This window comes from Diospyros lotus, chromosome 1, assembly GCF_014633365.1.
Source record: "Diospyros lotus cultivar Yz01 chromosome 1, ASM1463336v1, whole genome shotgun sequence".
NCBI classification, from domain to species: domain Eukaryota; kingdom Viridiplantae; phylum Streptophyta; class Magnoliopsida; order Ericales; family Ebenaceae; genus Diospyros; species Diospyros lotus.
In genome coordinates this window covers 15,030,537-15,081,233 of record NC_068338.1, presented here as the reverse complement: position 1 = coordinate 15,081,233, position 50,697 = coordinate 15,030,537, and the positions used below count along the sequence as shown (strand labels likewise).

At 35.9% G+C, this 50,697-nt stretch overlaps 1 protein-coding gene across 1 annotated transcript; it reads left to right on the top strand.

Annotated features, from left to right (window-relative positions):
- Positions 1 to 8,560: 8,560 nt before the first annotated feature.
- On the top strand, positions 8,561 to 32,515 carry LOC127791731 (uncharacterized). Its single transcript, XM_052321707.1, has 4 exons — positions 8,561 to 9,224; positions 24,018 to 24,301; positions 30,722 to 30,949; positions 31,759 to 32,515. The coding sequence occupies exons 1-4, from the start codon at positions 8,783 to 8,785 to the stop codon at positions 32,263 to 32,265; spliced, it is 1,461 nt and encodes a 486-aa protein (XP_052177667.1). The 5' UTR covers positions 8,561 to 8,782; the 3' UTR covers positions 32,266 to 32,515.
- Positions 32,516 to 50,697: the final 18,182 nt, after the last annotated feature.

The window sequence follows — 50,697 nt, the reverse complement described above, 5'->3', positions numbered from 1 at the left end:
TTTTTTTTCCAAGTTCATCACGTGGTGCTTCAAAAACAATCTTCACATGCTTTAACATGCCCGACACGTACGATGATTTAAGAACAATCTTTGCATGCTCACACAGGCCGGCACCCGCTGTGATTCCAAGAACAATTTTCACATGCTCACAAGACCCCGAGACCCAGTCTTGCCTATTTAACTAACAAGATTAATAAACTAATGAAACATAACATTACACAGCGGAAAGTAATAACATAATAATATCGTGGATTATCGCAACCGTTCATACATAGTATTTTCCATAACAAAATACGTATTACAACTCTAAAATGATAATAATGGCTATCTCGCTAAACATCGTCATCCCTCAACTGGCCACGTCCTCACCTTCGCAGTAGTCCCTGGCTAGAGCGTTGAATGTTCCAGGGGCATAACTCGATTAGATGATAAAACATCTAAGTAATGGCATGATACAGTTTACTGAAATACATAAATGATTATGAGCATGGCATATACAGATAACACGCAACACGTCTAACGTGAGAAATTTCTCTAGCATACTCAATCTCTCGTGGAAATAGTTCCACATCACTCCATTGGGATTGACCTTGTCGCGACATACTTAATCCCTGGGTGTCCATCCATGTCACACGATGACAAGGATTAACCTTGCCCCATTCTCAAGAAGACTCCATCCCGTCCCCACAGACATAACAATGACATGAATTCAACATAACAATGATATGAAAATCACATGCCATGCACTATTCTTTTATAAGTGAAACCAGTTGATGCAATACACCATATGTTCAATATGCATACAATGTCAATACCTTTTAAGTAAAAACGCTTACAAAAAAACATCCTAAGTTCAAGAGGGTATAACTACTTGCTAGAACTGGTCTAAACACGTGCAACCTAAGCTCGGGAGGGTAGAACCGCTCACCTGAACCCACTACACTCACATTAAACCATTTATAAGACAAAGGGTAAGACTTGGATCGAACCACTCATCTTGTTTGAAAATGTCTATTTGTGCCTCGTAATACATGTTTGGCCTCGAAAGTCGTGCAATCCTTTCTTTTAACAGTCAAATCGTCTCCTGTTTGCTATTGTGTCTATAGAAATCAATATTCCTATTTTTTCCATAATTTTCCAATTTTTCTTATTTTTCTCTATTTTTCGTAGCCTTTCTTTCCTTAGAAAATTCATAATAAATACCTAACACCTAATTTCACCAAATATTTTTACATAGATATTACTAAAATAATTTTAGAAAAATATTAAAATTAATTTCAGACCCAGCACGTACCTCACGCGCCCTCATGCGCTAAGCGCGTGGTTGAGGGTGGAGTCCAGGTATGCAACATGCGTGGCTGTCTTATCCGGTCGTCTTCTCCAATGACAGTTGTCTGCGACGATCTCTGATGGCCAAACTAATTATGGCCGTTTACAGGGTTTGATTCTGGCGAGCCCGATTCTCCAGCCATCTTGTTGAAAACCCTCTAAACCTATACCAAACTCCTCCAAACTCTCCAAAAATTCTTCCCACAACTCAAAGAACAAAAGCCATCTATCCTTAATGCTTGATTCAAGCCAAAATGCAAGCAATTTCACTCGATTTATTTTTGAAACCTTTGGCTCTCAACCCCTTTTTTTATACCTATTTTCGTAGTCGAAAACCACCAAATCTCGTCATTCTTATCCCTTAAGCACCAGATCTAGCCTCTAACATCCTCGAATAGCCTTAAATCATGAGAAAAATCCCTTGAAATTTTTACCCAATCTTCGATCCCATCTGTCCATTAAATCTGGTCACATCGTTGCCGTGCTTAGCCAATGGCCACCGCCTATCGATCCATCATAACCTAAAGGCTATTCTAGAGCTCCAAGAAAGCTTCCCGATGGCCAGAGGCGGCTGGCCGGCGGCCACAGTGCGGCCGGTCGGTTTCCCACTGCATTTTGCAATTTTACACTTTCACCCCCCAATTAATTTCCAATTACAATTTGCTCATATCCTTGATACCCCTAAACTTTCCATCTATTCCACTAAGGCCTACAAGTTCCAAACTCTTCATTTCCCCCCAGAGTTCCCAAAAAAATTATTGTTTCGACCTCCCTGGAGCAATTTACGCATTTTACACTTTGGCTCAGATGCCCCTAATAACATGTTTTTGCTCCCAAATCTCCGTGAATCTCTTGGTTTTGACAAACGTTAATTCCTTGGGCATTTTTATCTTCCTTGCTTTACTCTGACATGGTCACTTACCTCTTTTGTTCATGTTTAAAAATTACATATTGGCCTGAAACTATGATAAACCTCATTTTGATTCCTCAATTTCTAAAATTACTTTGATATAAAATACTGGGTATTACACCTTGGATCTTATTGGGTTGAGAGAAAATCCTACCCCTCTATTACAATCACAATCCATGTGTTTGGGAGGTTTTAATCCCATCCATTGGATCTAATAAGATTTAATCTCCACCCTAGGAAGAAGCACAATCCTTGTCTTCATGGGAGATTTCATCTTGGCCCTTGATTCTTACTCAAGAATGATCTCTACCATCCATTCTAATCATTTAAAATTAATTTCCAATTATGTTGGTAATCCATGCCAACTTTCAAGACTCATTTATGGCCCTTGAATCAATTCTCATTCCAAGACCAAATCTCATCCATTGGATCCATCTTGAATTTCTAATTTCTCTCATTTATTTTAATGAGACAAGTTTCATGACATCATCTTGAATGACTAATTTCTATTTAAATCTCATTTATTTAATTCTTCCCATTTTTAACAATAAATGCATGACCATTTTTTATTTTCTTTTGTATTTACTTTATTCAACATAATGATGGCATTCATTAAATGCTTGAGAGATGCTTTTCTTTTCTTTTTTTAATTAATTTTAATTTCTCATTCTTCCTTCACAAGATCTTGCCAAGTGTCTCAACCACCCTAATTAATCAATTTCTTTTTTCTTTATTTATCTTTATCTCCTTGCATGCGACTTTGTCAAGTGTCACAATCCACTCTTACTTGGCCCCAAACGTTAAATCTTGGCCATCCTTTAAATTCTCCATAATTCAAAGTAAAATAAATTTTCCACAAAATCCAAACATACATTTATATATGTACATTTTCCACAAAATAATTTTCCTTGATAGGGATATTATCCAAATTACCAAATTTCCCTTCTTAAGGCATCTTAAATTTATACTATAATAGCTCGAGAGGCCAAGGTCAAGTCCAAGAAGGGACTCTAGAGAAGTTATTATATATATCGAGGATAGTAAGGAAGGAAACAATACTAACTAGATACCTTTTGGGTTGAATGTGGATAAAGAACTCCCAGATTAAGTGTGTTTGAGTTATGGTAGTTTAAGCATGGGTAACCACTGGGAAGTTCGCGTAAGCCCATCAAGGTATAAGTTGATCTAGTCCTTTATATCGCTTGATGCGGGATATTACAGGTGGTATCAGAGCTGACCCTTGGTGAAGGCGGTCCGATGAGGGCAGGGAGTGACGCTGGGGAGTGAGGACCTGAACAATGAGCAACTCTTAGCAGGCTTCGAAGATAGTAGCCCCCAAATGGGAGAAGATTTGGGACTAGTTGTAAGGTCATATAATGAGGACATTATGTGCTCAAGGGAGGGAGAATGTAATATCCCAAGAACCCAAGGTCGGGTCCAATAAAGGATTCTAGAGAAGCTAGTATATATATCGAGGATAGTAAGAAAGGAAACAACACTAGCTAGATACCTTTTAGGCTGAATATGGATAAAGAACTCTCGGGTTAAGCATGTTTGAGCTAGAGTAGCTCAAGGATGGGTGACTACTAGGAAGTTCAAGTAGGCCTATTAGGGTAAGTTGATTCGGTCCTTTCTATCGCTCGATGTGGGATGTTACACTTTAATTATTGTATTTGTTCCTCATTATAACTAAGAGAGTTATCTCTTAGATTTTCATTGATTATAAAATTTATTATTGTATAACCTAGCTTGTGAGCTAGAGGACCTACTGGTTATTGGTAGAAAGATTTGTATTTGTCTAGCTGGTTACTAAGGGGCCTACTTGAGTTGAAGTAAGAGGTGTTAGTGTATTTGGAAATCCTTAATAAGAAATTAAGATAGTGGATTAAGCCGATTGAATTGAATCACTATAAATCTCTTGTGTCATGCCTTTTTCTTTTTTGCTTTAAAATTGTTCAAGTTTTGCAAATATTGTTACTTATTCATTGTTTCATAACACTTCATACTCATTTTAAGCAAAAATTTTCAAATCTTCAAGTATTTTTTATAACACCCAATTCATCTCCCATTTTGGGTGTGTGGTGATATAATTGTGCTAACCTAACAAAAGCTCCTAATATTTTTAGCTTGTCTAGTGAATAAAGCATTGAACCTAAAAACCTATTGGGAACATCATTTTTCTTGTCCATAGTAATGGTTAGAACTAGACTTTGAAGTTTAATCATAGATAATTTCAATGAAAGAATGTTTAGACAATATTTAATGAAGTTCTAATTGTTTTAAAATAAAGAATAATTGCATTAAATGCAGTCACAACAACTATATTTTTCAAATTTCAAAGATTATTAGTCAAGTAAGGTTAATGGTTACTTGATTTTTTTTAGTATTTACTCAATTAAATAATTCATTATTGGATTATTGAATAATCTTACTCAATTAAGATTATCAAAGAGATATGTCATTACTCGACTATCTATTTTGTTACTCAACTAAAGAAAATAATACTCGATTAAAAATAGTTTTTAGTCAATTAACTTTTTAAATGTCATTATGTCCAAAAATAATACTTAACTAAATTGATTATATTGCTTGACTAATTTGGTTAATACTTGATTAAAAATAACTCTTAATCGATGAACTTTTTAAGTATCATTTTGTCCAAGAATAATACTCAACTAAATTGATTTTTACTCGACTAACTTAAGTATCAGAGAGTTTGCACAGGAATAATCTCTCGCACCTTTCACCATTTGTTCGTTTTGGCAAGCCTCTTGGTTCTCCAAGACCTCTCGGTTATTTGAGCTTTCCCATTCATCAACAAGCAGTTGCATGCTCATCAGCATCAACAAGTCATCATCTCTCAAGGCCATCTGATTATTTGCCACGAAGCCTCCTGATTATTTTTGGCCTCCTGATCATTTGTCTCAAGATCCTCTGATCATCCGTGGACAAGACTATCAAAAATCATATTTTCCATGTTGCAAATTTATTGTTATATTTTGAGAACAACAAGTATCATTTTGTCTAAGAATAATACTAGAAATTGATTATGTTTCTTGATTAAAAAAATCAATACTCAATTAAAAAATAACTTTTAGTCAATGAACTTCGTAAGTATCATTTTTTTTCAAGAATAATACTCGACTAAATTGATTATGTTATTCAACTAAGGGGCGTTTGTTAAAATTGGCAAAATAAAAGGTATCGAGATAAGGTTGGAATGCATTCGGATCAAAATATGGAATGATCAAGATAAGACTTAAAAGCATTCCAAGATTTTTATCAGAGTGTTTGTTAATTTTTTTGGAATTCATTGATAATTATATTTTTTCTTTTTATGTGTTTGTTAATGCATATGATAAGCACAAAGATAAGAGTTTTTTTACCAAAATATCCTTATTACCAAATTTATGATTAAAATAGTATTTTATGATTAATATGAATTGTCAAAAAAATTAAAATTAAAAATAAAAATAATATTTTATTTTCTAAATTTATGTTCAAAAATAAATTAAAAAAGAGTTGGAAAGTAAAAATAATTATTATTAGAATTACAATAATTCTACCTAAATAATTAAAAATGGCCAAAACATATTTTTATAATAGATAATAAAATATAAAATTAAATAAAATAATTTAAAAATTGGTGAAAGGAATTATATTAGTTAATAAAATATATATAGAGAGAGAAATTTAAATTTTAAAAATCAATGAAATGAATAATGTTATTTAAATTTTAAAAATTGTCAAAACATATATAATAATTTAAAAATATATTAAAATATTAATTATAAGACTTACATAAATAAGTTTTTTTAATAAATTTAAATCTTTAAAATGCATTAAATGGCATTAACTATCCTATAAGGGGTATATCAGTAATTGAGTCTTATCTTGAAAGAGTCAGATAAATTTATCCGACGAGGGAGATTGGATAAATTTATCTTGAAATGGAGAAATAAGAGGTCACGTGAGACTTTTTCTAGAAATTGTCAGATAGGTTTAACAAACATGTTAAAAAGACTAAGCATTCGGAATGTTTCCCACATCTAATATTTTCTCCCTCTTATCTTAATTAACAAACACTCCCTAAAAAAATTAATAGTCAATGAAAAGATGATTACTCGATTAAGTCAAGTGATTAATTGATTAACATTTTGAATATTGAATTCCCAGTATATTTTACTTGATTAAATTAAGTCTTATTACTCTAATAATATTTAAATATTAGTTTAAATTAAACTTTTCTAAGATAAATACTCGACTATATAAAATTTTACTCGAATAAAAAATATACTAATCGATTAATACCCTATTTTAAATTTTATTTCACCCATTTTGTATTTTTATTAGTTTTGAACGTATATTTTGAAATAAATATCAAAATCAAGATTTGAACAAATATATTATTTTAATCCCATGTTTATATTTAAAAAATAAAAAGGTTGATAAAATTAGCACATGCGATGCAGAAAGCTTTATTAATCATAAATTATTACGTTGAGTGGGTGAGATCATATTCATCAACGCGTTGGGTGTCACAACGATGGTCGCGGTACGCAGGTAAGTCAACAGCTCTACTGTTCATAAGACAGAAATGTGTCCTGCCCTCGCTGTCCACGTTGGTGGATTGATGTGATTCCATCCCCACTTCCAATTCAAATTCATCGAATGAAAAAAGACATGCGGGCCGCGCGTAGTCAACTATGCACTTAATTTCTCTCAATTGGATAAACCTTATCACATATTAATTCCACATTTTTTTATCTTAAAATCAAGACTCTTTTAAGTTTTTTATTTTTACTCCGATTTATCATTAAAATTTTCCAACGGTTTAACTAAACTTGAATTAAAAAACAGATTAAAAAATAAATTCGACCCTTAAATTTTAAAATTTTCACCAAATTCATCCTTAAACTCTTTATGTGCCCTAATTCAAAGGTGAATTTGAAAGACAATATACACTTAAAACAAGCATTTTAAGAAGGGAGAGGTGACCCATTTTAAAAATTCCAACGTTATTACAGATTAAAAAAAGAGTTTTAGAGTTAAACTAATTAGAATTGAAAATTTTATGAAGCTAAATTTAGTATTCTCTTAAATCTAACATTTTAGAGGAAAGTGATTAATTTCGAAAAGTCAAAAAGAGAATTTGAGATAAAAGAAAATTTAGAGACTAAAATGATCAAAATAAAAAAATTAAGCGTCAATTTGTTCTTTTTTCTATCTTAATTTTTATATCTTCTCTCAATACTAAATTTTAATAATGAAGTCATATTATGTTGTTCGCGTCGAGCAACTTTTATGTTGCCAGACGTAAAATGCAAAAGAAGGGATGGATGTGTGGGTCCCATTCCCCCCTCTTCCCATTTATATTGTACGAAAATATCTTATAGGTGTCGTTTTCTCGTTTTTAAAATGTTTTCTATTTTTGTTTTAAATCTTATTTATGTCTATTTTTTAAAAAAAATATTCGTTTCCACATTTCTATTTCCTATAAAAAACGTTTCCCATATCCATTGTACAACATAGCTTCCCATGAAACTCATGTCCCAGGTCTCTCATTTTGTACATAACAACATGGAATGATTGAACAATGATGCATTATAAATGATTTTTTTTTTTTAGTTTTAATCTTTGGATCAATCAGTAATAAATTCGAAAGTAATATGTTGCGTCTTATAAAGTTAATTATATCAATAATCACTCAACTCTACATTCTGTTACTAGTTAGTCACTTGAATTTTGAAATGTTACCTGTTAGTCACTAATATTTTAAAACTGTTACTGTTTAGTTATTAAATTTTAAAATATTACCTATTAATCATTAATATTTTAAAACTGTTTCTCATCTCTTACTCGTGAATTTAAAGTTTAGTGACTAACGAGTAACGGGCAAGAAATTATTTTGAAATATTAATAACTAACGATTAACATTTTAAAGTTCAATGATTAAGTAGTAACAATTTTAAAATATTAATGATTAATAGTTACCATTTCAAAATTTAGTGATCAAACAATAATATAATGCAAAGTTGAGTGATTATTGGTATAATTAATTTTATTTTATATGTTAAAATTTTTATTTTTTTATCTCCTAAATATATAAATATAATTGTAAATGAAAGATATTATATAAGAAGGTGAACAATCATAATGTATGTACAAAGTGACATTAAAAATTCAAACATGAAAATAAAGTCACATTGGATAATAGTTATCCATAGAGATGATAAAAGAAAAAGAAAGAATTAATTAGTTCCAGTTATCACTTTGTCCATACATTATAAAAATCATGTCAATGTGACAAGAATAAGAACTGTGAACAGCAGTGGCGGCCCAGCCCCACTTGTCTTTCTCTTTGAAATAATGCAAAGGTTGTTGAAAACTGAAGCCTCCGAGGAGCAGCAGAAGCTAGAAGCTTCCGACCGTTGCTTCGCCCTCTAGAACTTGACTTCTCCATCGGCCGCTCAGGAAGACTTCTTCGATGCCTTGAGCTTGAATTTCAGAAATCGGAATCGATTTGAGCAGGCAAAGAAAGAGATGACAATGGAAAGATCGAACACGACGGGAAGCAGCGGCGGAAGCACAACCAGTAGTGGCAATAACAGCGGCGCAGTAGTGGTGTCGATCGAGTGCCTGGGAGGCAGCTCCAAGGCGGACGAGTGGTCCGCTGACATGCTGCAGACTGGAGACATCGTGGAGGAGCTCCGGATAGGGAACGGCTACTTGTCGGTGACATCGCCGTTCAAGAATGGCAGGGCCGGAGTCCAGAAAGTTCTTCACAGCTCTTTCAAGGCCAAACAGACGTCCATTCTCGTCCGGGTCCGCCGCGGCCACCACGACTTCGCCGAGTTGCAGGCCTGCATCGTCCCGAACGACGCCGCCGGCAAGAAACAATCGTATATGCTCCGGTCCATCCACGATCCTAACTACGCCGTCGGATTCTTAGATCGGACGGAAGGCGAGTGCCTCGCCTTGCAAGGTGACGTTTTCAACCGTTCGATCACGTTGACTTCTTGACTTCTTTAAATTCTGTTTCGCTCCCTGTTGCTCACGCGAACGCGATTCACGCTCCCCTCCGCACATGCCGGCTTCCCGTTGAATTAGTCAACGGCCTAAATGCTTATTTACGCAGAAGCCCCTTCACTATTGCTTAGTGTCACCTAATACCCCTAAGCGACACAACACTACAAATTAATCCCTTAAATTAGTTTAAGTATTTCATGATTTAGGTCACTTGCCCTTTATATTAATTGTAATAATAATAGTGAAAATAGAGGTGATTGGATACGAATTTGTTTAATCAAATGCCTGAGCTTTCATTCTAGTCAACTGAAGATTAATGAAGCCTACTCATAGATACCCATTTTCCTTCACCCTAGTCAAATTAAGGCTCCATCAGTTAAATAGAAGATTCAAAGATTCAATTACAGAGCGTAGAGCGAGACAGTATTTACTGAAATTAAATATTTCAGTAAGATAAACTAATAAGATGATTTTACTGAAATTAACAATAAGTCATTTTCTTTGATTCATTGGTTGAATATCCTTAATAATACTCTCCAGACCATGTGCTTATTGTACTATTAACACATATTCCTATGACTTTTAGATATGAAATTAATATTCTTTTTTTGTTCACGAATTACTAACAACAATCATAAATGCAAGGGTTGAAAATGGAAACTTTTCAAGAATACTACTACATATAGAGTGATTTCCTTGTTACAATTGAGAATGGTGGAAAATAATACATTTTACCATTTGTACTGTTCCAATGAAATGGGGTTCATCTGTCTATCCCTAGTCCAGATTGTCCTGTTTTGCTTGGACGGCACTCCTAGGCAAGAATCCTTCAGTAGAAGTAGTTGCCATTCTTGTGAAAAAATTTGGAAGTCTCTTGAATTAATGAATCTGGAATGGTCATAATGACTGATGAGTTTGGATAGTTAGCTAGGTCAAAAGAGAAAAAGAAAGAAAGACACCTCAAGATCTAAGTTTGAAAATCCCCCTTTATTGATTGATTAGGTAGCTGAAGTGACAGGAATTTATTTACTTTGTTTTGAAATTTACTTATGTTGTTTTGTTTTGACTTACATGCATGTTTAGATGATAGAATCATATTTGATCTGGGAATTAGATAGAGTTATATTCAATTTAGAGATTAGCTTTTTTTATAAGGTTGTTATCTTTTAGGTAGGTTTATCTTCTCATTGCCTATAAATAAGGCAGATAATGATTGAATAATATTGACCCTCTCTTGATTTTCCTCCAGGCTTTGCTGCTGCTTCTCCTTTCTTCTAGCTTTGCTTCTTATCTTTCTTCTAAAGCTTCTACTTTTTCTTCTTTGCTTCTTCTTCCCCTATTTTCTTCTATTACTTACTCCAAATCTTTGATCATTTCACAATAGATTTGGTATTGGAGGAATCCTTTGATTGTTCCACGTCATGAAGTCTATACAATGAAATAAATGGAAAGTAGAAAGGATTAGAGATAGTCTGTATTAGTAGATCGCTAGCTAACGCGCTCTCTTAAAGAGTATATTTGCCTCCTTCTGCTTTGGATTGGTAGCACTCTTCTCCCAAAATACAACTATCTCTCTGGGTGGTTCTCAATAGAATCTGTTATGAACATCTGTTCTTACCTTATGCTCCAAAAATATATGATATCAAAATAATTGTATGTTAAGTTTGTAGCAAACCAAAAATGAGGAACATCAAAAAACCTTTCCTTCTCACTCCTATTCTTTTCTAAAAAGATGCACTTGTATAAATAGCTAAAGAGAGAGATTTATTCTTTTTATCTGTCCTTCAGTTTTCAAGCTAGAAAAAAGAAAACCACCAAATCATGTTAATGTTGGGTTAGATATAGATAGTTAGGAGTTTTTAGTAGGATGTGTGGAGTTTGTCACAATAAGTGCAAAGACTAAGTCAGGTAAGGATAAAATGTTAAATAATAAATAATAATAATGTAAAAAATGATAGTCACATCCAACAAAGACTTGTGCCAATCTTTATTATGGTCTTCCACTTTTGTTTTGCTTAATATTTTCAACAATCTTTTGTTTGTTGCCTCGGCTTGTCTATTTCCTTGGGGATAATAAGGTGAAGACTTATAATGAGAGCTATCTTAAGCTACCAATTGCCGGCCTACCAAAAAATTTACAAATCGTGTTCCATTGTCTGACAAGAATTTACAAATGGTGTTACAAATGCCTCACCATGTTTCCAAATAATGGATCAGAATATTAATGGTAAATTACAGGTTTCAGAACAGAGGTGATTTCTTTCAAAACAGACTGACCAGAATGCAAGAAAGATGTTTCGGTTCAAAATTTAGGACTTCTATTTTGAAAGAAAGTGTCCAGAATATAAAAAGGCTGATCTGTTTTCGAACAGAAGATATTTGTTTTGGAGCAAATGTCCAGGATGCTAAACAGGTGGAAAGTTCTGAAACTCCCGAAAATCTTCCAACTTTGTGCATTAATGTGAGTGATCAAATGAAGTTGAATTGACTTGAAATTTGGATATGTTATAGCTCTTTCAAGAGGATGCCAATGAGGTATAATTTCTCATATTTGGATAAAATTTGCTTGGTTAAACAATCGAATTAGGATGAAGTGTTCGAATGAGATTGCATTATGAAAATTAACAAGAGGCTCATGGAATGAAATTTAGTTATGCCCCAAGGAAAGGTGTTCACACATTAATGAGGATGTTTCTAAACATCGAAAAGTTATTAAAGTTCAATAATAATGCTTCTTAGATCAAATATACCCATTGGAAGTAAAGCAAGATTGCTACAGGACAAGCAACATAGTTAAATATTTTTTTAACTTTATCCCGATTCTGATGATTGGATCAACGTCGAAATCAAAACAATCACATACGTAATAAAATAAATCTAATATTTAGATTTTCGAGTCATTTGCGGATCCAAGCCGTCCAAGCGTTCGACCTCTAATTCGTGATATGCAACATGCGTCCTTTGGTGAGGAGAGCAAAATAAGAGTGCTAACTCCTTCTCTTTTTCGTGGCTTGTGTATGGACTGAAAGAACCTTCTTGTTTTGAATTGATGCCAAAGGAAACAGAAGAGAGTGAATGACAATTTTTTAACTCTTAAAAACCACAAAACATTCATTAATTTGAACAACCCTTAAAGGGGTATTTATAGAGAAGCAAAGCCTCATAGGATTTTTTAAACCCTAATGGATATGGGCTGACCCTTTTTATCCTAGTCGAACTAGGAACTTAATTAAAATGGTTTTATCCTAATCCAAGTAGGAACTTAATTAAATGGTCTAAATCCAATTATAAGTTTAAATAAAATATTTGATCCAAATCCAATTTAACTCAAATATAATATTTAATTTAATATTTGACCCAAATACCCTATTTAGACCAAATATTAATTTAAGTCCAAATAATATATATATATATATATATTTTTTTTCTATTTGCCACTCCAACAAATATAACAAATTATTAAATTAGAAACTCCTTCCTAATTTAATCAATTGCCATTTTAGAAATTTTTTTCCTTTATGACGACCCCTCATCAAATCGACGTCATTACATCTATTTGTTCTTTTTTGTGAGAATCTACGATAACACAACTTCTTGTCGAAGTGTTCCATTTAAGCATACGTCCGCTCTTCTGGTTTAAGCTAGGGACCGTACATTTTGCGTATGACTCATTAGATTTCCGAATATATTGGCAATGTGTCTGTACTAACACATAAGACAAGATTGGCCTCTAGCAAGGCATCATGCTTATCTAATTATTTAGAAAGATTCATAGTTCGTAAACAACTTTTCACGAGCATGGTTACCGTATAATTCGATCATCTCATTAATGTATCTTCTGTGATTTCAAGTCTGACGATATGTTGCTTGATTACGATTACATGAGTTTTATTTGTTCCTCCAGATATCCTTACTCAATAGAAAGTGAATCAATAACTCATTATCGATCTCTTTCACCATGGCCATGGATTTGAAGTGAATATCTATCGAAGGTGCCTTAGATACATCATCATCTTTCAAGGGATAGACGAGTCCCATCTTGGTTATGCACCCATCTCCATAAGCCACACGATATGTCCAACAATCACCTATGTGCAGCCTTTATCTGGACCCATCATAACGATGCCAAAGCATATCGATCTGCTTATGAGATGACTGTAATAACTTTAGGTCCAAGGATTAGTTACACTCATCTCGTATAAGAATTTCATCAATATATAATCAAAATGGATTCTCATGCATAGTCATGTCCAGTGACACGTTCTCCAACATTGGTTACCTATGTACTTGTCTAGGCATCCCATGCCTATGAGTGTGAGACCCCCAACGCTATCAGATAGTAAAAATATAACACATACAAGTTTTACCACAATTGTCATTGTTCATTCTTGACATTGCTACAACTTGGGACATTTAATGATGCTTACAAACTATGATGCATCATTTTACATCTTTATAGATTAATCACAGTATACATCATATGGACTTCTATTTAGTTTCATCTGGTTATTACAATAATAATAAGAAACTAATAAAACGACTTCTTGTAAAATTGAATAACTCTTTATTCAATAATAAATATGATTGCGATTGTCAGTGTACAACATGGCCAATTTGATTGGGTCTAGAGCACCTACGCTAACAATCTCCTACTTGCCCTAGAGCTAATCACTTATGTATCTCATATCTGATGATTGAACATGACTTTCATGTTTCTCTTGGGATAGAGCTTTAGTGAAGGGATCGACAATGTCATCCATCGACACTTTCTGTATATATGTCACCTCAGCTGATAATCTCCATTATTAGGTGGTGATGCCGCAATACAAGTTTGATCCTTTGATGATACTGTGGTTCCTACGTTTGCGTGATGGCTTTATTGTTGTCACAATAGTTGTTATTGGATCAATAAGGTTGAACACCCCTCCAAGTTCATCAATGAACTTACGGATCCATACAACCTCCTAAGCTACGTAGGAGGTTGCTATGTATTCGGCTTCAGTTGTTGAATCTGATACTATCTCTTGTTTGGAACTCTTTCAACAAACGGCTCTGTCGCTTAGGCAGAATATGAATCCCGATTGTGACTTAAAATCATCATGGTCGGATTGAAAATTGGCTCCCATAAACCCCTTCACGGTATGCTCTTTTTTTCCATATACCAAAAACATCTCTTTAGTCCTTCTAAATACTTAAGGATGTTCTTCACTGCAATTCAATGTTTCTCACCTGGATAAGCCTGATATCTATTACATATGCGACATCAAGCCTTGTACATAACATAACATACATGATCGAACCAATGGCCGAGGCATACGATGCCCAACCCATTCTATCTCTCTCATCTTGTGTCTTTGGGCACATGGCCTTGGAGAGATGTATTCCATATGATATAGGAAGATTTCTCCTCTTAGAATCTTCAATGCTAAACATTTTTAGCACCTTGTCCATGTGCGTGCTTTGGGAGAGTCCTAGCAACCTCCTAGATCTATTTTTATAGATCCTTATTCCCATAATATAGGTTACTTCTCCCAAATCCTTCATGAAGAAATTTTCTAAAAGCCATCTTTTAACTGATTGCAGCATGGGAACGCCATTCCCTATGAGCAATATATTGTCCACATATAAGACTAAAAAGACCACCGCACTCCCACTAATCTTCTTGTAAACACAAGGATCATCTTCATTTTGTTGTCAAAACGTTAATTCCAACTTCGAGATGCTTGCTTTAGACCATAAATGGTCATTTGTAACTTATAAATTTTATTTGCATGTTCGTGGATAACAAAACTGTCAGATTGTGTTATATACACATCCTCAACCAGGTTTTAATTAAGGAAAGTTGTTTTAATATCCATTTGTGAAATCTCATAGTCATGATAGGCAGCTATTGCAAGCAGAATCCGAATGGATTTTATTATTGCCACAGGCGAGAAGGTTTCGTCATAGTCAATTCCTTGTCTTTGACTGAAACCTTTGGCCACGAACCTAATTTTGTACGTTTGTACATTACCTTCCATGTCAGTCTTCTTTTTGGAGACTCACTTACACCCAATGGGTCTAATACCCTCGGGTGGATCCACCAAAGTCCATACTTAGTTAGCGTACATGGAATCTATTTCAAATTTCATGATATCAAGCCATTTCCTAAAGTTAATGTCTAACATTACTTCTTCATAGGTGTTTGGTTCGTCATTCTTAATCAGAAACACATCTCCATGTGTCAAGATAGAAATCCATATCTCTCAGGCTCATGACAAACTCTCGTTGACCTACGAAGTCCTTGTGTGGAAGATTGGAGAATTGACACAACATCTTGTGTCTGATCTTCCTCGAGTTTCTTAAAAGGAGTACTTGTTTGTGGTTCGCCTCGAATCTCCTCGAACTCAACACTTCTTCCACTAGCCATAACATCTAAGAATTCTTTCTCAAGGAATACAACATGCTTGGCAACAAACACCACACATTTTGTTCTTGTGGGTGGTAAAAGTAATATCCATTTGTTTTTTTTTGAATATTCCACAAACAGACATATCGTAGATTTGGGTTCTAGCTTATTACTGTCAACATGCTTGACATAAGTTTCATAACCCCAAATCTTAAGGAAAGACAGATTTGGCTTATTTCCTTTCCATATCTTATATAGAGTCTGAGTAACTGACTTACTTGGAACCTTGTTCAAAACAAAGATCACGGTGAGGAGTGCGAATCCCCAAACTGAAATGGAGCGTTTAGTGCGACTCATTATGGACCGAACCATATCCAACAAGGTCTTATTCCTCCTCTCAAACACATCATTCATCTCTAGTGTTCCAAGTGGAGTCCATTGCGAGAGAATCCCATTATGTTTCAAGTAATCTAGAAACTCACTGTTCAAGTATTCACCACCTCGATTCGATCGAAGTACTTTGATGTTTTTCCCAGTTTGTTTCTCTACTTCAAATTCGAATTCCTTGAACTTTTCAAAAACCTCATATTTGTGTCTCATGAGATGCACATAACCAAAACGTGATCTATCATCAGTAAAGGTTATGAAGTAGACATACCCACCTCTAGCCTAGGTGGACATGGGCCCACACATATCAATGTACACAAGCCCTAACACTTCTGTAGCCCTTTTTCCCTTTCCTTTAAAAGGAGACTTAGTCATCTTGCTAAGCAAACAAGATTTGCAAGCACTATATGATTCATAATTAAATGTACGAGTCTCTTTTATATGGCCAAAACGATAATGCCATAAATAAGTGCTATTTAAATCACTTGATTTAAGTCGCTTAATATTTATGTTATTGACAGGAGTATCAACATCAAGGACATACAAACCGTTACGCATTGTTGCTTTACCATAAAACAACTCATTTTTATAAAACAAACAACTATGGTCATTAAATAAAAATGAATATCCATCCTTATCTAAATAAGAAATGGACACGATATTCCTAGTCAGATTAGGATTGTAGTGATAGTTATTCAAATTCAACACAAGCCCAGAGGGCAATGTCAATGGAAAGGTTCCTACAACTAATGGAACAACCTTTGATCCATTTCCCACGTGTAGGTACACTTCTCCCATTATTAATCTCCTCTTATTCCTAAGCCCCTACATAGAAGTGCAAATATGAGCACTAGATCTGGTATCTAATACCCATGTAGACTGATCAGAAGTAGATAGATTAACTCCAATAATATAAATACCTGAAGTGCCTTGAGTAGAACTCTTCTTACTCTACACTTCTACAAGGTATTCCTTGCAATTCCATTTCCAATGGCCCAGCTTATTATAGTGGAAACAAACCGCATCCTCCTTGCCCTTTCGGGCTTTGGTCTTCTAGACTCTTCCAGATGACGCTTTGAAAGAACTCTTCTTCCTTTTGACTTTCTTACTCTTGCGCTTGCCCCTATGCGCCTTGGGCCCTTCAACTAAGAGAACACTTCCCTTGGCCTTTTCATCAATTTTAGGCTTAGCCTCTCTTAGCATGTACAACAACTCTCCAAGAGTCTCTTCCATAACTGTCAGGGAGGGACTGTAGCACCAAATCTAGGGTAAGTTTTTGCATCCATACCCAAGTTCAGCTCTGGAAACCTGTCGATAAAACCTATCATCTTCATGACATGCTTCTCAACAGAGGATCCCTCGCTTATGCGACACCTGAAAAGCTTCATGGCGACGTCAACATGTTCATGCCTTGTTCGCTCCTCATAGAGGTCCTTGAGCCTAGCCATGATCTCATAGGCGTTATAACCCTTACACTGTCGCCTATGTTCCGGGATCATGGCAGCCAAGATGATACACCAAGCGATGGTCATATCACCCTTGTGTATCCTCCAGGCCTCATGTGCTACTATTTCCTCAACTAGTGGCTTTGCAAGAAGAGATCTCTCTATCGCATAGAGAATCTTGTCATACGTGAGGACTATCCTCAAGATGATCTCCCAGTCACAAAAATTAGTCTCGTTGAAGGTATTATTGCCCCTAATTGTCGATCTTATCAACACGTTTCCAGACATTCTGGATCAACAATCGAATATAGAGATATTATTATAATCATATTGAATTACGAAATCATAAATTGTAAGAAGTAACATTTTTATAATTGCTCCCACTATTTTTTACGAGTTTGCCACTCTCAAGATGTGACTCAAGAAATCCTGTTGGAAGATTTCCTAGTAGGCTAGAATCTCATCTCGCCTCGCACAATCTTGAGTGACTCAACAAATTGTGCTAGGATCGATTAGGTAGGTACTTGTTACGAATTGCATCTCCATGCAACTCTTAGACGCCTTGGGTTGACAACTGCTTGTCATGCACATCTCATGTGACCTTTGCCTCTATACTCAATGAGCCTTGATTAACTCAACAAACCCACTTTTTTAGTTAAGTCAGACTCATCATTTAGGGACATCTCATGGCCCATGAAACATAGGTATCATAGGTGACACTTGACCTTGAGTGACTGAACAAATCAAGTGCTAGCTAGAGCCCTAATGCCTCATAATGATGGAAGGCAAGTTGGCTTAATATTAACGAGAGATTTATTGTTTATTCATTTAGGTCTCATCATATGCAACAAACAAATTAATAATGCATGATAAACGAGTCAAACCGGTGTATGGTATGAATAACTATGGTTAGCCCCCTCGAGCCATAGAAGAGAAGCTAGCAGGTCAAATCTAGGTGAAGAATCATAACCTACTTCTCAAGCACATTCTTTAAGCCTTCGTTGGTCTCCAAATCTTGTCTTCAACTTGGCTCCATCTCTTGCTTTTCATACAAACTACAACTATCACTACTTTATTCTATTCTACATACATTACATAGAATAAAAATCCCAAGCTACATTTAGGGGGAGTGAGATGAGAAAAAAATGTATATAAGAGAGGTAGGACACGTAGGCCCTATTTCAAAAAATCAAATTTACAAGAGTTCATTTCCAACATAAAATAAATAGTCGACTCAATCCATACCATACACCCATGCAATTAATCTCATTGAAACGCTTTCAACAAATTGAAAATTTGTATAATTTTGAAAACAAAATTGTTTCAATTGTACTTGGGCTTGGGCTCTATCTATTAGTCCAACTAACAAGGCTCAACAGGCATTGGATCAATTAATACATGTCAAACATACACTAGCAGCCCAATAATCAATAAACTGCCAAATTGACGGCTCCGACTCATTTCAATCACGGCCCATAGGTGTCATACACTCACGGATCGGATCGAAAAAGCCAAAAAAGGCCAAACAATTTGGTCGGGCCTCACCCGAGGGCATGAATCGCACTGGGTAACTGACGGGTCAGCCTGGATGCTTGCCGTGGGCCCTCAGGGGGGAGGCAAACCACCGCTCGAGGTAGCGAAGAGAGGGCTGCCTGACTGCTGGCTAAGTAAGCTACGCCTGTCACATAGGACGTGGGTCTCGTGGGGCGCAACTAGGCGCGTACAGGCCACGTGGGCCACGCCCTGTTGGGCCGTGCTACACCCTGCCCTTGTGGGCCGCCCCTAGCCGTGGTTTCCACTTGCGTGGGCTACATTTTTCGACCTTCTGGTGCATCCGTATGCACCCCGAGTCCTCGTTTCGCCCTTTTCGTGTCACACGATCTTTTGCCCTTTAACAAGAAATGTCTTGCAATCCAAAAAAAATACAAACGCAAGAATATTTATTAATTTCGCAAATATTAACATAATTAAATTCGCAAGCAAGGAATTGAAATATTTCGACGATGGCTCTGACACCATTGAAAGTAAAGCAAAATCACTTTAGAGCAAGCAACGTAGTTCAAAATTTTTGAACTTTACCTCAATCCCGATAATTGGATCAATATCGAAATATAAACAATCACATATGTAATAAAAATAAATCTAGCCTTTGAATTTTTGAGTCGTTTACCGATCCGAGCAGTCAAAGCGTCTGGTCTCTAACTCGTAATACGCGACATATGTCCTTTGACGAGGAGAGCGGAATGAAAGTGTTAGCTCCTTCTCCTTTTCGTGGCTTATGTATGAACGAAAAGAACCTTCTCGTTTCGAATCGATGCCGAAGGAAACGGGAGAGAGTGAATGGCAATTTTTCATCTCTTGAAAAACCACAAAACATTCATTAATATGGGCAATCCTTAAAGGGGTATTTATATAGGAGCAAGGCCTTCTAGGATTTCCTAAACTCTAATGGATATGGGTCGGTCCTTTTTATCCTAGTCTAACTAGGAACTTAATTAAAATAATTTTATCCTAGTCCAACTAGGAACTTAGTTAAATGACCCAAATCTAATTATAAGTTTAAATAAAATATTTAGTCTAAATCCAATTTAGTCAAAATATAATATTTAACAGTGTTCTAAAAGCAGCTAGGCGTTAGTCGGGTGCCAGGCAGGAGCCTAGCGCCTAGGCAGGGCCTAGGAAAATAACTTTTTTTGTTTTTTAAACTTTGTGATGTAATTTGATGTTATTTTCAATTAAATCAAAGTTGAAAAGCATTAATAATGCAACATAAACCAATAATACAACAATAATGGAATGACAAGTGAAATATAGAATTAAATATGAGAAAACAAATTGTTGTAGATCAGTTCTAGGTTCAATAAGACAAAAGCAACAATAATGCAACATAAACCATATTTGAAGAATCTAAGTATCTAGCAATCTAATTGGACTTCTTCCTCTCCATATTCTTCTAATACATGATCTTCATCAGACTCAAAATCAAATTCATTGAGTTCTTGTTCATCTTTTTCTTCTTCTGATTGGAAATCATCTTCATGAAACTCTCTCATCTTATAATTTTCTGTTTTCAATCTTACACATATATTATATAATAATATATCCAAACGGACCAAACCACATAGCCACATATCAATAGTGGATAAATAACATTTTAATTTAGTCATACAATCAATACTATAAGCAAGTAGCTAAGTGGATTTCTTGGAAATATTATAGAATATATATAATTAATAATAAAAACTAAATATAAATCTAATAATTATATATAAATAGAAAAGAAAAATGAAATAAATAAAAAAAACCAGAAACCGAAACGCATCAAACGCAATAACCAGAGAGAGAGAGAGAGAGAGAGAGAGGTTACGACGGAGATGGAGCTTGCCGCGGCGGAGATGGAGCTCGATGGCGAGGACGAGGGCGGCGGCGACGACACTGAGGCAACGAGGACGAGAAGGACGCGATGGATAAGAGGCGGTGACGATGAAGCTTGGCGACAAGGATGGAGCTGGACGTAGCGACGGCGATGAGCTACTGGCGAGCCGGTGAAGCTTGGCGGCGTTGAGGCGACGACAACGTTGAGGTGAGAAGAGAGTGAGGGGGAGACGCTGAGAGGTTGGGATTTAATGATTTAGCAAAAAAAACCCTAAAAATGGCTGATATTTAAAGCCAATGAATTGGGCGCCTAGGTAGGTGCCCAAGTCGGCCGATTACTCGGGCCGGCGCCTAGGAGGCCCGACTAGGGCAATTTTTGGGCGGCTAGTGGCCGCCTAGTGCCTAGGCGGCCGCTTAGCCCGATTTTTAGAACACTAATATTTAATTTAATATTTGGCCCAAATATCCTATTTAGCCCAAATATTAATTTAAGTCCAAATAATATATATTTTATTTTTTTTCCTATTTGTCACTCCAACAAATACAGGAAATTATTAAATTAGAAACTTATTTCTAATTTAATCAATTGGCATTTTAGGATTTTTTTTCCTTTATGACGACTTCTCGTCAAATCGACGTCATTACGTTTATTTATTTTTTTTCGTGAGAATCTACGATAGCACAATTTCTTGTTAAAGTGTCCCACTTAACCATACATCTGCTCTCCTGGTTTAAGCCAGGGACCATACCTTTTGCGTATGACTCATTAGGTTTCTGAATATGTTGACAATGTGTCGATATTAACGCATAAGATAAGATTGGCCTCTAGTAAGGTATTATGCCTACTCAATTATTCAGAAAGATTTATAATCCGTAAACAACCTTTCACGAGCATTATTACCATGTAATTCGATCTTCTTATCAATGTATATTTTGTGATCTCAAGTCTAGCGATGCGTTGTTTGATTACGATCACATGAGTTTTCTTTGGTTTTCCAAATATCCTCACTCAATAGAAAGTGAATTTATAACTCCTTATTGATCTCTTTTACCATGACCATGGATTTAAAGTGAATATCCATCGAAGGCGCCTTAGATACATCATCCTCTTTTAAGGGATAGACAAGTCCCATTTTGGTTATGCACCCATCTCCATAAGCCTCACGATATGTCCAACGATCACTCATGTGCAGCCTTTGTCTAGGCCCATCGTAACAATGTTAAAGCATACCAATTTTCTTATGAAATGACCGTGATAGCTTCAGGTCTAAGGATTAGTTACACTTATCTCGTATGAGAATTCCATCAACATATAACTAAAATGAATTCTCATAGCGAGTTATGTCTGGTGACACGTTCTCCAACATTGGTCACTTATGTACTTTTCTAGGCATTCCCATGCCTATAGTGTGAGACCCCCAATGCTATTAGATAGCAAAAACATAGCACATATAAGTCTTACTGCAATTGTCAATATCCATTTTTGACATTGCTGCGACTTGTGACATTTAATGATGTCTACAAACTGTGATGCATCACCTCACATCTTTATAGATTAATCATAGTATTTATCATATGGACTTCTATCTAGTTTCATCCGATCATTACAATAATAACAAAAAACTAATAGAACGACTTCTTGTGAAATTAAATAACTCTTTATTCAATAATAAATATGACATGCCCAATCTGATTGAATCTAGAGCATCTACACTAATACCCACTCTTAAACCAAATAAGAAGCAATGTCGGTTAATTAAGGGTGCAACCCGCTGGAGGTTAAGGGTTAATGGAACTTAACCACAACCCATGGAGGGTTGAAAGTGCTACATGGATGGTTAAGTTTTCACTAGTCAGGTTAGCAGGAAATTAAATTAAATTAAAAATTATTAGGTTTTGGAACAGTAATGTGCTTGGGAGGATAGGGCGTTACTCATGGGGATTGTATGGTGCCTTCTATAGTATAGTGTATAATTGTTGAAGCTAGAGCATTTCATGCTTTGAACTTTTATACCATGGCTATGCTGTGGTAGCCATGTTAGCTGCTGAAATTTGCAGAGATTGACTTTTTCTTTGTGATCCTAGAGCAACGCTTCAAATCTGACCCACTTCTACCAAAAATTACCTAAGTCTAGGTTATATAACATTTAATCTTGGCAAAAACATAATCCAATCCCTAAATAATGAAAACTTAATTACACAGGGATTAGACAAATTAAAAGAAAGTATTTTATCTAAAGAATTTACTGACGTAAGGTTAGATCTAATGTCTACATTACTAAAGGGATAGTATAAGATTAGTTTTTGGTTTAAGAAATTAATTGTTAATATGGGATAATATTCCCTTTTTGGTTATGTGTCTATTTCGGAGAATATAAGGTCAAAATGGTATGTAATGCAGAAGGTGTGATTTGGTTCTGGTTCTAATTAATCTCCAGGAGCATTGAATATGCTAATTATAGCAATTTATCAGATGTTCTTCACTTGCTATTTGATGGGTATCTATGCCTGTTTTGTTCCTGGGCATAATTTCAGTTCATTGGGGCAGCCATTGCTAAGGACTAACCAGCATGCCTGTTGAATATATAGCATAACTGATCAGAGTCTTTAACATTTTCTAGGGCATGGGTATAAGTGATCAATAGGAAGATGCTGTCTGAACTCAAAATTAAATTGTTTTGCAAGTCAAAGTTTATTCTTGGAAACTCTCCTTTGTTATTTCTCCTAATCATTTCTGAAGGTACTTCTCATTTCTCAAGGTGGTATTGATGAGCACTTAAAAATTTTATATGGTACAGTGTTAAGCATGAGGGTGAACCTTGGTAGTTAGTAGTAATGGTAAGGCTGCTCCTTTGTGACAGTGTTAAACATGAGGGTGAGCCTTGGTAGTTAGTAGTAATGGTAATACTGCTCCTTTGTGACTAGAAGGCCACGGGTTCAAGTTATAGACACAGGCGTTTGCACAAGGATGGGACTGTACAAAAACAACCCTACCTGGACCCTTGCAAAGCAGGGTGCCTCTTGTGTTGCTTAATGCACCGTGGAGAGCTTCTTTTTGCATGAGAAACAGACAGTATTTACAAATTTTCAATATTCTTTCTTCTATCTTTTTTCTCCCTTCTTTCTTTAATGTCAGAATACTAAATTCATGTAGATTCAAGGGCATCCAGAATAGTCAATGCATTAGCCAGGGCTGAACTTCAAGATGGTTATGTTGGGTATCCTTGGGAGAGGAGAATGCAAGAATTGCTACCAGTTCCCAATTCAAGTTGTTTTCTTTCTATGCTTCTCCTTCCAAAGGCTTCAGACATAAGTGCTTCTCGCTACCATGATTTGGAAGACACCCTCGCTAGAGCAAATGCATGGCTTAGTGCCTCTCAGGCATCAGGGGTCCCGATTGTTTTTATGAACATTCAAACAGAACCCCTGCTTACAAAGGTAATATTAAAACAAAAGCATTATGATAGAAATGCCTTAGAAACCGATTTAACTTCTTAGAGGTGATTGAACTACTATCTGCTGATGCTTATGGAATTGGGCCACATAGGCCTCACATTGATGTGCATGCAATGGATGTATGTGTTAATACAGCCAACCTTGTAATACTTACTGGCAAATGCAAGAATTATCAGATGCAAATCTTATCCTTGATTTTCAGTGAAGAAGAAACTTTCCTGAAGTTGTATAAGCTTCAAAAAAAGAAAAGAAAATATATATATATATATATGAATGTGTACCTTTTAAGATTATTAGTGCAATGAATTTTCAGTGGAACACTTTTACCATTCTAATTTAAGTTGATAAGAAAGTGTTGATCTCCTCATTTATTATTAAAGGAATATTGCTAATTATTTATATCCCTTGTCTGTGCATGTATGCTGCATTTCTGATTCTAATGATTGATCACATAATATGGTTTTCTCATAAGTTTATTAGTTATTTAATATTATTATTTACTATATGCCATAACATATAGGGTTTCCTCATAAAATTTAATTGATAAGTTACAGAATATTTATGATTAGATGATCAACTGTAGAATTTTAGAGTAGCTAGCTGCCATAATCAAAACAAAGTAGCTTACTATGGAATAGCACAAAGTGCAAAAAAGTTTTGAGATTTCAGCCAAGTCTAAGTCTATAGTGTATAAATGGACAATGAAGTGCAATGAAGGACAGAGTATCACATAATCTATGGTCTTTCTGTTTTGAAGCAAGCTTGACTAGTTGTGGCGTTTAGCTTGTTTATCGAATAGTGTTGGGAAAATCGGGAAAATGAGTCCTTGATGGCCGAAAATTAAGAGGTGGGGTTGTTAGGGTATTTCAAAGTTAAAAGAGATAAGAGTTGAGAAGATAAAGCTTGGTTTGAGATCAGGTTGTTGGGGATAAAGTTTCAAATTAAAAGAGATAAGAGATGAGAAGATAAAGCTTGGTTTGAGATCAGGTTGTTGGGGATAAAGTTTCAAGTTAAAAGAGATAAGAGATGAGAAGATAAAGCACCAAGAAAGAAGGATATTACATAGATAATCCTATAAAAAAAAAATCAAGTTCAAAGTTGTTTGATTTCATTTATCATGTATGCTTGTATTTTAGGAAGAGATTACTATGTATTCATGTATAAATACCCTACTTAAGATCAAGGAATGGTAGGAAAATAGTCCTCATTTTATTCAAGTTTCCTCCTTACTCTTTCTAAGCTCTCAGGTATAACATTTACAGGTACTCGAGCACTTCTTTTTCAACCTCAAGTTGTTTTTGTTCATGATATCAGAGCAAGCGATGGCTACGACCAATCTTGCTGTGACCAACTCCTCTTCATCCACATCTCACAAGGAAAACCCTTCATCCATTCCAAACTCTATCTAGCCCTCCTCTCTTGATAATGACTCCCTCCAAATCACTCAACATAAGTTGAATGGAACCAATTTCAGAGAATGGTTCCAATCCGTTTTCCTTGTCCTCAAAGGGAAAGGCAAGGCTGAGTATGTCACCAATGCCATTCTAAAACTTGCCTCAAGAGCTTTGACCTATGAGACTTGGGATGCAGAAAATTCCATTGTGATGACGTGGTTGATCAACTCCATGGAACCTAAGATTGGGAGAACCTACTTATTTTACAAAACAGCCAAAGACATATGGGAGGCTATCCAAGAGATCTACTCTGACTTGAGAAACACTTCACAATGTTTTGAAGTGCGATCCGAAATTTGAGATACTCGACAAGGCCACAAATTAGTCACTGAATACTATAATTCATTGATTGAATTATGGCAGGAGATGAATTTGTTTTACAATATGGATTGGAACTGTCCTGAAGATGGTGTCAAGTTCACACAATTGCTTGAAAAAGAGTGGATTTTTGAATTCCTTCTCAAATTAAACATGGACTTGGACGAGGTACGCGACAGGTTATTAAGTACTAAGTTGTGAAGTCTTTGCAAAGGTAAAAAGATAGGAGAGTCGAAGAAGAGTGATGCTTACCAGCTCCTCTACTGAATTGGACTCCTCTTTATCTACCTTGACAACCCATTAGAATAGGCCACCAATATCACATCAACACAATCAGAAGGTTGGAAAGGAACAACAATGGTGCAGTCATTGTAATAAGCCCAACCATACCAAGGAGACATGTTGGAAACTACACGGCAAACTAGCTGAGTGGAAACCACGTAACCAACGGGAGACAAATCGTGAGCCCAATTTTCCCTTACCATTGAATCAACCAATGACAGAGACAAATTTGGTAATCTAAATTTATCTGTTGAACATAAATTTTTTTTATAGAAACTATTGAACAATCAACAACTACTTAAAGAAGCAGATGCGGCATCCTCTATGACAACTGTTGCTCATAAAGGTAACACCAAAATTCCGTGTCTTACAAATGGCTATATTGATGAAGGGTGTATTATTGATAGTGGTGCACCAAATCATATGACTGGAAACCAAACTAATTTTTTAACCTATGAAAAATTTGATGCTGATATTGAAATCACAATGGCAGATGACACAATTTCAAAAGTAGTGGGTCAATTGATGTGTCTAGCTTAAGATTAAATTTTGTCCTTTATGTTCCAAAATTGAATTGCAACCTTGTATCCATTAGTAAGCTCTCAAGAGACCAAAATTGTGCAATAATCTTCTTTCCTTTTCTTTGTGTGTTTCAGGACCTGTCTTTGGACAGACAATTGGCTGTGTTAGGGAGAAAAATGGTCTCTACATTCTCAACAGTGCTAGTTCTACCTCTATTCCATTACCTAAAAATACTTCCTTGTCAGTTTCTTCTCATTTAGAAAATAATGCTTTGGCATAAACGCTTGGGCCATCCTCGTTTTTTTTTTTTACCTTAAATCATTGTATCCAAAGTTGTTTAGCAATAAAGATCCTTCTCTACATAGTATCTATGCTAAACAAACCAAAAACACTTATCCTCCTCATCCATATTACATGTCAAAGCCATTTCATCTCATACATAGTGACATTTGGGGTCCTTCTCGTTCTTCTTCCTTAACAGGATCTAAAAGGTTTATTAACTTTATTGATGACCACACTTGTATATGTTGGGTGTACCTTATGAAAGAAAAATCTGAGACAAGCAATTTCATAAACATGTTATCAATGTCTTTCAAACCAACATCCAAATCTTGCGCACTGATAGTGGGAGAGAATATTTTACAAATGACTTGAACCAATATCTTATTGATCAAGGTATATTTCATCAAAGCTCTTGCCCTTACACACCCTACTAAAAGAAAGAATAAACATCTACTAGAAGTAGCTTGATCCCTTATGTTTGCTAGCCATGTACCTAATTCATTTTAGGGGGGAGCAATTTTAACTGTGGCCTATCTTATCAACTAATTACCCTAAAAAGCCCTTAACCTCCATACTCCTTTTAGCTGCCTGCTTGATACCTTCCCACACATCCAGTTGCATAACTCATTATCTCCACGTATTTTTGGTTGTATTGTCTATGTTCATGACCAGCAGCCTTAGAAGGTCAAATTTGATTCTAGAGCTATTAAATGTGTGTTTGTGGGATATTTAGCAACTACCAAAGGGTACAAATGCTACAACCCTTCCTCAATCAAATTCTATGTTACATATGATGTTACCTTTTGTGAAAACCAAATCTTTTTTCCCTATACTCTTCAGGGGGAGAAGGTAAGTGAAGATAACTATTGGGATCCTTCTATATCTCTACCCATTTCGCTTCCAACTAAGGTTTATTTGAGGAGACCAAAAGATTCCCAAGTTGTACAGTTGTTTGAACCAAGGCATAGTTCGGAACCCACAAACAAGGTTATGATGGTTGAAGACTTAAACCTTCCAATTGCTCTTAGGAAAGGAGTAAGGTCATGCACTCAATATCCTATATCAAATAATTTAACTTGCACTAAATTGTCTAATCAATACAGGGCATTTGTTGCAAGTACGGATATTGTGGAGATTCCAAAGGACATTCAAGAAGCCTTACAAGATCCCAAGTGGAAAGTTGCTATGGATGAAGAGATGAGAGCACTTTCGAAAAATAAAACATGGGAAGTGGTTGATTTTCCCCAAGGAAAGAAAATTGTGGGTTGTAAATGGATATTCTCTGTAAAGTTCAAGCCTGATGGGGAGATTGAGAGATACAAAGTAAGATTGGTAGCTCAAGGATACACCCAAACATATGGGATTGATTATGAAGAAATGTTTGCACCAGTAGCCAAGATGAATTCAATTAAGGTACTTTTATCTCTTGTAGTTAATCTGGACTGGGAACTTTATCAAATGAACATCAAGAATGCATTTCTAAATGGAAACCTAGAGGAAGAAGTGTTTATGAGAATGCCGTTTGGATTTGAAGAAGGTGATAACATGGTATGCAAATTTAAGAAATCACTTTATGGATTAAAACAATCTTTTAGAGCATGTTTACTAGATTTAGCACTGCTTTAAAGGGCTTCGGATATATTCAGGGACAAGCTGATCACACATTGTTCACAAAACAATCAACAAATGGGAAAAGAACTATCCTAATTGTGTACACGGATGACATTGTAATTACAAGTGATGATTATCAAGAAATTGTAGCATTAAAGACTCACTTGAAAGATCAATTTCAGGTTAAAGATCTTAGTACTCTTAAATATTTTCTCAGTATGGAAATAGCTCGAAACAAACATGGAATATTTGTTACTCAAAGGAAATATGTCCTAGATCTGCTAAAAGAAATAGGAAAACTTGGATGTAAACTAACCGGCACTCCTTTGGAGAGAAATTGGAGGCAGAAGGCCATCAAGAATGATCCATTAGTAGACCGTGAACAATACCAACAGCTGGTAGGTAAGCTAATATATCTATCTCTCACAAGGCTTGATATTGCTTTTAGTGTTAGTGTTATTAGCCAATTTATGCATGCACCTGCAAAGCAACATCTTGAAGCAGCTAACCATGTTTTAAAGTATCTCAAAGGGACTCTAGGAAAATGAATTTTGTTTAAGAAGAGTGACAATAGAGATATAGAAGGGTATGTAGATGCAAATTGGGCTGGGTCTATGGAAGATAACAAATCTACAATTGGGTACTGCACTAGGTTATGGGGGAATCTTGTGACATGGAGGAGTAAGAAGCAATTTGTCGTGACAAGAAACAGTGCTGAAGCAGAATATCGAGAGATTGAGAAATTTCTATGGGATCTAAATATACTTAGAACAAATCCTATGAAGCTGTACAGTGACAACAAATCAGCAATAAACATAGTTCACAACCTAATATAACATGACCGGATGAAGTATGTGTGTATTGACAGATATTTCATCAAACATGAGATGGACTCAGAGGTGTTTAACCTATCCTATGTCTCTATGAAAGATCAGGAAGCTAACATTCTTACCAAAGCCCTATCCAAACCAGCGTTGGAGTTCTTAGTTGGCAAGCTGAGAATGATTGATTTCTATTCACCACCTTAAGGAGAAGTGTTGGAAAAATCGGGAAAATGAGTCATTGATGGCTGAAAATTAAGAGTTAGGGTTGTTAGGGTATTTCTAAGTTAAAAGAGATGAAAGATGAGAAGATAAAGCTTGGTTTGAGATCAGGTTGTTGGGGATAAAATTTCAAATTAAAAGAGATAAGAGATTAGAAAATAAAGCTTGGTTTGAGATCAGGTTGTTGAGGATAAAGTTTCAAGTTAAAAAGAGATAAGGGATGAGACGATAAAGCACTAAGAAGGAGATTACATAGATAATCCTATCAGAAAAAATCAAGTTTAAAATTGTTTGATTTCATTTATCATGTATTCCTGTATTTTAAGAAGAGATTGAAATGTACTTATGCATAAATACCCCACTTGAGATCAAGGAATGGCAGGAAAATAGTCCTCATTTTATTCAAGTTTCCTCCTTACTCTTTCTAAGCTCTCAGGTATAACATTTACAGGTACCCGAGCACTTCTTTTTCAACCTGAGGTTGTTTTTGTTCAAATAGTATTAAACATTTTAAATGGAGGTTCCTTTTCCAATATATCATCAGCAGTATTAGCGTCCATTTGTCCGTATCCTATCAAAATCATTGCTTCATTTCTTAATTCAATCATTCTACTGGCAGTATGAAGTGTGATTCTTTTCTGGCATGCTTCAAAGTGCAACCATAGTTTTTCATCAGATATGTTACTTGGCAGAACTAGAAGTATATGTAATATTTTATGTGTAACTTTTTATGCATACTTTTAAGAGATCATTAAACAAGTGAAGAATTTATTGCAGATGAATGCACATTAACCTAGATGTGGTTATATTTGTTAGTTTCCTCTGTACGAGGAACTAACTGCTCATAAAATTTGAGACTTTGCTCTGTGTCATTTTTCATGTTACTGCAGATATCAGGGGAGACAGCTTCTTCTACTGTAAATGCTGGGTCATTGTCTGATCTGTCAAATCTTGCAAATACAAGCCTATATGGTTTCGAGGATTACCATGGGGTTGACATTGGAGTAGTCAGAGCAGTTCGCCTTTGGTATTCTCCTCTTGGAGGAGAGGTTTCTGTAGAGATTAAACTAAAAGAAACTGACACAAAGCTTGGTTTTGCCATTAGTCGCACAGAAGAGGTTAGTATCTTAAATTTTGACAGCTCTTGCTCTTTTGTAGATGTCAATCTGAGTGCAAGTCAAGGCTCCATATAATCTAGAAATAGAGCCATTTCCCAATCTGGTAGTTATCTGGCCTTTTCCTTTTCTATATTTTCAGCTTTATTATGCCTTTTTTTCTTCTTTGGGAAGAGCTGGTGCACATTAAAAGTTTGGATTCTCATAGTTGAAAGTAAATTGAAATTCAGTAGTCTATGGTTTGCAGGTTTGAGGAAAATGTATGCTAATTGTTCAGGTTTTATCAGTTACATAACATTAAAAATCTGGACTTTCAGAGTTGAAAATAAATTGAAATTCAGTAGTCCATAGTTTGCAGGCTTGAGTAAGCAAACCAGAAGCAGTCATTTTGAAGATTTATATCTTCTCCCTACTTATGCTTAAAACATGAGAATATTGCATTTAATTTCTTTTTTATGAGAATAGAGAGTGAGCTTTGGTAGCAATGGTAAGGTTGCTCCTATATAACTGGAATGTCATGGGTTTGTGTTGTGGAAATACGAAGCAAGGGCAAAGCTGCATATTAAAATAACCCTCTCTCAACCTCGCAAAACGGCGAGTCTCATGCACCAGAACATCCTTAATCGTTTGAGTAATTTTGATAGGCATTCAATCTGATCTTGAAGTTTAAGGCACTAAAGTGCTTTAAAGAACAATTTTTGCTCTTAGATTACTCGAAGTTGATCTTGCTGTTACACATCTGCCATTTTCTTTGCCTGGTCCTTATCTTGCTGGTCTTTCCTTTCTTTTTCTTCTTTTCTACCCTCATACAGGGATTCATTTACATTTCCTCAGTTATAGACGGGGATGATAATGCACCTTCAAGACGATCGGGACTCAGCAATATGTACAAGGAGGCAAAAAAAGAAAATAAGCGACTAGTGGTTTCAAGAGTGTCCAACCAGAAGGTGCTTCCATGGATAGTTTCTCCAACAGGAGCTGTCCGGTGCTTCGACACCGTCTCACTCAGCCAAAAGCTCTCGCTGCACCGGCATGCCAAAGTACCTATTGTCCTTCATGTACTCTTATGGGACCGCGCATTTGCTTCTACTATTGCAGCCACCCCCAGGCTCAGGACGACTCCACCGGTGTTGCCATTGCCAACTGAAATTCACTTGACACGCCCTCCAAACGAGAACCAGATATCACCCTTGCCGCCTGAAGGTCCCAGTGGGAGTGGAGCCCTCAGTGATAGGCCTGAGAACAGGCTTGATAGAGATACTGCCGGAGAATTCTCCTTTCGGTTCCATGATTTCTCACTGCCAAAAAATTGGGTCTGATTTCTTTGGTCTTAGTTTCATCTTGGCTTATCTTGGTTGATGCATGTATATAGACAAAGTTACATAGTTATGTATAATCGTGTTCAGTCACTCACCAGTAGCTCGATATACAAAATATAGGTATGGCTCAATTTTGTGTATGAAGAATACGAGGTGTGGCCTTATCATGAGATGTGGATATTGCAAAAAGTAAGAATGCTACTCTGATTGCTAATTGAAAAATTATTCTCTATCTTGATTAGGTTGATAATTTCTATTTCCAAATGCGTTAACACGTATGATTGCAGTGTGCTTTAGTTATCCGGCTATTTAATGTGACCCTCTTCTTTGTTGTTGTATAATGAAACTAAAATTTAATGTCGCTCCCCAGTAGCTTGATAAAAAATCTTATAATGAAACTAAAATTTATTTAACTACTCTTATTTGTTGTTGTAGATTAAGCTGAGTGGTTTTTCAGTAGTTTTTTTTTTTTCTAGTTTGTGGGTGACATTTGGATGGTGAAATACAAGGTGTTTTCGGATATTCGATCATTGAAACAAGAAGAACAAATCTAATTCATGTATTTCATAGTTTGTCTATTTTTTTTTATGTTTTAATTCCCAACTTTTGTATCAAAGCCATCTTGTTTCATAATTTTGATCTGCAAAATTATGAAATTTAAGTGAATGATATATTATGAACTCGTTTGAATTTATTTGATCCATAAATTAGAATATTCATTATTCACATTACTTGTTGCATTTTAAATGTGATAATTTTGACCACTTAAAATAATTTACTTAATTATTTTCAAGATTGCTTTTAGAATAATAAATGAGTTTTTTTTTTTTATTATTAGTTTCTTGAAATACAAATTATGCTAGAGGAATAGGCTAAAGAATAAGTGATTTCTCAAAGAATAAATTTTACACTATGAAATTAAAGAAAAATTATTGAAATATTTTGTATCAGGTGATAATTGGAAACTCAGTGAACTTTTGATAACCACGACATATGAATATTAATTATAATGTTTTGTGCAATTTATTTTGGTTGTAAACCATGACAATAAAGAATATTATAATTCATCTTAATAGCAGTAAAAAGATAAATGGTGATAATTATAACATATGACATCGAAAAATTTAGTACATCTTAAAGGAGCAAACTGTGCTTGAGCCACTCACTCAAATCATGACTAATCTTGGTGAGAGTACCACAATCAGACAAAGGACTAAACAACAAGCTTATTTGTCTTAGAGCAAAAAGAATAGAAAGTCCATGTCATCTTTCTTAACTTTATAGATAATGATCTAATGATGGAATTTAAAAGATTAACACATGTAAAAGGGCTATGGGATACTCTTAAGGATAAGTTTGGGGGTGCTTAGTGACAAGGTTGAGGAGATTAATCATCAAGTTTAACATATACAAAAAGCACCCCAATCACTTGATGAAGCAATATCTTAGGGAGATGTCAAACATGATAAGAGAGCTCAAAGCAACTTGTCACTCCTAAGCCATAAGCAACAAGTCCAAAAGGTGATTCAATCTTTTCCAAATTCATTAGAACATATAGAGGTAAATTTGAGCCGCAATGAAGGAATCAAAACTTTTGATGATATTGTGTGTGATTAGTGATCAATTTTGTAAAAATTTTATTATAATTTCACCCTTATTTTGATCTTAAAATAGTTTAAATTGAATATTATTATGCATTTTGTGATTTTGTGCATGTTTAAAATATTAATATAAAAATATATATAAAATATATAAAATATAAAAAAAATAAATATAATATATATAATAATATAATAATATAAAAATATGGAAAGCCCAGGCCCAAGCCCAACACAAGTAAGGCCCAAGCCCAAGCCCAACACAAGGAAGGCCCAAGCCCAAGCCCAACACAAGGAAGGTTCAAGCCCAAGCCCAACACAAGCAAGGCCCAAGCCCAAAAATATGAAAAGCCCAAGTCTCACAAATTGATGACATCATCGCTTACATCATGGGTTGGAGTGACATCATCCCTTACATCATGGGTTGGAGTGACATCATCGCTTACATCATGGGTTGGAGTGATATCATCGCTTACATCATGAGTTGGAATTACATCATCGCTTACATCATTAATTAGATATTTTATATTATTAAATTATATAATTGAATAGTTTCCATTACATTTTCTAGCCTATAAATAGAGCACTTAGGGTGCATTTGTAAGGATTGGATTTTCTTATAATGAAAGTATAATTGTGATCTTTAGATTTCTCTCTTAAATTTTCAACTTTAGTTTCTATATAGTTTTGTTCTTAGAATTTTTCTCTTAAATCTTTAACATTTGTTTCCATATAGTTGTATTATGTTATTCATATTGTCTTTTTATTATATACCGCCTATATGGTCGGTTGAAAATAGTCTTTCAATTACATACCGCCTATATGGTCGGTTCAAAATAGTCTTTCAATTATTGTCTTTCAATTACATACCGCCTATATGGTCGGTTAAAAAATAGTCTTTCAATTATTGTCTTTTCATTATATACCGCCTATATGGTCGGTTAAAAAATAGTCTTTTAAATACTGTCTTTTAATTCTCGTTATTTAAATTCCTGCCAATTTATTTTAAAATGAAGATGAGTAGCTAAATCTATTCTTGGGTTAAGGCAAGGACAGTGTCCAACGCCAATGATTCCCAAAGAAAGCTGCGCTTAAAATATGTAATATTAATCTGATTTAATTTGAGCAGTGTGCGTTGTATCTTTAAGTTTGGATTGGAGCATAAGCCTAACTTAGAATTTTCATGCCACGTATGGAGATTGCTAGATCTGGAAACGTTTTCATACCCAAGCTTAAATGATTAATCTATATCTATAAATTCTGTCTATGGAATATAGTTCAATTTATGGTAATTGCTTAACTTAGAATTTCCATGCCATGTATGGATATTGCTTAAACAAGAATTACCATTATCTTGAACTAAATTTACTAACAGAGCTGTAAAACTTAATTCAGATGAATATTGCTGACCTTTTCTATCAAATTGGGAATTAATTAGTTTTGACACTGAAATTATCTTGACCCAAGCTACTTAAATTCAGTATTAGTTTAGCTTTAATTATGGTCTTTAGATCATCTTAATTACCTCCTAAACTCAAATATTTTATGATTTTTACTTTCAACCATAAATAATCTCCCTGTGAACCGACTCGGACTTACCGAAATATAAATTTAAAATTGTACTACACGCACACTCGCACACTGGCGAGTATAATCGCCCTACACCTGCTTTAATAAAAGGATTGACGTCTGATGAATTTAGTTGTAGTTTTGATAAATAAATGTGCAGGGTAGCGTAGCAGTCAGTTTTTGGCGCCGTCTTGGGGAGGAATCGTCATTCAATGCACCCATAGGTCAAGAGTCGGTCCAATCTATACCCATCCCTAGGAATGATGAATCAATTGAGAGACTTGATGACCCTAGGATGGTACGAGCAATCATAGAAGAAAAATTGGGCCAAAATGATGTGAGAAAAGAAGAAGCTTGGGAGAAAGAAAAGGATAAAACCCAAGAGCCCAAATGTGAAGATACCATGGGCCTAGCCAAACTTGAGCCTAAATTTATGTCTTTTAGGCTAGTTTATATTATTGGGGATCAAATTAAACCAGACATGTGTGAAGTGTTTGTGCGAATTGATGTGTCGTACTCTGATGTAATAAAGCCAACACCTCCGGATGACATATTTTCAAAATATGTATGTGCATTTATGAGAAAAATCAATTTACATAATTTTGAAAATAACTTTAAACGTGGTGTAATGAATGGGAGTTATTATACGAATAGGTGGGCAACCACTTATTTGATTCTTAACTGGAAGAAAAGAAAAAAACTCTTAAAAAATATTTAAAAATATATAATAAAATAAAATTTGTTTTTGTAATAAATAAATATAAATATATATATATATACACAAAAGAAAAAAAAGATAGAGAAAAGAGGGAGACAGACATATCGCTGACGGCAACCACTTTTCTGGGGCAGTGCAATCACACTGCCCTATAAAGAAAAAGGACACAATACCCTATAAAGAAAAAGAAACATCTAGCGTTGAAAAATAAATGCCGAAAGTTGAAAAAGGAGACGCCGAAAGTTGTAAAAGGAGATGCCGAACGTTGAAAAAAGGAGACGCCAGACGTGATCGACCCTGCACTTGTGGCACGCCTCGAGCCAAGTGTGGTTGTTGGAATGGTGACTAGCACAGCCCTATAAGAGACCTGTATCTGCATGAGGCAAGCCACACTTCTTTGAGCTCAGTCTTCTCGCCTTTGTGTTGTTCTCCGATCAGGTACTCTCGTTCCTTTTGTAAGATTCATAATTTTGTTTTATTTCTCTTTTACTATAGTTCTGTTTTAAAAAAATGGATCTTCAGCTCTTGAAAATTCGCAAGTACTATCCATCTCTCCCACAAAATGATTTAAGAAAGATTTATGCCACTAGGTGTGAAAGACTTCGAATGTTGATGTATAAAAATATCCCTGAGGATATTCGCTGGTTAATTGAAGCAAAAGTTCGATTTCTTGGCGAAACCTCACCTAGTTTTAAGCATTTTCCAGGATTGGGAAAGAGTAGTTTTTCGAAAAAAAGAAGAGCGAAAAGATTAAATGGTTGTCACAAATGTGCTCGATGGACTTGTAACACACGATGCAAATCTGTGGGGTTTACTTCCATAAATCGAGATGATAAAATTTGTTTCATAAAGGATGGGCTGAGTAAGGAGTCTTTGGATGATATCCGATTGACTCTTGAGACGCATCCATGTGGAATAGTGCAGCGAGAAATTCTTGCTTTATGGACCCAATTTAGAAGTGACCACCAACGCTATAGTCTTGGGAATCTGACTATAATTGACCCTGTTTGCCAATCTATAAGAAAATTGGATGGGAAGCCTATCCCCGCTTCATAGAAGGTGTTTAAGCCGTTTCTGGACGTAAAACCAGAGGAAGATGTGAGCCACAATTACAACTACTTGTATATACGCATGATTTTTGTTTATGTTTATTTATTGTTGAATTTCTATGTAGTTACTTTTGATTGCCAAACCTCTTTAACTAGTTCTACTTTTAGGGCATACATAAAGAACTAACATAAATGGAAGGCCAGCCAGTTCGTCGAATCAATACCATATGTGTACTATGTGGCTCTCAACCTGGGAGCGATATTTGTTACACACTTGCAGCAAGCGAACTTGGCATAAAATTGGGAGAGAGAAAAATTAATTTGGTCTATGGAGGGGGAAGTCGTGGATTGAATGGATGTGTTTCACAGGCTGCACATCTTGGGCAATCATATGTGGTAGGTATTATGCCAATCCCTTTGGCTGATCCACAGATTTCCGGGTACACACGAGGTCAACTTATAAGAACGACTTCTATGTCTGAGCGCATGGCTTGTAAGATTTATCAGTCAGACGCCTTCATTGCTTTGCCAGGAGGTTTTGGTACACTTGAAGAAATCTTTTGTATAATCTCCTGGGCCAAGAGCAATCTCCATACCAAACCCATTGGACTTTTAAATATTAACCATTTTTTTGATGGGTTGCTCTCTTTTCTTGATCAGGCTGTGGAACAAAAGTTCATTTCTCTTTCTGCAAGAAATATTCTCATTTCCGCATCCACCATTGAGGAGCTACTAGAGAAATTACACACTTATGTTCCACAGCATGATCCTTACGAGCCTCGGATAGACTGGTCTAAGGTAATTGGAAGCAAGCGCAAAAGGGGTCCGATTAATTTAGATTTATCCCTCTAAGGAGAGCAAGTCTATGATAACATGGCTGAGTAAGGAGTACTTTTCTGTACTCTTGAGACGCATCTGTTTATTTTGACTTGCATGAATTTTTTTATGTTTTGTTTTAAAAAATTATGGAATGTTGTTAGGCAAGTCTATGATAAGATGGCTGAGTAAGGAGTACTTTTTGTACTCTTGAGACGCATCTCTTTATTATATGACTTGCATGAATTTTTCTTATTTTGATGTGAAAAAGAAAAAAAATATAAAAAATATATGTAGGGTATTCTCACTTGTTTGTTGAAGATTTAGCAGTTCACAGTAAACTTACAGACTCGTGGAGTTACAGGTATTCCTAACAAACCCTATTTTATTACTGCAATTCAAGTTGGAGGGAGTAAGGTATATTTATGAACTATCTAGTCCATGTTTAACTGTGAATTTGTAACTGCATGCTTGTAGTTTTATGTGAATTATTTACTTTTATCTACTCCTATTAAAAATCAAAAAATTGTGCGTGCTTTAAATAATGCTATCCCTAAAGCTTTGGAGTTATAAACTGATAGCCAGTTGAATTTGCAGTATGAATCATGAATGCATTAATTTCTTATTTGAAACCGTAGATATGTGGGATTAGAATAAGTGATTTGCATGCATCGGGTGTTCAATAATTAGAAATTGGTTTATCGGTCATAAAGTCAAAGGCAATGGTAATTAGCACACTGCATGATCCCTTAACAGAAGTGGAGACTATTACCCGAGTGAGTGTTTGAGCCTAATGATCATTAATTCTGAGTGAAATAACACTTATTCTAAATGCGCTTTATTGTTGATCTCATATTTTCAATAGCTTCAAAACATCAATTTGCTTTGAATGTCTAGTATGATGGCGGATGAATTTGGCTGATTTCAAACTCTGAATTAGTTGACTGAGTAACATCGTTTTATAGAAGCATGATAGGGGATCAATTTCTTTCAATTTGGGCCTATTAACCTTTTTCTTTCTTTACATTAACCCCCTTCCTAGCCCATTTGAACTGTTCTTAGCATAATTCCTTTCATTACCCTCGTCTAACCTAGAACCATATGAAGTTTATCCAACCTGGTGTGTTTTTAGGAATCAGTCTATCTCGGTACTTTCATATTAAAAAGAAACAAAAAAAAAAAAAAGAAAGAAAAGGAAAAAAAGAAAAAAAGAAAAAATGGAAGTTCTCTTAGCTTTTCAGCACGAGTGTTTCAAAATAAATGCTGAAGAAAACAATACATCCAATTTGATATTAGTGTCAAAAAAAAAAAAAAGAGAAAAAAAAATCCCGACACACCATTTGCACACTTTACCCTTTTCTTTGACAACCCGTATTAACCTCATAGCCCCATTACAACCCAATCTGGTCCCTCTTGATGCTATAAATCATGTGATCTTAGGATTCGAGTTCAGAGTAAAGAATTCTGTTTAAATTCAGAAGTTATTTATCTATGGCATTATTCCAGTCATGAAGCTATGTTAAATTCCCTATTCTTTCATGAAAATACGTTCTTTGTATTTGGGATGACACCGAGTTTGAACTTGTTTTACATTTACTCTTAAAACGGTGGCTCCCTTGTGTGTACACCCGAGGAATAATTTTTTTTATTTGAGGAAAAATCCATAGTAAGGTTTGAAGTCGAAACTTCGAGGGAATAAGGTAGAATAATGATCATCCTAATTGCCATTCCTAAGATTGTATAACCTTTGACCGAAATCTAATTTAGAATATTCGACTGTATGACAGATGGCTTGTTCTGTTCTATGTATTTCCGTTTTGAATTTGAAATTTTTATATTCATGTGATTATTGTGAATAAATCTGGCCAGTGTAAAGTTTAATTGCTATGGGACTAGCAATGTTTAAGTTGGGGGTGTGATTAGTGATCAATTTTGTAAAAATTTTATTATAATTTCACCCTTATTTTGATCTTAAAATAGTTTAAATTGAATATTATTATGCATTTTGTGATTTTGTGCATGTTTAAAATATTAATATAAAAATATATATAAAATATATAAAATATAAAAAAAATAAATATAATATATATAATAATATAATAATATAAAAATATGGAAAGCCCAGGCCCAAGCCCAACACAAGTAAGGCCCAAGCCCAAGCCCAACACAAGGAAGGCCCAAGCCCAAGCCCAACACAAGGAAGGTTCAAGCCCAAGCCCAACACAAGCAAGGCCCAAGCCCAAAAATATGAAAAGCCCAAGTCTCACAAATTGATGACATCATCGCTTACATCATGGGTTGGAGTGACATCATCCCTTACATCATGGGTTGGAGTGACATCATCGCTTACATCATGGGTTGGAGTGATATCATCGCTTACATCATGAGTTGGAATTACATCATCGCTTACATCATTAATTAGATATTTTGTATTATTAAATTATATAATTGAATAGTTTCCATTACATTTTCTAGCCTATAAATAGAGCACTTAGGGTGCATTTGTAAGGATTGGATTTTCTTATAATGAAAGTATAATTGTGATCTTTAGATTTCTCTCTTAAATTTTCAACTTTAGTTTCTATATAGTTTTGTTCTTAGAATTTTTCTCTTAAATCTTTAACATTTGTTTCCATATAGTTGTATTATGTTATTCATATTGTCTTTTTATTATATACCGCCTATATGGTCGGTTGAAAATAGTCTTTCAATTACATACCGCCTATATGGTCGGTTCAAAATAGTCTTTCAATTATTGTCTTTCAATTACATACCGCCTATATGGTCGGTTAAAAAATAGTCTTTCAATTATTGTCTTTTCATTATATACCGCCTATATGGTCGGTTAAAAAATAGTCTTTTAAATACTGTCTTTTAATTCTCGTTATTTAAATTCCTGCCAATTTATTTTAAAATGAAGATGAGTAGCTAAATCCATTCTTGGGTTAAGGCAAGGACAGTGTCCAACGCCAATGATTCCCAAAGAAAGCTGCGCTTAAAATATGTAATATTAATCTGATTTAATTTGAGCAGTGTGCGTTGTATCTTTAAGTTTGGATTGGAGCATAAGCCTAACTTAGAATTTTCATGCCACGTATGGAGATTGCTAGATCTGGAAACGTTTTCATACCCAAGCCTAAATGATTAATCTATATCTATAAATTCTGTCTATGGAATATAGTTCAATTTATGGTAATTGCTTAACTTAGAATTTCCATGCCATGTATGGATATTGCTTAAACAAGAATTACCATTATCTTGAACTAAATTTACTAACAGAGCTGTAAAACTTAATTCAGATGAATATTGCTGACCTTTTCTATCAAATTGGGAATTAATTGGTTTTGACACTGAAATTATCTTGACCCAAGCTACTTAAATTCAGTATTAGTTTAGCTTTAATTATGGTCTTTAGATCATCTTAATTACCTCCTAAACTCAAATATTTTATGATTTTTACTTTCAACCATAAATAATCTCCCTGTGAACCGACTCGGACTTACCGAAATATAAATTTAAAATTGTACTACACGCACACTCGCACACTGGCGAGTATAATCGCCCTACACCTGCTTTAATAAAAGGATTGACGTCTGATGAATTTAGTTGTAGTTTTGATAAATAAATGTGCAGGGTAGCGTAGCAGTCAGTGTGTCACATTGAGCTAAAGGGCGAGTGCCTAGAGATAGCTATACCTCCTAGCCAATCATTTGTTACACAATCCTCTAAAAATATAGGATAGGAATGAAAGATGAATGATAAGAAGATTGATTAGAAGAACAACAAAAAGAACAGGCACAAGGTCCAGGTACAAAAAGAAGAATATGGTAAAGGTCAAGTGCTTCAATTATATATGGAGGGCTCGACCATTTTGCTCATGATTGCTGTAAGCCCAAGGTAATGCTAGACTTTATCCATTATTCCTTAGTTTCTAGCTCTATTGTGCTTCTAAATCCAATCCTCTATGGATCGTAGACTCAAGAGCAATTGACCATATAGCTAGTAGTATAGAAGTGTGCGGAGCGTGGAGTATCATTGAATTTTAGTAGACAATTGGTGGATTTATGTAAGTGATAACTCCAAAGTGGAAGTCAAAGGGATAGACACTTTCAAATTGAGTTTTGTGGTGGGCTAACCCTTTACCTACATGATGTCTCTTAAGCACCTAGAATATAGAGAAAATTTAGTTTCCGTAGTTGTTCTTCTAAATTTTGGTTTCTATTTGGATTTTCATGGCTCTATGATGAATCTTTTTTATGGTACTTGTTTTGTTGGTTTTTGAAAATTTTCATATGGTTTTATTGTTTTGGATACTATTGATGGTGATTTCAATAATAACAATTAATGTTTTTTGCTTATCCTTATTTCTAGTGATGCAAATGTGGATGAAACAGTTGGCATGCTAGACTAAGTCACATTGGATAAGACAAATTGAATAGGTTAGCTCAAAAAGGTTTGTTGGTATCAGTCACTAAAGTTAACTTATCGACATGTGAACAATGCTTAGTTGAAAAAATAACAAGAAAACTATTCAAAAAGGGGACCAAAATCCAACAACTTTTTCAACTTATCCATTTAAACATTAGTGGTTTGATGAGTGTGATGGTGAGGCATGATATTTCATTACCTATATAAATAATTTCATGTGCTTTGGTCATAACTACCTAATTTCCCACAAGTTCGAGGCAACAGATTACTTTAGACTATTTTGCAATGAGGTTGAGAATCAGTTAGAGAGAAAAGACAAGACCTTGAAGATGGATTGAGGATGTGAATATATGTTTGAAAAATTCAAGTAATTATGTAATGAGAGAGGAATTATAAGGAAATTGACCATTCCTAGGACTCCAAAAATAATGTAGTGAAAAGAAGGATTAGGGCATTGATTGACATGGTGATATCAATGATTGCAAAAGTGAATTTTCCTTCTTTTATAAGGGGGATACTTTGTTAAATGTCTCCTATATTCTCAACCATGTGCCCTTTAAATTTGTAGCCATCATGCTTTATAAAATATCGACAAGCAAAAGGTTTGGCTTAAGTCATTTGGGACTTTAGGGTTTTGTAAGATGCACTAGACACTCCAAAGGGTATGTGTGTCATGATCCTAAGGATATAATAGTAATCGTAGTTTAATGCCATTACTATATTATACTCTAGTGGTGTTGTTCATATTGTGCCTTCAATTAAAACTAAAACTAAAAGATAGAAAAGCCTATAAATAGGCTAAATTAGTTGTCGAATGTGAGACCTTATTAAAAAACTGGCAAAGTGAGAGGACTTTAAGTACTAAACCAAGATTTGTGTGATATTAAACCTAAGGCATGAAGACATATGATTTAGTGGGACTTGAACATTAGAACAAGTAATTAAATCCCATGTGTTTTGGCTTAACCAACGAGGAGAAGTGAAATGGATGGACCTTATTATTTCATTGTGTGAGTTCCTAAAGTTTAATGACACCTTCAATCTAATGTCCTTAAGGACTTATCTCTATATTTTAATGTTTTTATTCCATGTTTTCTACTCTAAAGTGTTGTCCATTGTCATGATTGATTTGGCCTAGCAAAACATTTTTACAAAAACGATTGGGTTGAAGTGCTAAAATACATGATGGAGAGGAAGATTAAGTATGTTACATCTTTGTAGACTCTATTCATTGGTTAACCAAATATTTAGCTTTGAGTAGTTAGAACATAATTGTGAAAAAAGAGTCTAGCATTGCCTAGGAAAGGATTGAAAATTTTGTGGATTGATGTAACAAGTTAGTGTCAAGTCTCTTGTGTGAGACTTGAAAACACATAAAATTCAGAAGAAACAAGAGAGAGATAGAATTGAGTTTTGGAGGGAAAGTGAGAGAGAATAAGAGAGAAAGGAGAGAAATTCAAGAGGGTAAGAGTTTCTCATTCAACATATAACTCTCGTCCTCCTACAACCGGCCTTATATAGGCCTTTCCCACGGTTTCATATCACAACCTTGGGGAACATTCTAGCAACTAGCTAAGCAAGTGGCCATGTGGGCTCTGCTTTTTACAATTACAAAAAATATTTCAAAATTAACATTGGGTTTGTAACATTCCCCACCACTAGAAATTATTCTTGTCTTCTAGAATCTATATTAGTCCTGTAGCTTGTGCCAATTGAGTGAGCAGCTTTGATAGGTACTCCCAGGTCGTGTGATGAGGATCCTTATGGGACCACCTTACCAGCACCTGAGTTAAGGGCATCGAGTCTTGGTAAACCACTCGCTTATCTAGGATGGCCTGAGGCCCCACCATCTCTTCTTCTTCTTCACTTATAGTAGGTAATTCCAAGCTACCCGTAGCCTGTGGCTTGATAAACTTCTTTAACAGGGACACATGGAATACATGATACATATAACCTGTGCTAGTAACCTTAGCTTATATATAGGAAACCTTCTCTACCTTAGTTTCTATGGCATAGGGTCCAAAATACTTTGGACATAGCTTGGATGCTAGGGTGGATGTAAAGGGTTGCTATAGAAACTCTTCACCCACTGATAAACCTTATCACCTACTTCAAAAGTCCGGTCACTTCTTCTTTTGTCAGTACTTAGCTTCATCTAGTTTTGAGTTGTAGTTAACTCCCTTTTTAACACTTTTAGAACCTCTTGTCTTTGTTGTAAATATTATTCCACCGTAGCTATAATAATTGTAGAGCTTGATAGAGCTAGAATTAGTGGTGGTCTATACCCGAACACTGCTTCAAAAGGGCTCCAGTTGATGGCACTATGGTGGCTAGAGTTATACCAACATTGGGCTAACGATAACCACTTGTTCAAACTCTTAGGCTTAGTGAAGCACATATATCTCAAATAAGCCTATAAACACTTATTAACCCTCTTTGTTTGGCTATTTGTTTGGGAGTGGTAGGCTATGGACATATGTAGCCCTACCCCCAAGCTCCTAAACAACTTCTGACAAAACACACTTGTAAAAATCTTGTCCTTATCCTAAACAATGGACTTAGGAACCCCGTGAATGTTCACCACTGAGTCCATAAACTTTCTTATAATCTCTTGTACTGAGAATGGATGGGTTAGACTGATAAAATGTGCAAACTTGGTCAATTTATCTACCATTACCAATACCACATTCTTACATTCTGATTTGGGAAGTCCCTCTATGAAATCCATTGAGATTCCTTCCCAAGCTTGTTCTAGGATTGCTAGGGGTGCAACAATCTCGGGTAAACTCATGTTTGCATCTTTAACATGTCTCACATGATAGCACAAAATTCACCACTGCTTTTTTTTACCTTGGCCAAAAGAATAACTACCTTACTTTTTAGGCCTTCCTTTTTGATAGGTGGCCTAAATCCCTAAGTGACATCCCACTAGGGAACCATTTAAGGTAGCTATGATCCTCTCTTTAAGTGCCTCATCGTCACCAACCACCAACCTTTCCTTAAATCTCACCAACCCATTAGAAAATGTGTACCCTAAACTTCTTGCTAGTTGAACTGCAAGTTGAGTGACTATATCCTATACCCATGACGTTTGGTCATAGCTCCCTGCCACTTTTTTTATCCACTTAGGAACCAAAGTTGATATAGACTAACACTGACCCCCCTCTTCCCTTCTAAACAAGGCATCCGCCATTACATTTTCCTTTCCCTTACGATAAACAATAATGTGGTCTAGTCCCATTAACTTTGAAATTCCCTTTCTTTGTAATTAAGTGTGCAATCTCTGTTGGGATAAGAATTGCAAACTCTCATGGCCTAGCTTCCAAATAATGCCTCCACTTCTCAATGGCCCCCAATACTACCAAGAGCTCCTTGTCATAAACGCTTAGGCCTAGGTGTCTTGGAGCTAAAGCTTGGCTGATATAAGCCAAATGTTTTCTCTCATACATCAGCATTGTCCCTATCCCATTTTCACATGCATCATTTTCCACCACAAAAATTTTAGAAAAATCTGGAAGGGTTAATACCGGGGCTTTTGTCATAGCCTTCTTTAGTGTTAAGAAGGCTACCTTAACCCATGAGTTCCAATGGAAATTGTCCTTCTTGAGGAGCTTAGTTAGGGGTTTACTAATGGGGCCATAATTCTGATAAGAAACACCAACAATTGGAGTATCAATGCAAAGGTGTAAGCGGATTTTCAAAACTTTTTCAAAAAACTAATAAATATGCAACAAAAACATAAACCAAAAATGACCTTGCAAGACTCATTTCGATGTCCATATGCTAACCAAAACAAAACCATACCATAGGGGGTTTAGTGGGTATACCTTTCAACGATTGAAGGCCAAAGTAAAGGTTGTTATCCATCAATGGCATCAACTTCTTGCTTTTGAACAACTCTCGAACTGATTTCAGTTAGACTAAACCAACTCTTGAAAACACGGAAGGCCTAGTCAGTCCACATTCTAGCGAGATGGTGAATCTCAACACTCTCTCTTTGTGCTAGACAGAAAGAGTAAGGGAGATTAAGGTTTGGAATGAAAATGGGTTCAAACAGAAAAACCCAAGAACCAAAATAGTCTCACTATTTTGCTTGGGTTGCTACTATTGCAATGGAGGAATGAGGAGTTAAGGAAGAAAGGCAATCAGAGAGGGTTTCGAGCTCTTTAATGGTGAGAAGAAAATGAGCCAAGGTTAAGAGAATTCAATGCAATAGTGGCATTCTCGTTTTAGGCTTATACATCAAAACCCCAATACCTTAGCCGCCCAAATCTCCTCATAACAAACAAAAGACATGGAAATCGGGCTGGGAGCATGGAGGAGACTAGAAAGATGTACATGCCCTAACCTTTCCACCTCACAAATCGACAAATGATCAAGCAATCTGCTAACTCCATCGACAAAAACTATCGATAGTTTGCAAGAACTGTCGATAGTCTTGCCGAAATTGTCAACAGTTTCACAAGGCTTTGGATAGTTTTAGCCCCTTTATCCAAAACTGTCATAAATTGCATCTAGGCCCGCTATTAACTCTTAATAGCACTTTTTGTAATACCCGAGAAATTTGGATTGTTTGAAAATAAGCGCTTTATTAGAAAAACAAAATTTCGGGGAAGATTTGTATATAAATAGCCTAAAAAATTGATTGAATCGACTGCAGGGAGTGCCTTGGAGCCGAGATGCCAAAGGAAAATGATATGGTCGTGATGAGTATTTCGAGACATAATTTATGGCATCGAAAGAAATGAGATCGCGAATAGTTTTCGATACAGCTAAAATGCAGGTGCCAATTAGGCTGCAATACCGAATTATTATAAACGACTTCTGAGAAGTCAATGAAATCTTGAGGGGGCTTCGATTTTTCATAACAAACAACCCTTCAGTGGTTTCAGGAAGAAACGAAAAGGTTTAGGGCAAAAATGAAGATTCGAGTCTAAGTGCAATTTTCTGAAATTGTCGGAGGGAGGTCAAAACAATAATTTCTTGGAATCTTTGAGGGTCAAAATGATGTTTTAGGACTTGAGGGTCTTGAATGCAATAATGGAAAGTTGAGGGGTTAAGTAAAAAGGGTTAAATTGAGAAAGGCCAAAACTAGAGGGGCCAAAATGCAAAAAACTAAAAGATGGCAACAACGGGAAATTGACCAGGTCACGAGGGTCGCCGAAAGCCACTGGGCTAGCATGGGGGTTGGTTGGGGATCATGTGGGTGTGATCATCAGCCGGCAAGGGCCATCATGGTGGTCAAAATTTGAAGAAAAGATCGACCAGAAAGCTAGTCGGATTGTCGTGCCTGCAAGTGATGATGGTGGTCGGTTGAGGCTGCTTGAAGGTCGATCTAAGGGAGGTAGAGCCTCCTAAGGGGTCGGGTAAGGTAGGCAAGAACGTTTCATCGCTCGATTTTGCCTATAAATAGGGTTAGGGTTTGACCGAAAATGGGGGAAGAAATGAGCTTCCAATCGGCCGTGATATTGAACGAATTGGAGCTCCAAAATAAGGGTTTTTTTTTCCCCATAGACTAAGGATGAATTCTGGAGAATTTGGGCCATTTTCATGGCGGATGTCGTGACCGAGACTTCAAGCGGCCGGTTGACGGCCCTCCGGTGCTCCTTTCAGCCTCCAAGGTATGCCATCTGGATCGACTGAAGAAGAGGAAGACGCTGGTGGAGAGAACCAGCATCGTCGGCATGGCTGTCGTCGGAGAAGACGACCGGCGCGTGGTCGGCATGAGCGAGTCCTTCACGCTCGCCCAGTCGCCCTAGCACGTGAAGGCGCGTGCGGCTTGGGAAAATTTTGCAAAAATCTTGGAAAAATATAGAAAATTATTTTATTGAGGTTAGTGCAAAAAGATTTAGATTTGGCCTTCCCGATGTCTTAGTTTTTGCATCGAACAACCTCGTTTTGTGTGAAAATGCACCATTCGGGTAAGTCTAGTATTTGTCCCTTGAAGTTCATAGCCTATGATGAATTTTTGTGGAATTAGATTTGAGAAAAAAAATCTTGATGGTATTTATTGCGATTTTTAGAAGGAAAAATGAGAGAAAATGAAGGGAAAATGAAATAAATGAAATATTGAGAATATTTAGTGATTAAATATTATTTTTATGATTGAGGTGATCGAGATGATGTGATTGATGCAACTTTTGAGAGTTTACAGAAGAATTGAGGTTGGACACGCATATCGAGGCAATGCATGCTTTTCGAGGAGTCTTGATCTTTGGGCAAATGTGAGTGGTTTGCTCATAAGAACTTATATTCATGATATGTTTGTTATATATGAATGTTGTTATGAATGCAATATTCATTTTGTCATATTGCATGGAAAGTCGTGATAATTCCATGACATGATATTATCATATTGATATTTGTGCATGGGAATGGGATGTCGCCCCCAGAGTGTAGCCGTAATTTCCCTAGGGCAATGATGGAATAAAGTTGAGCTTATCCTGTAGAGGTTCGGGATTTGCCTAGGATTCCATGCCGGGCTGGTGGGCTTGGAAAGTTACATTAAGAGCAAATGTTATTCATGTTATCGCATCATGCATTCATATATATGTTTTGGACCCTCACTAGAAGTTTCATCTTCTAATGAGTTATGCCCCTAGAACATTCAACGTTCCAGTTTAGACTCGCAGCTTAGGCAAGGAGCAGGTTGAGATGAGACGGCACGTGATGGCGTGGTCGATGGATTTAGTGAGCCAATTCGGATATGTTTTAGCTTATGCTTTATTGATGATTAGTCTTGTTAGAATGTTTATGGAATCTCCATGTATTTTATAATATGATGTAATATATGGTACGAATTCTTTATGATATAATATAAGGTGAATTCAGGTATGTACCATATCAGGCTTCGATTATCACTTCCGCATATTGTGAATAATTTCCTGGGGAGGTTTCCCTTTGAGATACGATAATTGATGTATGAGAAATATATAGGGGAAGAGATTATGTATGGATACGATGGGCCCCAGCATAGTGACACGCCCTTTGAGAAGGCGGGATGTTATAGTTGGTATTAGAGCAGAATTGTTGAAGACATAGGAAATGTCTGAGCCTTAAGTGACTCTGGTATAGTCGATATTAGAGCAAACCTAAGGAAAGGGTCGCGTGTGGCTAGATAAGCAAAGCCACCGTAAGATTTGGGTATTGACGGTTACTGGATAGGTGTGGTGAAGTAGAAGTGCATGTCTAGGAAAGTTCTGGTTGAGGAAAGACTTGGTATTTAAGTGTGTCTATTGTGACCCACCTTTATTTCCTGGGAACTTACTTGGTGTACTATTCACAAGCAGACACTATTTCAGTAGACGGCTACTATTCCTGGTGAATAGTAGAATGCTTGATAGAAGCTAGCGCAAGATTAGTCTGATGGCCTAGCTGTCAAGTTAAGGATCGAAGGATAAGGATTTTCGAGGATCATTTAGTATCTCAGAAATATGATGTAAAGATAAGGGATCCATCGGATTGGATCGAACGAGAGGCTGAAGATGGCCAAATGATGGTGCGTTAGTGCGTGAATTGATGAGCTGAAAGTGGAGCAATCGATGTGACTCGCAAAGACAGGATAAAGAAACCCTAGCAGCGTGACGACACTATTGGCCAGTGTTCACAGTGACAGATCTAGATTTAGGGACCAAGGCAGAAGGCTTATAATGAGCTTATGATCAATGTATCAGGGAAGCTTGTAAACTGTCTCACGGTATGGGTCTGGAACCCAGGGTCTAAGTTGCTTAGTGAACTGCCGAGGAGATGATCAGATGTTGAAAATATGAGGCAACACAGTAGGGTCTGTACCTTGTAGAGAATTCCAAGTTCCAATGGTCTAGGATGCGAGGTGTGCCGCTAGTTATTGTTGATCGTGGCCGGAAGCCTAGGGAATCAACCTAAGGTAAGAGGGATTGAATATGGACCTAGTGTCCTATTTAAAGGATTGCATCGAAGTTCGTGGTCATCTTGGGAGTAGGTGACACAACGAACAATGTGAGACTCGAGGAATAGAATACCTCGGTATAGCAATGAGATCATGAGGTGGTCGTATTTTCGATTACCTCAAGGAAAGGGTTGGGTTGTCGAAAGAAAGGCTACATGACGTATGAAATGGAAAGGAAAGATGCATGCTTGTGAGCCGTGTAGGTGCTACTTACGAGGTGATGAAATCACCGGCCATGATGAGGGCCTAGAAGGAATGTTCTTGTAGAAGGAGTTAGACTCAGTGGCAGCAACAATGAATGATAGTTCTTGAAGGACTACGATGAGA

Excerpts from the sequence above, each read along its gene's own strand:
- LOC127791731 (XM_052321707.1), top strand. The coding sequence starts at position 8,783 with ATGACAATGGAAAGATCGAACACGACGGGAAGCAGCGGCGGAAGCACA. Across the intron at positions 9,225-24,017 it reads CGAGTGCCTCGCCTTGCAAG|ATTCAAGGGCATCCAGAATA; the intron begins GTGACGTTTTCA and ends AAATTCATGTAG. Across the intron at positions 30,950-31,758 it reads CCATTAGTCGCACAGAAGAG|GGATTCATTTACATTTCCTC; the intron begins GTTAGTATCTTA and ends ACCCTCATACAG.